This window comes from Benincasa hispida, chromosome 2 (genome assembly GCF_027475165.1).
Source record: "Benincasa hispida cultivar pf3 chromosome 2, pf3_genome.v1.1, whole genome shotgun sequence".
NCBI lineage: Eukaryota > Viridiplantae > Streptophyta > Magnoliopsida > Cucurbitales > Cucurbitaceae > Benincasa > Benincasa hispida.
The window spans coordinates 45,310,620-45,381,957 of NC_143479.1; the positions used below are offsets into that span (position 1 = coordinate 45,310,620).

A 71,338-nucleotide genomic window follows, 5' to 3' on the forward strand; every position below is an offset into this window, starting at 1 on the left:
GTGCTATTAGTTGCTACCACTGGTAGCTGCAATCAATGATACTGCTATCAATGATAACTTTCAATTTAAGAAATGTGCTATCAATTGCTATGACTAATAACTGTTATCAGTTGCTATCAGTGATGCTACTATTGGTGAATATCATTAATAGCTGCTATTAGTGATAGCAACTGATAGCTACTATCAGCAATAGCTTTCAATTCGAGAAATGCGCTATTAGTTGTTATCAGATACCTGTTATCAGTGATGTTGCTATTAGTTATAGCTTTCAATTTGAGAAATGGGTTATCAATTGTTATTACTGATATGTTTCTATCAACAATAGCCAAATAGTGGCTATTGCTTATATGTTTCTATTAATGGTAATGTTTTGATGTTTTTTGTTGTTTGAATTTATCATGTTATACTTGTTTGTAGATAATCAGGGTCTTTTGATTAATTTGTTGATACATGTAGTGTGTTTGTATGTCATTATTGATGCATATAAATATAGAGTGATATCTTTCTACGTTGATAGTCATAAAGGATAGCATTGATAGCTATTGTCAGTGATATCTTCCTATTGCTATCACTGTAAAGAATATCACTTATAGTATTTGTGTATTATGTAACAAAGTAGTATTTGAGATTATATGACTTCTCGAGATCGTTTGATTGTGCATAAAAGTTTTTCATTGATAGCATGATATCATAGTATCACTGATAACATGCTATCCATGATAACATATTATCAGTGATATTATTGATAGACTTTATACTCTTAAAGTCCTATAAAAAGAGAAAAAAACTATTGACTTGTTTGATAACGTTCTCATTTCTCATTTTTTTGAAAAATAAACTTTTATCGTTTCTTATTTCAAACTTTTAATAAATATTTCTAAAAATGGTGCAAACTTGAGGACTAAAAAAGTAGTTTCAAATCCATTTTCATTTCATGTTTCACTATAATAGTCAAAATTGATAATTGTCTTGTTGATCATAAGTCACATATGAGTTAGGCATTTTCAAGTTTTAGGTTTGAAACTCAATCTTGTATTTTTTTTTTAATGGTTCTAGTGGGAAATGGGAAGATGAGAGAGAGAAGGGAATGTTTGAGATTGGGGAGATGGAAGCAAAAACTAGAGAAGGAAAGAAAATAAAAAATATATATAAACTGGAGAAATGAACTAAAATAAAAAATAAAAACAAACTGAAAAAAGGAAAGAAAATTTTAAAAAAATAAAAGTAATGGAGTTAGCAAGCAAATAGCGGAAGAATGCAAGATCATTGAGCACTCTAACTCATCAATTTTAGCATCAAATTAAACATGTTCATATCAGAATAAGAGGGTTTCAATACAAACTCACCTTTGAAGACTTCAATCTTCAAAATCAGCTTCAATCTCCTCATCTACAAGGTATAGACCACTAAAAGATCTTCCATATTATTCTTTTTGGACCTTAAATCGAGTCGTGGGACTCAAAATGAATTGAATTTAGGGAATATTTAAGGAGATGACACTCTTTTTCAGCTAAAGTTGAAGAACCCTTCTTCAACAGAAAAATCTCAACAAAACACACTTTGCATGGCCTTCTTCTCAGCTCAATGTGAGTTTTATGTAAGAGTCTCATGCAATTAGATTGCCTCTATGATAGCTAGCTCCTACTTCAAGTATTGAGTGGGATTTGAGTGGATTTCAAGGTGTTCATGAAGTGGAAAAATCCCACTTTTAGTGGATTTTTCCAAAATCCATTTTTCTATTAATTTTGAAATTCATTTTCAAAATTAATATCAAATTTCAGTTTTTAATTCTTTAATTAAACTGAAATTTTATTAATTCTACAAAATTAATTTAATAGTTAATTTTTTAAATAAAATTAATAATTAATTAAATAATTTAATATCAAATATTAAATTAATTAAACACCAATTCCACATCCATGAATCCCTATTCATGTAATTTAATATTTAAATCAAATTTAAATATTAATCAATTCTCCAATTTCGTTTAATTCGATAATTAAACGTGTAATTATATCGCATGTAATTACTAATTCTCTTAATTTGAACTTGAACTTTTCAAATTAAACTCATCACTCTATTTTAAGGTTTATTCCGTTTGTGAGCTAGTAGGGGACCTAATTGACCTACAGATCACGGGCTCCAACGATTCGAGATTATCTGGTTAAACTCCTTAACCTAATTAACCAACATTCATTAACTACCGGGTCACTCCACTAAAACCCAGTAATTGCATTCTCCTCACTATAGATATATTTCTGTCATTTGATTTAACTGTAGTCATTAAGTCGACCCTTCACAGGTTGTTCGTAATAACGGTTGGGTCAAATATTGTTTTATCCCAGAGATTACATCATGCTTCTTAAGTTCCATTGATCTTCTAATAAACAATTGGTTTGTGATCCAATCATTAAACTGAGTCCCTATCGGGCCAACAAGAGGGTGGGGCCCTTTATTCAAGTCCTGGAATTAGTACTTAAGAGAACAATCTCTCTACTAATACTAAAAAGCAAGTAGGGGTGAATTTCATCTTGCACCCTATGTCCCTAGCTATCTACCTGGTCTTACCCTTGAAATGGGAGACTTATTGAGTTGACACTGTTGAGCCAAGCCTCATCTATGAAAATCTAAGGATAATCCAAAATAAACAAGAATTCATAGTTAGCTCAGGATTAAAGTCGAGTTACCTAGGTCATCGATTTGAAAGAGTCAGCCTTGAACAGTAAGCAACGTCATAAAGTAAGAGTGACTTATTTCTTGGTCTTGGTCTTACATAAACTCATTGCATAGGACGCCTCTACTCGCATATCTCCATATGAACGATTCAGGATCACATAGTTTGTACTAATACAAAGTGGGTTGCATCTAATAGTGTTACCGGAATAAGGTACCAAACCTTATTTGTATACTATAGACTGTTTTGGCTATTTACTCGAACTTGATCCATTCTTATGTCTCCACATAAAGTCCAAGTACTCATGTAATAGCCATTGATCTTAATTTATTGGATTTAGTCTTTACGAGTGCAATTTACATATTCAATAACAGTTTTATTGAATAAACCTCAATAATATATTTATTGTAAATAGAAAATGTTAAATATTACAAACTGCGAGTTTTAGAATATAGAACCCAACAAAAAAGATTGGAGGAAGAAAAATTTTAAAATTTTAAAAAAGTTGGAAAAAGGAAAAAAGGGAAAAAAGGAAAAAAGGAAAGAAAATAAAAAAAAAAAGGAAGAAAGAAAAGAAAAAAATGGAGAACATGAAAGAGAATAAACAATAAAAAAAAGGGGAAAAAGAAGGCATGCAATAAGACAAGGGAGGATTGGAAACAAGAAAAAAATTCAAAAATTGACTCGTCAACACTTCCATATTTGCAAATATTTTTAAAAGGTACTGTATTTTTCGATTTTTTTTTCCTTTTATTATTCTATCTATTACAAATATCCTAAAAATTAACTTTGAGAAACTAAAGTTCAGATTTATAGAAAATAGGGGGACTGAAATTGGACAATTGAAAATATACAAAGACAAAAATTGAACAAACTTCAATGTATGGGTCTTAAATGGTAGTCTGACCTAAATATATTAGATGGAAAAAAAATATCTTTTATATTTTTGGGTTTTTGGGTCTAGATTCTATTTTGTACTTAGATTTCAGTATATAACAACTTTACTCTTGAGATTTGAGTTATGTTTCAATTTGATTCATAGATTTCAATATTTATGTTTTGACCTAGTTTTTTACATATAATCACTTTTCATTTTCTTGACGGTTTTTTCATATAGTTGATGAGCAAAAAAAGGTCAAAATGTTTTTTCTTGATGGTCAAAAACATCAAGAAAGGATTCTTGGTGACCGTCAACAAAATCAATTTTCTTGATGGTCAAGCTTTCTTGATGTTATTTATTTGACATTTTTTTGCCATCGACGTAGAATTTTTTGACATTTTTTTGTCCATCATCAAAGATGAAATTCGTTGTAGTGAGACCATGTTTTGATTAGATTTGTCTTTGTTGGTCGTTGTGGGTTGCTGTACATATCTCGAGGGGATAGGTTTTGTATAGGGTATAGTGGAGTTGACTTCTATGATCTCTGTATTTCGTTTGACCTTTATCGTTAATTCGATAAGTGCGGCTATGATTTTCGTAGGTGATGTATGGATTACTATTTTTAGTTCATTAATAGGCATGGAGTCTTGGGTTATTTATAATTTAAGGATATTTTGTCCTGATTTTGGGCATAAGGAGTTCAAGAACTTTTTATTTTGTTGTAATAATTATTTTGGAGAAAGAATTTAAAGAGTGGAATTCTGTTGTGCAATGATCTAGGAAGCACAAACACGAATACGGTTACAGGATACGGATACGATTGGATATGACAATTCGTTAATTTCTAAAAAACTAAGATATAGATATGTTGAAGGATACATAATTTTTTTTATATTATTTTAATATATATTTCTAAAAAACGAGGATACTGGTACATTTTTTCTTACTAGAAAAATAGGTTGCCTAATTTTAGATTGGAAAAAAGATTAAATGGGTTGTTTGCCTTTTTTTCTTTAAAAAAAATAAGCGTAAAAATAGATACATCAAATCACTCGTTAGATACGTATCTAAAAAATATCTGGAAATATCGGTATTTGACACGTGTTTGATATAGATTATTTGTCTCACATAAAATATCTGTATTTCATAGACAATGATGCTGATCTTAAAAAGCATCTTTATGGGATTACACCTACTCTTCAGGGAGCTCTCACTTTCCCATCTGCTTGTTCCTTCGGATTGTGTATGATACCTATTTTTCTGTTGACCAAATCATAGTGTTTCTCAGTATTAAATGGTAGTTTATATAGTATATATAGGGTAAGAACCCACTTGATTTTTTAGTAAAAATTAAATTAATATTTTTAATCTATACTATATTAAAAGAGGTTATAAGAGGAGAATTTTTACTTTTCTTTTTTGCCCATAATTTTTTTTTTAAAGTTTCTATTTTGCCCTCATTCAATACTTCCTATTTTGCCACCACACTTAAATGTACAATATCACAATCTTTTGAATTCGCTTGACACATCACTTCATATAGACATAGGCCCTTTACAAAAATAATAAATACAAACTTTTCTACTTTTCTTTGTCCCGTCTCTTCATTTTTAGAATGTTATCAAAAAAAATTTAGAATTATGTTTTCTTTCTCCATTTCAAAATGATCTCGATCCTCTTTCGTATCTTTGTTATATTAGTTGTTTTTTTCAACGGGTTTCCATTGTCATCCAAAGCTCTCATAGTGAGTCTTCTCTAAATCAAGGTGATTTTTTTTTTTTTTTTTTAAGAAAGAAAACAAGGGAGGATGATTAGTGAAAAAAAAACCTGAAAATGTTATGTTGGCCAATTATTAACCACCAAAAACGAAATTGCACGAGTGGAAGTGTAGAAAAGAAGAAAAGTATTTGGTTAGGTAGTTTCTCAAGTCTTTCTTAATTTTTTTCTTATTTCTTTTCCCTAAATAATTTTTTTCTTCTCTTCGTTTTTTGGTTTAGCCGCACCAGTCAACAACACAGGTCTTCTAGCATCACCGGACCGGTATCCTCTCTCCATCGATCTAGTCCAATTGCCACAGCCATATAAAATTAATTAATTTATAACGACCCGAGTTCAGAAGGGATACATGAATGAATCGATATCACATCCGAATGAGTGGAATCCAAAGTATGATTAAGAAAGATTTAAAAGAATCGAAAGTTACTACCTAGTGTACCTCCTTTTTTGGTGGCTCACCCATAAGAGCTTCAAAGTTAATATCCTATGTTAAGTGACCTCTTGGAAATTTTCTTAGGACTCACATGAAAACTTTTTCTTTTAATTTTACATTATTTTTTAAGTGAAAACTTTTAATGATTCCTATTTTGTCCTTATATCCCTCCATTTTCAAACTTTTGGAAAAAAAACTCTCTCTTTATAAAGCACACATTTCTAACAAATTAAACATCTTTTCTTCAATCACCCATTTTTATAATTTTTTTATAGGAATTTTGATGTTTGTGGTACAACCCACGTATGTTTGTGATGGTTGCTCCTCGACTTTATAATCCCATGATGAGGTGTAAATCGAATCATAGTGAATGTATGAAAAAAAAATAGAGAAAATAAAAAAGAGAAATTTAATTTTATGTTTTATTTTTTCAAAATCTTAGTAGTGATTCAATTACTATATCCATATTCCCTTTCATTGTTCATTCTATGTTTTAAATTTTCTTCTATTTATTTCGATAGATTAAATTTATCATTATTTGGTCAACTAATAAAGGTATATTTGTGAATTCTTTTTATATTTTCTTAAATAAATGAAATAGAATATTGTTAAAATTTTATTTCCTAGTCTTGAGATCTATGATTGATATTAAAAGAATATTATTGACTTTTTAAATCAAATAGAAAGAAAAGATTTTGTGTGAGGTTTATAAAAGAAATTTTAATGTACCAAAGAAACTCATTTTTTTAAAAATAAGAATGAAACTCATTTTAATAAATAATGAAAAAAATAAAGTCATCCGGACAAAAATAAAATTAGAACTACAAGATTTTTTTAGAGTAAAAAGATTTTGTGTTTTAATTGAAAATTTTCAAATGAAGTAATTTTATCATTTTAGATATAAGATAATATCAAAACTATGATAAAAATTTTAATAATGACAAGATTTTGTTCGTTTAAAAAAATTATCACGTAAATTATGAGTTGTCTTCTTTCAAATATGAAGCGAAATGAAATTATAATAGTTGTTCCAATTGTAAACTTAGTTAGTTGTAAAAATTAAATATTAAACTTACATCATTGTAAAAGTTAAACTCTTCCTAAGATAAATTGTCAAAATAGGTTGTTTGTCAAATTTGTTAATTCATAATTGTAAAGATTAAACTCTTCTTAAAGATAAATTACTAAAATGGATTGTTTATCAAATTTTGTTAATTCAATTAGTTAGTTATTGAGTTATCTATTTATTTATTTTAGAAAAAAAGGTTTTCAACCATTTTTTTTCAAAAGTATTAAAGTATAGTTAAAACAAATTTAGTCTAGAAACTAAATTCTAAATTATTGTTTCTTGAGAAAAATTCTTTCTCATGCAATCCTAAATGATAACTGATATCGTGATATCAAATTAAAACTCATAGCATTAAACATCGCCATCATCAATTTTTACTACTCTCCTAACTACGCACGTGATAGGTGAATAGCAATTAAATGTTACAAGTCCAATTAAACATGCAACATACTGAATTGAACATTCAATCTAGCATTTATTGATAGCCAATAAATATAAATTAAAAGCAATAACATTCGCGTTATGTGATGAAGGTAGACCTTTAGAAGGCATACGATTTGGTCAACTGGGATTTTCTGTTTGGTGTGTTGCTGGCTATAGGTACACCCCTTCAGTTTGTTAGTTAGGTGAGGGCTTGTATTACGTCACCTACATTCTCTGTGATGATTAATGGTTCCTTTGAGGGATTTTTTTTTTCTGGTAGGAAAAGGTTGAGGTAGAGGGATCCGTTGTCTCTTTTTTTGTTTGTGATGGTGATGAAGGTCTTGTCCAGGTTGTTGAATAAAACTCCTGTGCGGTTTAGGTTCTATGATCAGTGTGAGCATGTCGACCTGACTCATTTGATTTTTGCAAACGATTTGATGATTTTCTGTGCCGCTGAGAGAGATTCTTTGGAGTTTGTGAGATAGGTCCTGGCGGATTTTGTAGGGTTGTCTAGGTTAGTTGCAAATGTTGGGAAGAGTTCCATGTTTGTTACGGGTGTGGAACCTGGTGAGGCGAAAGAGCTAGCTGCATTTATGGGGTTCTCTCTTGGTTCGCTGCCTGTTAGATATCTGGGGTTATCGTTATTGGCTGGTCGGTTGAGGGTTGTGGATTGTGCACCTTTAATACAGAGGATTACAACTCGTATTAGAAGTTGGGCAGTGTGGTCCCTCTCTTTTATGTTGGATCGATATGACAACCCTAGAGGGGTGAATAGGGTTTAATTAAACTTTTTTTCTAAATTAACCCAATTAAACTAATTAATACACTTTTTATAAATAATAAGAAAAAATCAATTTATGCAACAAATAAGATGACAAAAAAGTGATAATTTAATTCTATCAAATTTTAGCAAATAAATAAGAACAAACTAAAACATACAATAAATTGCTTAAATTAATTGCAAAAATAAAAAAAGGAAAGAGTTAGAGAAGAAGATATCGTAATTTTTATAGTGGTTCGGTCAAACTCGACCTACTCCACTCCCCAAGCGTCTCTTGAAAATTTGAATAAAACAACTCACACTAGAGTGGATTTACAAGTTTAAGTACTCAACAAATTTATCCTCACAATACAATAACACTCTCTCAAGAATAAGATGAAAAAAAAAATTGGGAACCAACAATGAAACTTTTGAGTTTTGGAGGATTATGAAATGTAAAATTTGGAGAGGAAGATGGTTTATATAGAGATGGAAAAATTTTTAGAAACTACAATTAATTTGGACCATTGGATTTTGGAAAAGAAAAATTAATGGTAGAGATTTTAGACTAAACTAGCCATTAGATACAAACAAAATATAATATTAAATTCTTTTTCTTTTGAAATTTCTTTTCTTTTTAAATTCATTCTTTTTAAAGTCAATTCAAAAATTAAAAAACATACCATGTATAAAAAAACTAGCCGTTAGACACAAACATAAAATAATATTAAACTTATTTTCCTTTTAATTCATTTTCTTTTTAAAGTCAATCCAAAAATAAAAAAACATACCATGTGTAAAAAACTAGCCGTTAGACACAAACATACAATAATATTAAATTTATTTTTCTTTTAAATTTCAATTTTTTTATTTATCCAAAAATCAAAAGTCCATCATATATCTCTTAATGATCCACCATTCAATCAATATGCTGCCACATGTCTACATGCAAATGATCTGGTTATGCCACGTCATCCACCACGGTATTTTCTCTATAGACTTGTTTCGGTCATATCGTCTTCGTTTTAGCTCCGATTTGAGTGATTCAAGAGGTGTTGGAATCGTTGTTTCAAGCTCTATGCTATGGACATATTAAAACACTAAGATTTTCAGTAATTAAAAATTGAGTTTGTTATCATCAAAATATTGATTAATTAATTAATTAAAATTAATTAATTTGAGATTAAGGGCCAAAAAGCAAACAATCTCCCTCTTTTTGATGATAACAAACCATTCAAGAAAAATAGCTTGAAATACATGTAAACCATATGTATCACATAATAAAATTCAACATATCACCATAAAGATCATTCTTGAAATTCACTCAAAAAAAATAAATTCTTCTCCTAATTAATACAATCAAATCATAACAAATTTATAACATATTTTTATTAAACTTCTCCCTTTGAAATCATCAAAAATAATAATTAAGAAAAATTTAAACTACATAAATGTTTCCCTTAAAAACATGAATATAAATTTAGCACAACTCCCCCTAAGAATATTAACACATGCTTTCCATATCTCCTCCTATCAAAATACCTTCTAAAAGATTTAACAAATAAAATTATAAAATCAAGAGACATCACAACGAATAATATCGAGCTCAAGCCTATTTTTACAAAAGCTTTCTTCATTCAAAGGCTTGATAAAAATATCCGCTAATTGATTATTAGAGCCTACAAATTAAAGAGTAATATTATCATTTTGCACATGCTCTCTAATAAAGTGATGCCTAATATCAATATGCTTAGTTCTAGAATGATGTATAGGATTTTTAGTCAAATTAATAGCACTAGTATTATCACAAAATATAGGCACATTATCAAACTTTAATCCAAAATCACAAAGAGTTTGTTTCATCCAAAGAATTTGAGCACAACAACTAGCAACCGAAATATATTCCGTTTCGGTAGTGGATAAGGCACCGAATTTTTCTTTTTACTAAACCAAGAAACTAAGAAACTACCAAGAAATTGACAAGTCCCACTAGTACTCTTACGGTCAAGTAAACTACCCACAAAATCCACATCGAAATATCCTACCAAATTAAATTTAATATTTCTAGGATACCATAAGCCTAAATCAATAGTACCAAGCAAATATTTAAAAATTCTTTTAACGGCATGTAAATGAGATTCCTTAGGACAAGATTGAAATTTAGCACAAAAACATACACTAAACATAATATCGGGTCTACTAGCGGTTAAATAAAGTAAAGATTCAATCATATCTCTATAAGTTTTTATATCCACACACTTACCTTTTCATCCTTGTCAAGCTTAATGGATGTGCTCATAGGAGTTTTTGCAATTTTACCTTCATTGAATTTGAACCTTTTAAGCAAATCCCTCGTGTATTTTTCTTGACTTATGAAAATACCATCCTTGAGTTGTTTGATTTGGAGTCCAAGGAAGAAGCTAAGTTCTCCTATCATACTCATCTCAAATTCACTATGCATACACTTAGAAAATTCTTCACACAAAGATGAATTAGTAGAACAAAAAATAATATCATCCACATATATTTGTACTAAAAGCATATCATTTTCTTTAATCTTAATAAAAAGAGTAGTATCAATTTTACCCATTTTAAATCCATTCTCAAGCAAGAAAGAAAACCCATTTTAAATCCATTCCTTTCAAATTGATTTAATTCTTCTTGCATAGCTAAAATCCAAAATTCATCATTTTCGGCATCTTTAAAACTTTTTGGTTCAATTTGAGAAACAAAAGCAAGATTATTAAACATATTAAGAGAGGAACGAGTTTTCACACCTTGTTCAGGATCATCAAGAATTAATTCTTTGGGATGGGAAGGAGCATACCTCCACTCTTTAGGCATGGATGAAGAACCAACTTCGTTCTTGCTTACTTGAAACAATTTCCTTGCCTTTGTCACTAACAATTAAATCTCCAAAATTTCCTTCTAAAACATCACTATAAATAGGCTCATTAGAAATAACATTGCAAGATTCATCAAATACTACATGCATGGATTCCTCAATTACTAAAGTTCTTTTATTGAAAACTCTATAAGCTTTACTAGGAGAGGAATAACCAAGGAAAATACCAACATCCGTCTTAGAATCAAATTTTCCAAGTTTTTCTTTGTTATTCAAAATAAAACATTTGCAACCAAAAACTTTGAAATACCCAATATTTGGAATTTTGTTATGCCAAAGTTCATAAGGAGTTTTATCCAAAGAAGATCTAATTAAAACTCTATTTAAAACATAACAAGCGGTGTTAATGGCTTCCACCCAAAAGTATGTAGGTAAACCATACTCATGCAACATTGATCTAGCAAATTCTTGCAAAGTACGATTTTTCCTTTCAACTACACCATTTTGTTGAGGAGTTCTTGGAGCGGAGAAATTATGAGAAAAACCATTTTCTTCATAAAAAGTTTCAAAAGCATTGCTATCAAATTCTCCTCTGTGATCACTCCTAATTTTAGAAATCAAAAAACATTTTTCATTTTGAACTCTTTTTGCAAAACTAGAAAAGCTTTTCAAAGCATCATCCTTATGTTTTCGTATTAAAACCCAAGTAAATCTTGAAAAATCATCAACTATCACAAAGGCATAATAGTTTCCTCCAAAACTAGCAATTCTAGAAGGGTCAAATAAGTCCATGTGTAATAGTTGAAGGGGTCTAGTTGTAGAGATTACATTTTTAGATTTGAAAGAGAACTTAGTTTGCTTACCCATTTGACAAGCATCACAAACTTTGTCTTTTTCAAATTTAAATTTGAGAAGACCTCTAACCAAAAAATTCTTGGAAATATTTGAAATTAAGTGCATGCTAGCATGTCCTAGTCTTCTATGCCATAATCAAGAATCATTATGCAAAGCCGATAAATATTTATCATTAATAGGACAATCATTCAAATCAATAATATAAACATTTTCATCTCTATTTCCAACAATATAACTTTTCTATCACTAGCATTTTCAATGATACAATTTTTTTTATCAAACATAACTCTAAAGCCTTTATCACATAATTGACTAATACTAAGTAAATCATGCTTCAAACCATCAACCAAAAGTACATTTTCAATTAAAATAGAAGATTCATTACCTATACTGCCTTTACCAATTATTTTACCTTTCTTATTGTCACCAAAGGTTACAAGACCTCCATCCTTTTTGGAGAGAGAGACAAACTTGGATGGGTCTCCCGTCATGTGCCTCGAGCAATCACTATCCAAGTACCACTTGTTTTTCTTAGAGGCTTTCAAACAAACCTACAAACACAAATGTTCAAGTTTGATTCTTTGGTACCCACACTTGTTTGGGTCCTAGATGGTTAGCATTGACAAACTTAGGAATCCATTTCATTTTTGCATAGACATTTAAGACATTGGATTTAGACAAGTAACAAGAATAAGTTGTATGTCCAAACTTGCCATATGAGAAACAAACAACATTATGCAAATATTTATCTCTTACAACAAATTTATGCACTCTACTTTTCTTGGAGAAATTATTCCTTGGAGCATTGTGAAACTTTGCCCTTTGAGAAAAATTTCTTCTTGGAGAAGTAGTATGAGCATATTTCAATTTAAAACACTTAGGTCTAATATGGCCTTCAACACCACAATAATGACATATAGGCACAAAGTTAGATTTAACATGCTTAGACACAACCTTAGGCATATTAAGCTTAGGCATATTATGAGATGCTTTAACAAAGATAGTTTTAGAACTTGAAGGAGTAGAACATTCATCAATATAGCCTAAACCTCTTTTATCACCAAAAGGCTTGCCTACTTCAATTATCTTGTCTAATCTTTGAGCACCTATTGTCAACTTTTTAATAGATTCTTTAGCCTTATCAAGTTCTTGCAAAGCACTAAATTCTTTTTCTTTGAGTAATTTAATCAAATTATCTTTTTCACAACTATCAAGCTCAAGAAATTTAACTTTGTCAAGCAAGGCATTTTTCTCATCACAATCAAAAGCATGCTTGTCACAAGAGATATTCATTTCATCAATATGCATAGCATCATGCTCATTCTCTTTTAAGCAAGCAATTTCTTCAAGTAAAGACTTATTTTTACTAGATAAAACATTGTATTTCTTTTTAAGCACAACATACTTAGAACTAAGTTTTTCTAAATCATTTTGCATATTTTCAAAAGCTTCGAACAATTCATTATAAGAAAGAGGTTATAAAGTTACCTCATCATTTTTTTCATCCTCTTTGTCAATGAGCCATGAAGCAAAAATTGGCCACTTCTTCATTATCACTCCCACTTTCGCTTTCATCGCTATCATCCCAAGTAGCTTTCATTGTTTTCTTCTTGGATTTCTTGGATGATTTGAGAAAAGGACAATCGGTTCTAATATGACCCGGCTTCTTGCATTCATAGCATATTACCTTATCCTTTTTGCTCTTTTCACCTTTTGACTCTTTTTGGTTGGAGAGATGCTTCTTGAATTGCTTCTTTCTCTTGATGAAGTTCTTATACTTACGTAAAAGATAGGCAACATCATCTTCATCAAGGTCATCTTCATCTTGGGAGTCAACTTCTAAAGGGATGGTCTTTAAAGCTATACTCATTTCTTTCTTTTTCTTCTCATCCTCCATGTTTTTCTTGATCTTTATCTCATGCATCAACAATGAGCCCATGAGTTCATCAATGGAGAGAGATTTGAGATCCTTTGCTTCTTGAATGGCGGTGACTTTAGGCTCCCATTGTTTAGGCAAAGACCACAATAGCTTCTTTATCTTCTCAAGATTTGAGTATTTTTTCCCAAGTCCTTCTAAAGCATTGACAATGTTAGTAAATCTAATAAACATATCGGAAATAGCTTCATTTTCATCAATTTTAAACATTTCATATTGATGAACTAACATGTCAATCTTTGTTTCTTTTACTTGACTAGTTCCTTCATAAGTAATTTCTAATTTATCCCATATCTCTTTAGCGGTTTTGCAAATAGACACTCTATTATACTCAACTTCATTCAAAGCACAAAATAAGCAATTAATAGCTTTGACATTTAAAGAACATGTTTTCTTTTCATTTATTGACCATTCTTCCTTAGGTTTTATAGTGCTAACACCATCAACATCTTTTGTTGGAATTTTAAAACCTTCCTCAACAATATCCCATAAATCATAATCAATAGAAAGCAAGAAAATTCTCATTCTATTTTTCCAATAACTATAATTAGTACCATTCAAGAAAGGAGGCTTTGTAATAGATTGACTATCGGTAAAAGGGATAAAACCTAAAGTTGCCATAGCTCAAAAACAATTAAGTTTATCAAGAAATAAATATTTCAAGAAGAGCAACCCGCTCTGATACCAATTGTTGGATTGATATGGCAACCCTAGATGGGGGTGAATAGGGTTTAATTAAACTTTTTTTCTAAATTAACCCAATAAAACGAATTAATACACTTTTTATAAATAATAAGAAAAAATCAATTTATGCAACAAATAAGATGACAAAAAAGTGATAATTTAATTCTATCAAATTTTAACAAATAAATAAGAACAAACTAAAACATACAATAAATTGCTTAAATTAATTGCAAAAATAAAAAATGAAAGAGTTAGAGAAGAAGACATGGTTCGGTCAAACTCGACCTACTCCACTCCCCAAGCGCCTCTTGGGAATTTGAATAAAATCTTTCCGACTCTTTCCATGGATGAAAGCCTAACCGTTACACCACCACTTCTTTTATGGGTTCAAGAGCAAACCTGATCCTTTCCACGGTTTAGGATCAAACCGTTACAAATGTTGGATTTTTTTAAGAACACAACACAACTCTCACTAGAGTGGATTTACAAGTTTAAGCACTCAAAGTTTATCCTCACAATACAATAACACTCTCTCAAGAATAAGATGGAAAAAAAAAGTGAACTTAAAGAGAGCAACAATGGAACTTTTGAGTTTTGGAGGATTATGAAATGTAAAATTTGTTAGTTTAAAATTTGGAGAGGAAGATGGTTTATATAGAGATGGAAAAATTTTTAGAAACCACAATTAATTTGGACCATTGGATTTTGGAAAAGAAAAATCAATGGTGGAGATTTTAAACTAAACTAGTCGTTAGATACAAACAAAATATAATATTAAATTCCTTTTCTTTTGAAATTCATTTTCTTTTTAAAATTAATCCAAAAAATAAAAAAACATACCATGTGTCAAAAACTAGCCGTTAGACACAAACATAAAATAATATTAAATTCATTTTCCTTTTAATTCATTTTCTTTTTAAATTCATTCTTTTTAAAGTCAATCCAAAAATAAAAAACATACCATGTGTAAAAAACTAGCCGTTAGACACAAACATAAAATAATATTAAATTTATTTTCCTTTTAAATTTCTTTATAATTTCAATTTTTTATTTTAAATCAATCCAAAAATAAAAAATCCATAATATGTTAATCTCTTAATGATCCATCATTCAACCAATATGCTGCCACATATCAATATGCAAATGGTCTGGTTATGCCACGTCATCCACCACGGTATTTTCTCTATAGGTTTGTTTCGGTCATATCGTCTTCGTTTTAATTCTAATTTGAGTGATTCAATAGGTGTTGGAATCGTTGTTCCGAGCTCTACGCTATGGACATATTAAAACACTATGATTTTCAGTAATTAAAAATTGAGTTTGTTATCATCAAAACATTGATTGATTAATTAATTAATTTGAGATTAAAGACCAAAAAACCAACATTTTACTGGAAGATTGCAACTTGTTAGGTATGTTTTATAGTCCTTTCAGGTGTTTTGGTGTAGCATCTTTGTGTTGACTACGTGTGCAACTCATGAGGTTGATCGTCCGTTACGTAGTTATTTATGGAAGAGAAGTGCGGTGAGTCGAGGTGGTGCACGGGTGCCGTGGGATGAGGTGTACTTGCCGTTGGGAGAGGGGGGTTTGGGTGTGAAACATGTGGCTTCATGGAATCAGGTTGCTATTATGAAGCTGCTCTAGCTTCTCTTAATTAAATCAGGTTCATTATGGGTGGCGTGGGTAAAGGCATATGTTTTGCGGGAGTGGTCTTTATGGGCTGTTCGGAGTGAGGTTGGGAGGTCTTGGTGCTTAAGGGCTATCTTGCGTTGTAGAGATAGATTCAAGCATCTGGTTCATTTGATGGTCGGTGATGGATGGTTTTGAACCCCGAATCCCAATTTCTCTACTTGAGTATGTTCCCTATTGAGATTAGTGTGATAAGTAGGTTGATGTGGAAACTAGGGCGAAATGGTAGAGAAAATAGTGGAAATTAGAAGAAAAGAGGAAATTTGGAAGGTTAACTTTTGGGGAAAATTTTGGAAATTTGGCTAAGTATAGAATTTTGTGTGTTTGAGTGGTGTTGATACGTTGGAAGAGTTGTTGGTGAAGGCATACGACTGAAGAAGGAAAAAAGAGATGATGCATTAGAAGCCACATGGGCGGGCGAGGCATGCATGGAAAGATAACCATGCATCGAGCAGCCTCGGCCAGCACCCAGGCTATGCACCGAGCAGCCCCAGTCGGACGTATGCGTCGAGTAGATATGCCCTGCGTTGAGCGCATTGCCGAGTGGCCATGTCTGTGCGTTGAGCGCACTACGGAGCGGCCACGCCCATGCAGTGAGCACCCTGCCGAGCAGCCATGCCATGAGTCGATGTGCCCTACCATGCAGCCAAGCGCGTAGCCCATGCGAGCGAGCGATGGCCAGCACACGCCGCACGCCCATGCATCGAAGCAGCACACCCATGCGCCTAAGCACCCGACCAAGCGTCAAGGCGCCGTGCGCAACCCATGTGCCCAAGCACACCCATGCGTCAAGCGGCCAGCGCGCCCATGCATCGAGTGGCTAACCTATACAGCGTGCCTATACATTGGTGGCTAACACCAAGTGCCCATGCCAAGCACGTTGTGCGAATGAGCCATGCGTCAAGAATGGACGGTCATCCTATGCGTTGGTGATGGTTAGCTCCTTGTGATGGCTAAGTTTAATTGTCATGATCGTGAATTGGCTTGCTATGCGTTGAGTAGAGGCTATGCATTGCTTATGGACTAGGCGTTGAGCAACCAAAAGTTGGACGCATACAAGGATGAAATCATCACGATAACATCATCAAAACCATGTGTCTTCTTGGGAGGAAAGCCTTAAGCCTTAAGAATTTGAGGCGGTGGCATCAGATTGGAGGCCCATGCGTTGGCAACTGGGAAGAAGACACTTAGCTTGCGATGACCACAGCATTGCATTGATGGGATGAGAAGGAGACACTTGGCCATGCAGCCAAATAGGTGGTGTCAACTCCGAAGAAGGTTTGAACGCCTATAAATAGAGCCAAGAGACTTCATATTTTTTATAACAACTCAGAAATATCGTAAAAGAGTGGGAGAGTGGAGCAAACCTTGTGTTGGAGCTAAATCCATGCGTTAGACATAGAGGATGCATTGGACAGTGAGGTCTAAGGAGGATGCATCAAATTGGGATGAGGAGTTCTCCCAATTTACTCGTGATATTGGATAGATTTTAAAGCCACCTAAAATATCTGAAAGTCTAGTTTTTAGGGTAGGGCTTTCGGAAGAAAAGCTCAAAGAAATCGGGTTGGAAACTGAGAAGAAGACAAAAGGGTTAGGCTGTCGGATCAGTCTGAGCCAGTCTTGAAGAATCTGTGATTATGACCAAACTACAATCTAAGCTCATATTTTAAGGTAAGCTTCATAAAACATTTTAGAATATGTTTGTAGAAGAAAGTATCTCAAAATAAGGTCTAGAACTATGAGTAATCTAAGCTATAAATTGAATCTGGATTCTATGGGTGAAAAAGAAGCCCGAGGTAGAAAATGGAGCTACTAGAGTGAAAAGCCCCTAAGCAATCAAGGTGACTGGCTAAAACGTTTTGACTAAAAAATTTGTTTAAATGTTTGATTACAACGTATTATAGAAAGTATGTTTTAAAGAAGAATATTCTTATGCCAACTAGTTTTACAAAGTGATTTCCAAGCAAGCTATGAATTATGTTTTAAACGCATGCATGTGTGAGAAGTTTGTTAAAAAGCTATTTATATGTGCAGCATGCTTTAGTACCTTTAAAGCCATGTTTTATATGTGTTATACTTTACATGCTTTAAAGATAAAGTCATTTATGACTAGTTTTACTTAAAGCGTGATACCGAAGGACATTTGAGAAGGTATCTATTGGTACTGAAGGACGTTTGAGAAGGTACCAAACCAACCAGATACTGAAGGACGTTTGAGAAGGTATCTGAACAGAAGTAGAACCCCAGATACTGAAGGGTAGATGTAGAACCCCAGATGGAAGATCGAGTGTTTGATAGAATCAGTCAAAGATTGGCGGCGAGTGTAGGATCAATCTAGAACGATCCAGAAAAGAAATTCGACGTCGAGAGGCTGAAAGCTTTAGAAGCCACGACGTTCGATGGAGCCACAGATCCAGTAAATGCTGAGATCTAGTTGGACTTAATTGAGAAATGTTTTAAGGTTATGAGATGCTCTGAGGACCGTAAGGTCGAGTTAGCGGCTTTTTTACTGCAGAAAGGGGCTAGGAAGTGGTGGAAAGTGATAGAGGCTAGAAAGGGTAGTTCAGAAACTATGACTTGGTATGAGTTCAGACAAGTATTTGAGGATAAATACTACCCTAGTTCTTTTAAAGAAGCGAAGAGGGAGGAATTCCTTAGGCTAACTCAGGGAATGATGACAGTTATTGAATATGAACAAAAATTTACTGAGTTATCTCAGTATGCCCTTCCGATCATCACGGAAGAAAAGGAGAGGTGTAGAAGATTTGAGAATGGCCTAAGAAGAAAGATACGTACACCTGTTACCTCTACAACCAATTGGGTGAATTTCACTTAATTAGTTGAGACCGCTATCCTAGTAGAGCAAAGTGTAGCGAGAGAAGATGTACTCCAGCCAAGTGAAGAACAGTTTAGAATGCCTAGAGAAACAAGAAGAGATTTAGACCCCCGTTCTCTGGACAGTCGGGTATAAGGGGCTTTGGAGGCATGAGCCAACAAAGTTCAAGTCGAAAGAGGTCAAGACCTGTAGCTGGACCGAGTGGTAGATCGGTATCAGGTCACGCTAGCGAGTCAGTAGCTAGTACGGGGAGGAAACCACTTTGTGTAAACTGTGGTAGGCCTCATACAGAAGTATGTTATGGTAATAGGAATGTGTGTTTCCAGTGCGGACAAGCTGGGCATTTCAGGAAAGATTGTCCTCAGCTAGGTCCGGAGCACAAAATGAGCAAAGAGGAGTTACCCAGACTGTAAACCAACCTAGAATGACTGGAACTAGAGGTGAGGGATCTGGTGTAGCTAAGGAGAAAGGGGTAGCTGGACGACCCCAACAGCAACAGCAGCAGCAGCAAGGTTCAATATATGCTATGACACACCAGGAAGTGGAAAAGGCTCCAAATGTCGTAACTGGTACGATAACTTTATGTAACCAAACCGCTTATGCATTATTTGATCCTGGTGCTACGCACTCATTCATATTTAGCATGTGTGCATTACATATAGATAAAGTGCCTGAGCGTATGAATGAGGATTTGTTTATCTCTACGCCTATAGGAGATACTCTAGTTGTACATGAGTATTACAAGAATTGTGATGTAATTCTTGGAAATCAGAGTTTATGGGTTGACTTGATTCCATTAGAATTACTAGATTTTGATGTTATCTTAGGCATGGATTTCCTAAGTAAAGACTATGCCACTATGGATTGCTTTAGAAGAGAATAGTATTTAGGAAACCAGGTGAAAAAGAGATAACCCTGGTAGGAAGTAAAAGAATACTTCCAGGAAGCTTAATATCAGCAGTAAAGGCTAGGAAATTGTTGAGAAAGGATGTAAAGCCTATTTAGCCTATGTAGCAGTTTCATAGGATAAGAAACTAAAACCTGAGGATGTACTTGTGGTACAAGAATTCTTAGATGTATTCTCCGAAGAATTACTAGGTTTACCACCTGACAGGGAAATAGAGTTTACTATTGAGTTAGTTTGGGGTACAACACCTATATCCCAGGCACCATATAGGATGGTACCAACAGAACTGAAGGAGTTAAAAGTTCAGTTACAGGAACTTGTGGATAAGGGATACATTAGACCCAGTGTGTCGCCTTGGGGAGGACCAGTCTTATTTGTTAAGAAGAAAGACGGTACTCTGAGATTATGCATAGACTATAGATAGTTGAATAAGGTGACCATTAAGAATAAGTACCCATTGCCTCGTATAGATGATTTCTTCAATCAGTTAAAGGGAGCCACGGTGTTCTCTAAGATAGATTTGAGATCAGGTTATCACCAGTTGAAGGTGAAAGACACAGATGTTCCAAAGACTGCATTCAGAACTAGGTATGGACATTTTGAGTTCCTAGTAATGTCGTTTGGATGGACAAATGCTCCTATGGTATTTATGGACTTGATGAATAGGATATTTCATTCTTATCTGGATCAGTTGTGATAGTGTTCATAGACGATATACTAGTGTATTCTAGTAGTGCAGAGAAGCACAAAGAACATCTGAGGATGGTGTTACAGATTCTAAGGGAAAAGAAGTTATATGCCAAATTTAGTAAATGCGATTTTTGGTTAAATCAAGTCGTATTCCTTGGGCATATAGTTTTAGCTGACGGAGTTAGCGTTGATTCCCAAAATATAGAAGCAATAGCTAATTGAGAACGACCCCTGAATGTAACCGAAGTACGCAGTTTTTTAGGATTAGCAGGTTATTATAGGAGATTCGTGGATATTTTTCTAAGATAGCTCTTCCATTGACAAACTTGACCAGAAAAGATGCGAAGTTTGAGTGGTCGCCAGAATGCAAGCATAGTTTTCAGGTATTGAAACAGAGGTTAGTGTCAGCACCAGTATTAACTCTACCTACACCAGGTAAAGAGTTTGAGGTCTATTGTGATGCATCTCGATAAGGGTTAGGATGTGTGCTGATGTAGTAGAGAAAGGTAGTAGCTTATGCTTCTCGACAGTTAAAGAAGCATGAATGTAACTACCTTACACATGATTTGGAGTTAGCGGCAGTTGTGTTAGCTCTAAAGTTGTGGAGACATTACTTGTTTGGTGAGTGATGTCATATATTTATGGATCATAAAAGTCTAAAGCATATCTTTGATAAGAAGGAACTGAACTTGAGACAAAGAGGGCTCGCGTGATCAAGGATTATGACTATACCATTGATTATCACCCAGGTAAAGTAAATGTGGTAGCTGATGCTCTATGTCGAAAAACTAGATCAGCTAAAGCTAATATTAATCCAGTGAAGGATACACTGATTCATGAGTTGTATAATGCTAGGGCATCATTATCAATTGGTCAAAAATGAGGGTTACTAGCTTCATTTCAAGTACGTTCTACACTCGTAGAAGGTATTCTACGTAAACAGTTAAAGGATTCCGATCTTCAGAAGTTAGCTGAAGAAGTAGATAAAGGATTGAGGACGGACTACCAATTAAGAGCTGACAAAGTGCTATTGAAAGAAGGTAGGATATGCATACTTAAGGACTTAGCACTTAAACAAGCTATTCTAGAGGAGGCACATAGTTCAGACTATGTTATGCATCCAGATAGTACGAAGATGTACAGAACATTAAAAAGATCGTACTGGTGGCCTGGTATGAAAAGAGAAATAGCGGAGTATGTTGACAAGTGCCTAATATATCAACAAGTTAAACCAGAAAGACAAAGGCCAGCAGGATTACTTAATCCACTCCCAGTACCAGAATGGAAATGGGAGCATATCACGATGGATTTTCTATTTGGATTACCTAAGACACCAGCGAGCTATAAGGGTATATGGGTAATTGTGAATAGATTGACAAAAACAGCTAGGTTTTTACCTGTTAAAGTTACTTATACCCTAGACCAATTAGCTAAGTTTTATGTTGATCGAGTTGTGAGTCAGTTTGGAGCTCCAGTTTCAAGTATATCAGATCAAGACTCCAGATTTACATCGAAGTTTTGGCCTAGTTTGAAGAAAGCTATGGGAACCAAGTTATATTTTAATACTACTTTTCATCCACAGACGGATGGTCAGTTTGAGCAGACAATTCAGACATTAGAGGACATGCTGAGAGCATGTATATTGCAATTTAAGGGCAGTTGGGATATGCATCTGTCGTTAATCGAATTTGCATATAACAATAGTTATCATTCAGTATCAAAATGGCACCGTATGAGGCCTATACGGTAAGCTATGTAGAACTCCGATATGTTGGAATGAAGTCGGTGAAAGGAAATTACTAGGCCCAGAACTTATGAAACAGACAGCAGACAGTGTTAAGATTATAAGAGATAATCTTAAGACGGCTCGAGATAGGCAGAAGAGTTACGCTGATAAGCGAAGAAGAGAATTAGAATTTGAAGTTGGTGATAAAGTATTTTTTAAGTTATCTCTGTGGAAAGGAATACTCAGGTTCGGGAGGAAAGGGAAATTAAGCCCAAGATATATAAACCCTATGAGATAATAGAAAGAGTTGGCCCAATGGCATATCGATTGGATTTACCTTCAGAGTTATCTCGTATTCATGAGTTGTTTCATGTGGCAATGCTTAGAAAGTATGTGCCAGATCCTACCCATGTGTTGCCTGAGCAACCGGTACAGTTGAAAGAGAATTTGTCTTATGAAGAGGAACTAGTAGAAATCCTTGATAGAAAGGAATAGGTCTTAAGGAATAAGACAATCCCATTGGTAAAGGTGCTATGGCAAAACCATAATATGGAAGAAGCAACGTGGGAAGCCGAAGAGCAAATCAGAAACAAGTATCTGTGGTTTTTTAATTGACGAACATGTAGTGAAATTTCGAGGACGAAAATTTTATAAGGGGGAGGTAAATGTGAACCCCAAATCCCAATTTCTCTACTTCAGTGTGTTCCCTATTGAGATTAGTGTGATGAGTAGGTTGATGTGGAAACTAGGGTGAAATGGTAGAGAAAAGAGTGGAAATTAGAAGAAAATAGGAAATTTGGAAGGTTAACTTTTGGGGAAAATTTTGGAAATTTGGCTAAGTATAGAATTTTGTGTGTTAGAGTGGTGTTGATGCGTTGGAAGAGTTGTTGGTGAAGGTATGCGGCTGAAGAAGGAAAAAGAAGATGATGCGTTGGAAGGCACATGGGTGGGCGAGGCATGCATGGAAAGACAGCCATGCGTCGAGCAGCCCTGCCATGCAGCCAAGTGCGCAGCCCATGCGAGCGAGCGAGCGATAGCCAACACACGCCGCATGCCCATGTGTCGAAGCAGCATGCCCATGCGCCTAAGCACCCGGCCAAGCGTCAAGGCGCCACGTGTAGCACATACGGCCAAGAACGCCCATGAGTCGAGCGGCCAGCACGCCCATGCGTTGAGTGGCCAACCTATACAGCGCGCCTATGCATTGGTGGCCAACACCATGCGCCCATGCCAAGCAAGCTGTGCAAGTGAGCCATGCGTCAAGAATGGACGGTCACCCTATGCATTGGTGATGGTTAGCTCCTTGGGATGGCTAAGTTGAATTGTCATGATATTGAATTGGCTTGCTATGCATTAAGTAGATGCTATGCGTTGCTTATGGACTAGGCGTTAAGCAACCAAGAGTTGGACGCATACAAGGATGAAATCATCATAATAACATCATCAAAACCATGTGCCTTCTTGGGAGGAAAGCCTTAAGCCTTAAGAATTTGAGGTGGTGGCATCAGATTAGAGGCCCATGTGTTGGCAATGTGGGAAGAAGATACTTAGCTTGCGATGACCACAATATTGCGTTGATGGGATGAGAAGGAGACACTTGGCCATGCAGCCAAGTAGGTGGTGTCAACTTCGAAGAAGGTTTGGACGCCTATAAATAGAGCCAAGAGACTTCATATTTTTTATCACAACTCAGAAATACCGTAAAAGAGTGGGAGAGTGGAGCAAACCTTGCATTGGAGCCAAATCCATGCGTTAGACATAGAGAACGCATTGGATAGTAAGGTCTGAGGAGGACGCATCAACTTGGGATGAGAAGTTCTCTCAATTTACTGGTGCGTTTGGAGTGATTCTAAAGCCACCTGAAATCTCTAAAAGTCTAGTTTTTAGGGTAGGGTTGCCGAAAGAAAAGCTCGAAGGGATCGGGCTGGAAACTGAGAAGAAATCAAAAGGGTAAGGTTGTCGGATCAGTCTGAGCCATTCTTGAAGATTCTATTAGTCCGGCCAAACCCCAAAGAGTTCTGAGCTCATATTTTAGGTTAAACTTCCTGAGACGTTTTAGAACATGTTTGTAGAAGGAAGTATCTCAAAATAAGGTTTATAACTATGAGTAATCTAAGATGTATTTTGAATCTGGATTCTATGGGTGAAAAGGGAGCCCGGGGTAGAAAAGGGAGCTACTAGAGTGAAAAGCACCTAAGCAATCAAGGTGAGTAGCTAAAACGTTTTGACTAAAACATTTGCTTAAATGTTTGATTACAACGTGTTATAGAAAGTATGTTTTAAAGAAGAATATTCTCATGCCAACTAGTTTTACAAAGTAATTTTCAAGCAAGCTATGAATTATGTTTTAAACGCATGCATGTGTGAGAAGTTTGTTAAAAAGCTATTTATATGTTTAGCATGCGTTAGTACCTAAAGCCATGTTTTATATGTGTTATACTTTACATGCTTTAAAGAGAAAGTTATTTATAACTAGTTTTAGTTAAAACATGATACTGAAGGACATTTAAGAAGGTATCCACCCAATTAGATACTGAAGGACATTTGAGATATTGGTACTGAAGGACGTTTGAGAAGGTATCTGAACAGAAGTACCTAAGGTATGACGGTACTTAGTATGGCCACGTGCACATAGGTAGTTAGAGTCAGAGATTGAGCAAAAGGGTTCTCTCTTGACTAGCAGTTGGTGTTGGGATTGTTTTATCCACAGTAAGGTTATTCTCAACTGAGAAACAGTTTTATTGTTTTATGACTAAAACAGCTTTATATGCTTTATGCTTAGAAAATGTTTACACTGCAATACAAGTATTGTAAAAGCTTATGTTTCAGTTTGAACTCTTTATTGAGATTTTGCATGAGAATCAATTATCTTTCTTAAGTCACTCACTGGGCATAAGCTCACCCCGTTTTCAAATGTTTTTCCCCCCCACAGGTAGCGGTCAAATCCTCTGAAGATAGCTCTGCATCTGCTCTGCCACTAAAGGATAAAGAGATTTGTAACCCATCTGTTTAGGTGGTTACTGTTAATATTGTACACATGTTACTGTTGATCATATAGGGACTAGGACTTTTGGGTTTGGGACTTGTAAATCTAGTGTTATAATGACTCTAAATATGTTATGTTTCTAAATTAATAAATTATGGGCCTAAAGACATTCCGCTGTATATAAATTATACCTTGGTATCAGAGTTATTCTGTAAAAGTTATTAGGCAATAAGTGTCAGCCAAATGGTTGATAACTGCTGCAGTCACACCCTTCTCTAGGCTAAGAGGGTGGTGTGGGGCGGGGTGTGACAATGGTCTTGTTTTGTTTGGTGGGATCCTTGGTTGTCGGGGGTTGCAATTTTGGATTTATATGGGTCTATGATGGTTTATGATGCAAGGAGTAGTTTGGAGGCGCGATTGTCGAAGTTCTTAGATAGTGAGGGAGGTTGGAGGTGGCCTACAGAGTCTTGGGAGTTTTTTGAGATCTGAGGTTTTATTCAGGCAGTGGGGCCTAGGGTGAAAGGGGAGGATTATTGGGTTTGGGAGTCGGATGCTAGTGGTCAGTTTTCTATTCAATAGTGCTTGGGAGAGTTTACGTCCTTGTCATCCTAGGGTGTCTTGGGCTAGTATTTTGTGGGTGGGGGGTTGTATTTCGCGCCACTTCTTCTGTGTGTGGTTAGCTGTGAGGGACAGTTTGGGTGCACGGGATTGGTTGAGGAGCTGGAGTGTGTTGTCAGATGGGGGGTGTCTTCTGTGTGTGGGAGGTATAGAGTCTCGGGATCATTTATTTTCCAAGTGTGGGTTTTGGAGAGAGGTGTGGTCTGATGTGTTACGTCAGTTGGGTTTGTCGCATTAGATGGCTGGTTGAGATGTCGAGTTGAGTTAGTTGAGCTGAGTGGGGTCGGGTAAGGGGTGCATAATAAGTTGTTCCATGTGTTCTAGTGTGCTTCCATCTACTACATCTGGCAGGAGCGTAATTGACAGTTGCATGGAGGTGAACCAAGGTTGGTGTCTGCTTTGTTTCACCTTATGGTCTCTACAGTTTATGCTCGTGCTGCTTCCTAGCAGGTTGATCTTCTCGGTCTTACCTAGCGTGTTTACGATTGCTTTTCTTCTTTTTGAACTTATTGTTGCTCTGTGTTTTGCTATTGTCCCTAGTTGTAGGGTTTTGGTCTCTCTTCTCTGGCTTTCTCCCTGGTGTTTGGGAGGTTTTTTACTTTTATGTTTGGTTATGTTCAGGTTTTATCTTGTTGGCTTTGTTTGCGTTGTGTTTCCCTGTCCGAAATGCTTCTCCTTTGGTAGAAATCGCCACTTTTCTCTCCGTTAGCACGTCAGGAAGTTGAATAGTCTCCATAATCATTCTTCAATCTCTACTCATGGGCAATAACTCTCCTTTTTTCCTCAAAATTAGGCCAGAATGTCTTCCAATTAGGTCAAAATCTTCCCTTTAGTGTTTAGAGTCATCAAAATTCATAGAGGCTCGAAAATTTGGAACCGAATCCTTGCCAAAATTATCAAAATTTTCAAATAACAAAAGCCAACATTGTGATGCCTGGACACAGCTGCAATGTTGGTCTGATCCTGTTGTAGCATTGCAACGCTCAAACACAGCATTGTAATGCTGCCTTCTCAAGTGTAGCTACTGCCTTCTGACGTTAATCAGCGTTTCACGTCGTAGTGTACCAGCGTTGCAACGTTCCCTTGCCTTTCGATTTCTTAGCATTTTCCCTATCTTTTCTTCACTCCCTTTGGTACATTGCTTGATTTTGACTCAAGCCTGATTTAGTTCTTTTTGGCTTATTTTGAGAATAATTCTCTTATTGATCATAAATCTTAGATATCACTAGCAAACACGTCAAATCTGATAAAAACACGTTAAAAACAATCTTAAATCTAAGGCATATAACACATATTTTGTGTGTGTTTCAACATGTTAATGTGCAATTGCTTCTAAGAAGTGTCGAAACTGTCGTTCATCATTTTTCTTCTTCAACTTGTGAGGAAACTGTGGTTTTCACACAATCTCTTTAACATGATGTAAAGGTTGCTTACCTTTATCCTTACCTTTCAACACCGGCTTTTCAAAAGCGGCTGTGCTTGGTGCAGGTTTTTCTTTTCTTTTTACATCAAAGGTTTTGCTTGCCCTATTATTGATGTTGTACAATTTGAATTTTAATGGTTCTTGCATTTGATTTGTTGAATTAGAGTCAAGATGGTTCTTGGGATTGCACTGAAGATGAACAGAATGTCTAGTTGGTTCCTCATACCTTGTGGAGTTGGTGGGTAGTGATTTCTCGCTTCTTAGGGTAATGGCTTGGCATTGCTCATTTCCATTAGTGCCTGTACGTTTAAGGACTTCGATATTTCTCGACAATGCCCCTTACTATCTTTGTTTTAATTCTCCAGAAATTTGGCCTACTTTAAGCTCTAGGTTTTTTATGAATTACGCTTGACTTTGGAGTAACGTGTCATTCTTTGGGATGTATTCTTTTAAAAGGGATTCAAGAGGCGTTGAGGAGCTCGATGCCTAATGCGATCAACTTTGCGTTTGTTGATTGCCTTGAGGCGCCTGACTGAAGCTTGGTGGTACCTCAATTTGCATGTTGTTGCGTCCCAACTTGATCATTCTACTAATTACCTCCCCACGTGAAATTTGGATGGTTGTGCCATCTAGGATTATAAGTATTACTATAAGGGTTGTTTCTAAGGAAGCAGACTGATTGAGGGTTCATCGGGCACATATCAAAACTATGTGGTTCACTACATCCTATGCATCCTACTACAACAACTTGATTTAGCGTATTGACCTGATTTATGTCATTTTCATTAACTTGATTCATTGTTATAGCTTTAAGCAAGTTAGTAACAACGGTCATCTGTGCTGAGAGAGTGTTGGTTGCTTTTGATTATGATGTTGAAGCTTTCCCTTCCCCAACTCTTGATTCGAAACCATCATCAACCCATTCTTCATTGTTCCAAGAAATTCTATCCAAAATTTGTTTGGCCTCTGTATAGGTTTTATCCTTCAAATCCCCTACTGCAACGGAGTCAGCTGCCGATTTTTCAATTCATCATAATATTTCCATTAGTATTCAATCGGGTAGACCATGATGCAGACAGTTTCGAATGAGTCGTTTGAACCTAGCCCATGCATCACTTAAAGTCTCTACGTCTTTTTGTTTGAAGTTTGTTATGTCCCTTCTGTGTTAAGCATTAACATTAGTTGGGAAATATTTTTGTATAAGATTTTCAACCATGCCTTCCCATGTTGAAATATCTCCTGGCTTGAGAGAATAAGCCTAATGATGTGCTTCATCCCTGAGAGTAAAAGGGAACAAAGACAATCTAATCCCTTCTACGGTAATTCTAAGAATCATGAATGTTTTAAAAATTTCCATGAAGCTCTTCAAATGTGCATGCAGGTCTTCTCTTAGAGTGCCTCCAAACTGACTAGCTGCTTGGATCATTTTCAACATGATTGACTTCACTCGAATTATGTGTCACAAAAATCTAGATGCACAATCTCGGGCTAAAAATTGTACAAATTTGGCAACACATAGTCACTGATTTTTCTGTTGCAATCATGCGCTAGAAGAATAAGGTTTGTTGTGAGTTTGCGTTATTTGCAGGATTCGGTGCGTCAGGCGGATTCTGTTGATCTCCCATATTTTTGTCACTTCCTCTTATTCCAGTTTGCATGGGCTCTCCTATGGAAAGTCTTCTTGATTTCAGGGTCAGTCACAAACTCTGGCTGAGTTCCATCACTCATATATTGTGTGCAATATTCAAGTAAATATTGCAATACTCCTTACATCGAGGATGCCTGCGATCAAAATCAAGAACCCAAAAACCAAATTAGCAAATTCTAATTTTTCAATCCTCAGCAACTACACCGAAAAGTTGTTCGTTTCTTCTCTTTATTGTGTTGTGTCTGTGTTTAATTGTTTTCCATAAAGCACAATAATAATATTCTAATAGATTGCACAAGTTTACTTCTAATAGTCTAAGTATAAACTAATCAGGAGGTAGCCTTGGTAAGGGCCAAGGTCGAACACGAGGATTGTAAATAAAATTATAACAAATTAAGTTAATGAACCTCTTCTTTTAAATGCAGAGTGTTGTGCATGTTGATAAACGGTAGTATGTTTGAGAAATGCATGAATTAAATAGAATGCAAAGAAATATGTTGAGAGAAGACATGGATGAAAATAAGTTTGTGAATGCATAGCCCAGAACAAGTAAATATGAAATTGATGAGAAAGATGAGCTGGAATAAACAATCTTCAAACCTTTTGAGCTTAATGAAGAAACTCAGGTTTATGTTTATATCCTATTGGACTCCACCTCTTGGTGAGATAGCCACATTAACCATGTACCCATGATACATCCATGGGTTACTTAGAACACAAGGAAATGTTAGCTCTAAAAATTTCACTTTCTCAGGCTAATGAAATCCACAATCACTTATTCTCTTGAGTAGTTAATTGCTATCTTACGAATCCAATGATTAAAAGGATTCATAAGTTGGCTTTGAAGCTTCATTATCCGATTGAACACTTGTTTAATCATGAAGTTCACCAGAATGAGGATTAACTCACCCCAACTCATTTGAGATTTAGCTACTTATGGTAGAGAAAATAAAAATGGAAAAAGTAGAAGATGAAGTCATGATATGATATTGAAGTATGAAATAGTTCGTTACAAGAGTGAATAGAAAAGTGCGTAGAAGAAAATGTTAAACAATAAAGACAAAGTAAACTTAGAAGGTAGGAGGTTGATGATAAGGATCTCTGGTGGCCTTCTCAAGATTCCATCAATATGAGAGGATGTCAATTCGTTCTCTGCATTTGGTGATGGAGAAGTTGCTCTCTCGAGTTCCCGTCTCTGGCGGTGTGATTGGACTGTTTCCAGGAAGATCTCCTCAAAAAATGGTGAGGAAGATTATGAGTGTCTCTCTCATTGGTTTCTTTTTCTCTGTATCTCTTCTTTCTTTCATTGGGAAAGGCATATATATAGAGTCAGTGTGGGGACCACTTCTACCATACAAGACAGTGGCAGACGGTATCAGAGAATGTGGCCACCCATTTTTATAGTTGTCGGTGGTCCTCTTTGGATGCGTTGGGCTCTTAACTTTTGTTTCTCTCCTCATTATCTCACTTGCCTTGCAATTGATCTTCTTTACTTCTATCTTTCCATCCTCCGTGGTTTCTTTCTATTACATGTGCTTTGGTCCATATGCCATTCTTTGGTTTCAGCGTATGGATCCTTTCCTTATCTGTTTGTTCGCCTCGTGATTTGTATTTAAAAGTGCTTATGAATGAAGATGAAAGATGATAACTTAGGTGAATGGTGATGACTGATGAATTGCTTCTCTATGTGAGAAGAATAGGTAATGCGTTGAGTTGGTTGTAGTTCACATATAATGTGTACAAGCTTTCCTAAATCAAACCCATGTATAAATCTAACTCAGGCTTCTTGGTATGTCCAGGGTTGAACACAGGGATTTTTTACAGTTTAACGCAGTCCTTGCATTGTTTCAATTATAGATGGCTCCCAGATTAATGAGAGTGAAGATTATTATACTAACCTCAATGCACGCATGCAAGAAAACATAGGAATTCAAGGGGGAAAAGGGAATCTATGGGTGAATGGTGCTAAGTGTTTGGGGTTATGCGTCGATTCCAAACTAGATGAACAAGTGCATGAAGGCATGAGAGTGGAATGAAGATGATATGGATTCTTGTTTACAAACCAAGTGTATGTGTATGCATTAGGTCTCTGTTCCTTAAGTTATGTTGTTCAACATTTCTCAATGTGAATATCACATGTATTCCTATCTCTAGGGTGCATGCGTGGAGACATAGAATGGTAAAGGAAATTGCAAGTATTTTTATCTCTAAACTTGCTATGTGTTCTAACTCAATGCGCTCTTTAGTTAACCTACTCTCTCGAATAGTTTAAATAAGTAGTAACTTCAATCAAGTGATCAAGATGATTAAAGCATGGAATTCAAGTATGCAATGACTCAGAAAAATGGCAGCCACACACAAATTTGAATGTAAAAAGAGGAACAAGGGTGGATTGATCAAATGTAAGATTGAATTTAAATATAGCAAATATGTTTACAATAATCTCAACGTAATTGAATGAGTTGGTAAGGGAAAGTGAGAAGTAAAAGAAGAGAAAGAAATCAAGCCACAGAGTTCAATCTCTTGTCCTCTTTGGCTTCATTTAAGTGCTTGTTGCAGCCAACTTGATGAAGAGGTGATGAAGAATTATCTCTCGAGCTTAGTATCCAACAACTCTTCTTGATCAACAATGGCAATGAACCTTTTCCTCCTATCTTCTTCTTTCAACGGTAGAGTTCCTAGCTATTTAAATTCTCTAAAGTTTCTAATGTGTCTAACTCCCTTCTCTTGGTAACAAGCTTTCCTATTTTTAGGCATTTTCTTTAGCAACTTCTGACATGACTCACATTAAATTCCATGCCTCGGTCAACTGCCTGTCATTTTAGAGCTTTTCAGAGCCGTCAGTCAGATGCCCATACCTACAAGTGGTGATTTGATAAAAAAAAGCACAAGTCAGTGTATCTCTTCCGCATCAGACATATTTCGACGCTCGCCTTCGCGTTAGCTTGGTATGCAACACTTGGTGAAGTTTCTTTAATTCTTGCAATCATATGCGTTAGTGAAATAGATCTAACAAAAATGCTACTTTTGTATGCGTTAGTGATATGTTAAGGAATTTCATGCATTTTTCCTTGAGATAAATGCATTTTTATCACTAAGAATCCTAATTGTTCCAATATTTAAGAGATAATAACTTGTATTTCTATAAGTTATCACACACTCAAATTTGAACAATGCTCGTCCTCGAGCATTCCTGAAATAATTCATTATCATACTCCCATCATCTTAACGCACTAGCTCTACCTCTCATCATGTCAACTTATAAGTGTTTTAAAATCGATTTCTGAAGAATACAGGTTTGTTCCTTCTCTTAAAGAAATATATATCTCATATCTTGTGCGACAAGCCCTTCTATCAACAACTTTTTGTTTTCTAGAACATTTTCATCTTTCAAAACTAGTACAGCCATTCTTCTCAAACTTACAACATGCAAATTGTTATTCTTTTAGGACTACCCATGCATTGATTTAGGTGACCTACCTTCATTTTGGCTTGCCTCCTTGGGTATTATGCGAGCATCTAACTACGAGCAAGTGTCTTTCATAACTAAACTCATATCTAAACATAAATGTGTTTCAGATGACCAAATTTTTCTTGGGCTTAGATAGTGGAGTCGGGATGCACTGGTCTTCGTTACTTAACTTCATTTTTGCTTTCCCCCACGGGTGTCATGCGAGCATCCAACTACGGTTAAGTGTCATTTCTAATCTTCTTTTATCAACTGGGGTTTCCCTCTTTTACGTTGACAGTGGAGTTTGCTTATTATGTCACTTTTATATATATATATATATATATATATATATATATTATATTTATTTTCTGACCTCCCCTCCCCTAAAATTTTGGAGATCAGAAAGATCCTCATGGTTGAAAGAGAATTATGAAAATATTTTAGAATTTCAAAAGGAGATTTGAGTTGAGGCTTGCACACGTTGGAAATGAAACATATGTTCTACTTCTAGAGAAATTTTGAACTTGAGATTTCTGATGCCTAACTTAAACTTGTAGGTTTTGTCATTAGTAATATCATCATCAAGAAAGGAATCCAGAAAGACAAATGCAAGGATTAAAAAATGAAATTTCATTAATGCAAGGAAGAATACGTTGAGATTCATCATTGATTAAACGCATACAAAGATTTAATCAACAAAAATTCAAGCTAACACCCCCAAAATTCTTTACGGTGCTGGTGTGTCATCCCTGCATTCAGGTGTAGGGTCTTCATCCATGAATTGTAAGGGGCTGACCAAGTGTGCCGACAAAGGGGTAATGCGAAAATTCCCATAAGGACCTGGTTGATATACTAAGTTGTGAAGTTAAACTGGTTCTGGCTTCTCTGCATCTGCTGACGCATGTAATCCCTTAATGCCACATTTTGGCATTATAGTGTTGCAAGATGAAGGTGAAGTGCCTCCATGGAGCGGTCAATGGTTTTATTTGGGCTTGGATGAATTCTTTAAGTTCATCCCTATTGGCTTGAACTCTTGGAAGGGTGGTTTGCATTGGTGGGAGTTGTTGGTTTTCTTGCCTTTCCCTAGCTGGGTCTTCTGTATGTTGGGTATTACTTGTACCCAATCCAATTGGTTCATAAACAGTGGAAGGAAGGATAAAGGAAGGTACTATTGGTGAGCTTGGAGGAGAAAAGCAAGGCTATGAGCTTCACCAACTTGATCCTTATGCGTTTCATCTTGAGGCATTGGATCAATTGGATCATCAACTGGTGAAAGCAAGGTTAAGGAAGGAAGAAGGAGGTTTAGGTCTAAGTAGGTCTCTTCATGGTCCAACACCAGCTCTACGTCTGATTCTTGCTCATTTATTGAAGCATCATTGTTGTGTCGTCATCAAACTCATCGACACGTCTCTTTTTTGTTGCGCGTTTGGAAGGTTGAGGTTTAGCCGCCTTGGTCTTGAAAGGCAAGGCAGGGCAGGTTGAGCGAGCCGTGGAGCAGATGCCTGATTGGCTTGATATCCATGAGACCTTCAACTTCTTCAAAGTCATCCCACAGAGGGATGCTTACTTGTTAACAAAGCGTGAAAATAAGCCACGAAAAGTACAGTTGGCCGTGTGGCTTCCCCTTGATAGCCTTGATTTGTTCTACTATTAATTTTCCAACATCAAGTGGGATGCACTGCATGATGTAGTAAATGGCCAAGGCATACTCCATCGATATCATTTTTTCATGCGTTGTAGGCATGATACAATTTTTTATCAGGTGCAACCAGAGGTTGCCGTCGGGGAGTAGGTTCCTGAAAGCCATCGTCATTACACCCATCCTTGAGATTTTCCATGTACTTCTAGGCTTGGCCACAGTTCGTAACGCATCCTCCAATTGATCTGGAGTTGGATTTTTGAGGATGCGATTTCCCTCTACGTCTGGATTGTTGACTGCATTGAACACTTCATTGATTATGCTGGAAAAGAAGTGCACTAAGGTGTTCTCTACCAATGCTTCATCTTTCTTTTCATCAAATTGACTTCTGCAGAAGGTAGCGAATGAGGCGAGGCCAAATCCTTGTAGGGCTTACATAGAGCTGATGCCAACCCATTGCGTTGGCTGTGTCCATGATGTACTCGGGCAATGGGCTGCGCTCTGGGAAGAACCCTTTCTCAATAAGTATATCACTGAATTGATGTTTCCTTCCTTTGACCTGTCGTGGTGACACAGCTACCACCTTCTTTCCTTTTTCTACCTTATATTTTCTCGTGTCATAGGCTAATGCCTTGGCTTCTTCCTCTAAATCTCTTTGAAGGGTCGTTTTCCTTTGCCCTTGACATGCAGGTCTATACTCTTCGAGCCTGCATTCCAACTCACTTGAGTCAGAGCTACTTGCTTGCGTTACACCCTTGGGACCGACTGCAACTTCATTTTCATTTTCTTCATCTTCCTCCATAAACAGTCTTCTTTTTCATTTTGTAATATTCTTTGATGGCCCATCATTCGCATTAATATTCTTTGATGGCCCATCATTCGCATCAACATATCGTTGATGGGATGCGTTAAGGCCGACTCCTCCTGCCCTTGTGTCCATTTCTTCTTCTTCCTGCCCTTGCGTCCATTTCTTCTTCTTCCATCTCTTCCTCTAGCATTATCACATAGCGATCTACCTCATCCATTGTTCTCTCTACTAGACTTAAGGTGTCAGTCATGCTTTTCTCTCCAACCATTTCTTCTTCGAATGCGTTAGTGTGGACTGGACACATCATCTGATCTATTTCTTCCATTTTCCTTTGGTCTAGGATGGCTAAGTTGGTCCGAAGACCTCTTGCTCATCTTTGCAAGCCAACTTTTGAGGTTTATTGAGTGTGGGGTTTGTTCCAATGTAGGACTATTAGAACTTGGTAGGTCGCTAGTAGGCGTTGGTGAGGTAAAGGGTGGGGTGGAGGTAGGTGTATGTGGCGATCCTGAAGAAACAAGAATAAACGAGGAGGACCAAATGGTTTGGATAGTTTGGGCCACGTCACTGGGGAAAATTGTGGCTAAAGGTTTGATGATAAGGGGTTCTATTAGACGCATGAAAAGCGATGGAGCTGTTTGAAGGTGCTCTAGAATTCGACCATGCATTGGGATAACGGGAGTGATGGATGGGATAGTTGGTGAAGGAGTAGGCTTTTTGTAAGGTTGTGCTACAACTGATTTTGCAGAGCCTTTAGACTCAGGCTACTGCGTTGGTTTTATTGGCATCGATGACTTGGGTTTGGTTGATGACACTGATGCTTGGGGTTTTGGTAGGGTTTTGGTAGAGATGAAGTCCTACTTGGTGGTTTTCATCGAAGTTCGTGATGTGGTGGGTTTGGGTTGGGGTGGTTTCCAAGAAGCAGAAGATGGATCGTCATGCTACTTTGCTATAATGGAAGGTCTCGAGATGGGGTAGGGGAGGATTCTGGCGATAAGGAAATGGAAAAAGAGAAAGATCTTATCGGTGAGTCTTTTTCGAAGCTCATGGATAGGTTCTGGCTATCTTAGGCGTCTAACATTGTGATTTGCACTAAAAGAGCTTAAACGGACAGCGAAGAGCTTGATCGGCTGGAAGATTAAGAGCACAGAGAGAAGAAGAGAAAAGTGGAAGAAGGGCTCAGGCGTTTTTTATAACTCAGCATAGAAGAGAGAGAGAAGAGGATAAAGCTGATAGGTGTCAGCTGAGGGCAACATTTTTTCTGTTCATTTAATGCAAATGGGAAGAGACACATCTTGGGCCACCCAAACACTTGATTGGTTCGTCTCCCCAAAGAATCTCCCTTCATTTTCCAACGCATGGGCATGTGTTCTAGTTCTAACATCACTACCCAAGCGCCATTTCCTAAATTTTGAACTTTCACAAAGTTAGTTTTCTAACAAGCATTAAAAAACATGCAGGATAAATAATCAATCGCATGAAAAAAGAAAAAAAATACAAACAAGAACCAAAGCAAAGATCAAAACAAACACATGATATAAGAAAAACAAAACAGTAAAGCAATAGAGAATAAGCGACCCTGGAACTTCAATTCGAGCCTTCGATGGCTTCGCGTAGCTCGACAGGTGATTTCTGGCATTCCAAGTTTCCTTTAAAGTAGTATCTGCTGCCCATTCACTTTGAATGCATTTGTACCATCCTCTTGCATAAGTTCCACAACTTCATGAGGAAATATTTCCTTAGTGATGAATGGTCCTGACCATCTGGATTTCAACTTTTATGGAAATAGTCGCAAACGCTAGTTAAACAGTAGAACGTTTTGACCAATAAAGAAATCTTTCTCACTAAGGCTTTGGTCATGCAACCGCTTGGTCTTCTTTTTGTAGATTTTCGCGTTCTCATTAGTGTTGAGCCGTCACTCATCAAGTTCATTGAGTTGTAGCTTACGGTTTTCTCCCGCAACTTCCAAGTTCAGGTTTAGCTTCTTTACTACCCACAACGCCTTATGCTCCAATTCCAAAGGTAAATGACAGGCTTTTCAAAATACCAAAGAGTAAAGAGACAATACCTATAGGTGTCTTGTAAGCAGTCCTATATGCCCAAAGAGATTCATCAAGCTTTTATGCCCAATCTTTCCTAGATACATTGATAACTTTTTCCATTATCGACTTGATTTCTTTGTTGGATATTTTAGCTTGCCCATTGGTTTGTGGATGGTATGCGGTAGCTATCTTGTGCCTAATGATAGCTCTAAAAAAGTGCTATTATTTCTAGCTTAATTTGGGCTCGTTGTTGAATTTTATGTGTTTATTTTCCTATTTTTAGGTTTCGAGCAATCAAGTGGTAGGACTAGTGATTTGGAGCAGATTGGGTTTAATTTGGAGCAAATTGGAGTTGATTTGAGCATCTAGATTTTAAAGGAGTCAAAAAGACCAAAATGCCTCTATTTCAACATCGCAACACTCACCTTATATGAAGCTCTGAGGCTCGCCCGATGCTAAAAGGAAGTAGCCAGATGCGCAGGGGAGCGTTGCAACGCTACTCCCAGCATTACAATGCTTCGAGTTAGCAGCAACGCCAGCGTTGCGACGTTTCCCTGAATCTAGTGGCTTTATTTACCAAGCATTGCAATGCTGTGAAGATTACTGATAAAAAAAAATTTATATATTATCTTATATCTTATATTTATCACCAAAAACTTGTAATGATTTAAAATGAATGAATGGATGGTTGATGCTCTACGCGCTCAAGTTGCTTTGCGATAATGATAATGCGATACTACGTTCTAAATGTATGCAGTGACAATGATATGCATTCGTAGTATGCGTTCGTGTAGTGTGTATCACAACTTTTCTTACGTTGGAACCAAGTATAATTCCAACGCAAGTTTCTTAGAGTGATCTGAGGTCGAATACGGGAATTGTGAGAATTAATGCGATACTATTGAGGTATATGCGACCGGTTAACACAAAGAATAATGAATTGGGTTTGCAGAAACGTAAAATGTGGTAAAGAATAAATTGCGCTAAAGAATAAAATGCGATGGTAAATAAATTGCGGTGATAAATAAATGAATAAACAAATAATATAACAGTGAGGACTGGCTATGAAGATGTGCAAAAGTGTCTGGTGAATGCGGTGGCAAGTCTTGTGAAATGAATTAGAAAGAGAATGGGTTAAGAGAAAGAACATCGTAAGTACGTCAATCTCATTGAGGACGCAACTAAGGTTCCACTTTTCGTTGGCTTACACCTTTCAGTGATCGGCCGCGTTCCCATATGTCTATGGTGAAATAGGGGTGATAAACGCAAGGTTGTTTTCATCTATGGAAATACTTCTCGCTTTAGCTAACACATTCTTCCAACCTTCTTTCGAGAGGCGGAATAACATCTTCACTTCTGCTCTCACAAGTGAAGATGCCGTCGAGCATGTTTTAGCTAAACTCAGCCGATTTCCTTAACAAGGATTAACTCACTCGCTTAATCCTCCCCCTTTACTCAGGGGATTAGTTACACATGATGAAGAAAATGGATGATGAATGTATGGAGAAGAACAAAGTGATGACAATGATTACGATATAATATTAAAATCTAAAGATAAGCGTTTGTTACAGATAATGAATGAAGGATTAAAGATTAACACAGTAGATGAATAGAAATAAGAACAAATACGAAAAGAGTATATGTCTTGACATAGATCCCGATCGGAGATGATGTACTTGGCGGCGTGTGGAAGAAATGGAGTGGAAAACTTCCCTTTCAAGCTTGATTTCCATGTAGAAATGACCTCTTTCATAGAGCTTCTTCTTCGAGAATAGAAATGATTGCTTGCTCCAAAGACTTACCTCTCGATCTTGTCTTGTCTTTTTCCTGGATTTTCTCTAAATTGTCTCTTCATACTAGCTTCCTTTCTTCGAATTCGATGAAGCTATTTATAGACCTTGGCTTCTTCTGTATTAGTGGTCCCACTCTGCGAATCTGATAATTCTTGCCATGGCATAGTGGAAATGTCCGCTCTGCTCCACGATCAATTTGTCAGAATCGTACAACAGAAAATTTGTACAATGTCAGAAATCCTTGTGAATGCATTGCTCTTCACATCTTCGATGATCGCCGCATGCGATGGAAATGCATTGATCATTTGAGTCCATGATTGATCGTCGCATGCGCTGCAATTGCGTTGTTCTTTCTTTGTTCTTGAATGATTGCCGCATGTTGTGATAATTCGTTGTTCTTTTTGTCCTTGAGCGATTGTCGCATCCAGTGACCCGTTTCCTGCAAAGTAAAGACTTGGACATTCCATTTTTACCATCGCAATGGGGTTAGCAGGTGTGCTCATGACACTTTACAATTTTCGTATTTCTAACCCAATTTCTATACTGTCGATGCAACTTTTCCTTCTTTTTGCCACATAATATAAATAAAAACGGTATAAATAACTTGTATTTCTACAAGTTATCACACCCTCAAATCTAATATATGCTTGTCCTCAAGCATATCCTCGACTAAGGCAATTCAGCTCAACTCCTATCCTAAATTTGCGTCGATCGGCTACTCCAAATGCTCCACCTCTACATAATTTCTCAACCTACAAGTTCCTTCTATCCTTTGACATTTCTTCTACATGCTCTACTTTATTCTTATCTAAGACAAACATCTGCCCAAAGTTCCTTTCTAGTTTTGAGAAGAATATTTTACCTCTTCTTGCGAACACAACGAAGTGCGTCTTTTATGCGGTGGCCTGGTTTGTGTCATCCTATAGAGAATGTTGATCATGGTTAGTGAGAACGGGCAGAAATACGTTATCATAGTGCTAAATTCTTAAACAATGTTGGATTGCGTTGATGAAATATGTTAATTTGCATCAATTAAGCATCGATTTCATAATATTGCGGTCGTATGCGTTTAACGTATTAGAATAGTTGATTTTTGTATTTTTGTGCAAAATATGTGTTAACGCAATGCAAGAATTGCGATCATAGAAAATCACTGGTCGAGCGCAAATTCACCACAAGGCTTTGCGATGATTGTGTTCGCAAACACTCGTCCGAGAAGAATCACCGCAACTTGGTCAGGGCAATATGGTAGGCGCATCTGGGTGAAGGGCTAATCAATCGCGATGGAACAGAAAGCTGATGACAGTCGAATTCGAATTAAGTTGACAGCCGATAACAGTCACAAAGTACATTCATCTTTTCGGTGACAATTATTCAGTGCATCAGTCAAGAATTAAAGCCGTCTCATCTATACAACCATGAGAGAGAAGCCGCCTTTCACCATGGATGCTCTATAAATACCAAGGACATTCTTCAGAGAAGGGGTTGACGAGTTGATCCATTCACCATTCTTTAGTTCATACATCTTTGTTCTTAGTTTTCTTTCATTTTAAGGTGGAAGCGAGGAAAGAGGTTATGCCGGCAAATCGTTTCGGTAAGCTTGGGAGAGCACCTGAAGCTTCAAGGGCAGAGAGAGGGCCGATGCCTACGGGAGCAGGAACATCTTTAGAACCGAATAAAGATTTTAGTGTAAAAGCCTCGGTCAGCAAGGAATTGCTACCAGGCTCTCTACCTTTAACTTTCATTGTCATTTTGTACTCAACTCATTTATAAAAATGGAATTTTCTTCTCTATATCTGTTCACTCTCTATTATTCACGCATCAGTAGCTAAATCAGTTGATTGGGTTGAAAAGCATTTAGCTAGCACAGCTAGGGAATCTTCATTCTTTGCGATTATCTTGTATTATGTATGCTTCATTCGTCCATTAGAGATACTCGGGAGGGTAGTCTAAGGATAGGATCTAGACTTGGGAAGGTCACGTTAGAATCTAGGCTCGGGAGAGTCAGATTAGAACACATAATACAAGAGATAGGATCTGGAATGAGCACTATTTGTTATTAACGCATCGCATGCATACTAGAGATAGGATATGATTGTATGTGGTCATCTTGCTTTCATGCATTTTGCATCATCACATAGGACAAGAGTAGAGACTTAGGAATAAGCTCTATGGACACTTTTGCATTCAACACATGCGTCCTAGACTTAGGAGCATCGCATCTACATTGGAAAATGACTTGCTATGTATGGTTGTAACATGAACGCATAGTCTAACGCATTCCCAAGTAACGCTACCTAAAGATCTTCTCAACCCGTTCACTGCATACTCATTGCATCTATCACACAACTGCCTTTTTTAAATCTGCCGCATTTGTTTATTTTCTCATTAACGCAATCAACAACAAACCAACAATTTATTTACTCGGTTATCGCAAGGTTTTCATAAAAATTACCAATGCAATCTGTTTTCACAAGTCCCTGTGTTCGACCTTGGACTTACCAGAAAACTCAGAGGAATTTATACTTGGATTCCGTAGGGGAAACTTGAGTGCATAACGCAATTTCATCAACACATATCACCCACATTTCCATTTCATAAAACATCAGTTACACCCTTCGTTTTGGCTTGCTCCCATAGGTGACATGCGAGCATCCAACTTCGGTTGTGTACCAATCTCAACTTCAACTCTTGATCCTTAGCCAATTTTTACTTTTGCTGGTCAGAGGAGTTGTCTCTTTTATCCTTATTTTCTCTTTTTTTTTTATTGCGTCGATCTTGGTAACCTACCTTCGTTTTGGCTTGCTCCCACGGGTGTCATGCGAACATCCAACTATGAGCAGGTGCCTTTCATGACTTAACTCTTATCAGGTTGGGATTTTCCCTTGCACTAACAGCGAATTTTTTTTTTTTTTTTTTGAGAAAATGATGATGAATGCATTTGCCTAATATGACCGCATCCGCTTGATCGCATCTGCTCAGACCTTCCCCACCCATGATGAAATCTGGGCCTTGTTTGTATAAAAACGGTTATCCCAAGAATAGAATTTGCTGTCATGTGCAAGCCATTTCTTTTGTTGGGCATTGAAGTCTTCAGGGAACTATTTTATGTTTAAGCAATTGATTATGTCTAGGTACCATGTTCCTTCTCCTCAAATATAAGTATGTATTTGTCAGGGAATGCACCTCGAATCTCAGCTTGTCCCAGTTGTGTCTCTTTGTTCCAATCTTGACAGGTGATTGGCCACATAGTTCTCAGTACCTTTTCTATTTTTAATTTCTACATCAAACTCTTGTAGCAACAGCACCCAACAAATCAATCTGAGCTTTGCGTCCTTCTTGCCCATCAAGAACTTAATAGCGGAGTGACCTGTGTAGATTATGATGGGAATGATTCCCTAAACTCTCGTGTCCTGTAGTATGTAAACACAGTTTTGTACGAACACTTATGATGTATAATATGTGATATTTTCTTCACTGCTTGTCTTTGAACATTGGATGTTTTATTTGCTTTATCACAAACCAATAAGCTAAAATCCCTGGTTGTCATTATGTAACTTAAGCATGTATGTGGAAACATACAAGTAGATCATGTCTTAAGTGAGAACCAAAATGGTCTATCGTATATGGATATAGGAGGGAAACCTTATCCTGGTAACCCTACAGATGTAGCTCGATTTGTAGAATAGTTACAAGTGTTGTGACTTGCTACAGATGGTCTGATCCTGATCATTCATGTGGGGACATGCGAGCGGGGGCGTCCTATACAAAGAGTTTGTATAAGACCTGACCACAAAGTATTAACATTTCGTTATATAACATCGTTCATGACAGAGACTTCATTTCACTAGGATGACCATAGGTACATGACCTCAATCCTAAGTGAGTTGGGAACTTCTGTCTTTGAGGGCGGTCCTTTGATTTGCATGGGTGCGAGTGGCCAAGTCGCCGACTCAAACCTACCACTTTGGGGATTCATTTGATTTGGGAGCTGGGAACTCAGCTACACAAGATGGAATTCACTTTTTCCCCGAAGCAGAAGTAAGTAGATAGATTTCTCCCTTAAAGAATGATTCCGGGGCTTGAACGATGTGATGCCACATACCTTTTCATGGACCAAGAGGTGTCCACACATAGTAGGACTATGTTATATTGTTCATTAGAGGGATCAGTGGTACTTAAGCAGTTAGATGTAACTACAGGAGCAAAAAAACAAATTGTCCCAGTATACTTACGAGCATCTGTGAATGGTTATCGTACTGTTGATTGGTTATATCCGATGGACACATAAATATATTTGTGGTAAGAAGAGTTCAGCTATCGTTTAGTGGAATGCCTGGCAGTTAATGGATGGCAGATCTCGTGGCTAAAGAGTTTAGTCAGCTATTTACGTATCGTTGGAGCTTTAAGCCATAAAGGTTCTCTTGGTAACTCAATGGATTCAAGTTGAGAATCAGTTTTTGGGTCAGTTTGAAATGTTCAAATTGACAAGAGGGAGTTCGATTATAAATGATATGATTGACTTTATGTACGAGGCACATTAAATGAAGGAAGATGGATATAAATATGATATATATCTAGTGGGGGAGAAAACACTATGGTTTATATGTAATATTAAACTATAGGTTAATGAATATAATATGATTATATTTATTTTTTTAAATTTGGACAATTATAGGATAATTATGCCCGGTATTTTCTCCGTAACCGTGTGTTAGTGGGAAGTTTCAACCTGTTTTCATAACTGAAGAATAAAATGAAAATCGTTTTCATTTTGCAAAAGATCACGTAATTCGCTCATGCATGGTGTATAATGCCTATCGCTAAGCTAACCGAGAGATTATACAATAGCTCGAAGTTACTACATGATTGTATACAAGTGCGCATCTTTCTAAACGATCGCCTAAGTTTTACTAAATGATCATCTAGCGTCAAGCGTTTACTAAACGATCGTCTATACGATCGCAACCTTTTTCCTACACAATCGTATACCTTCTTCTAAACGATCAAGCATTTTTTATATGATAGACTCTACCCTTCTCCCACTTGCTTGGTCGTTGTATATGATCTTTATATCCTCCTCCCCTCTACCAAATCCCAAAAGATCCCACTCTTTGCATTCTCACACCGAGACCAGGGTTCCAAGTGGTGGTGTCATCCTCATTCTTCTGTTCGTGTGGAGGCCGTTCATGAGTAGACGACCGATGGTGTTGAAGGATGATTGCTTGGACATTCCAGAAAATCTAGAGAAGTAGTCCTTGTTTAAAAGAATGAGTTTTGCTAAAGAATGAGTCTTCAACTGGTATGTATTCATTCTCTTATTGTTTATTTGGAAAAAGCATGCCAGTAATTTGTAGTATAATGCATATATGTTCTATTAGAATGTAAATGCGGTAATTCTATCATAATGTATTTGGAACGATCCGCTTCCGCTCAGAGGTACTCTTGTATAAGAGTTCCTTCAGATTGTTGATGACGCACCAACTAGATGAGCTCTGAATTTTTCAATGGAGAACACTACCGCTAACATTTCTTTTTTCGTAGTGGTGTAATGTTCATGGGACTCATTCAATGTCTTCGACGCGTAAGAAATGAGGTGTATTAAGTTTCCCTTTTTCTGACCCAACATGGCTCTAACTGCTACATCACTTGCTCACACATTAGAATGAAAAGTTGCGTCCAGTCTCGGGCTATTAATATCGAAGCAGCAGTTAACACATACCTCAAAGTCTCGAATGCGTTGGGCCAATCTTCATCAAATATGTAGGGTCTGTTTAACTCTAACAATGCGCTTAGTCATCGCGCGATTTGGGAAAATCACAAACCTTCGATAAAAGCCTGCATGTTTTAACAAACTCCTTAAAGCTTTAACATTGGCAGGCGGAGGCAGTTTGGCTATGACATTAATTTTTGCTTCGTCCACTTCCAATCCCGCTTTGGACACCTTGTGTCCTAGAACAACACCTTCAATCACAATAAAGTGTCAATTTTCCCAGTTCAGCACCAAGTTTGTTTCCTCACATCGAGCGGAGATAACCTCTAAATTGTTTAAGCAGGTTTGATAGGAGTCCCCAAAACTGAGAAGTCATCCATAAATATTTTAACAAATTGCTCAAGGAAGTTAGAGAAAATTTCCACCATGCACCTTTGAAAAGTTCCTAGTGCGTTGCATAGCCCGAAGGGCATGCGTCGGAATGCAAATGTCCCAAAGGGGCATGTGAAAGTTGTTTTATCCGAGTCTTCTGAAGCAAGAAGAATCTGGTTGTATCCTAAGTATCCATCTAGGAAACAATAAAGTTCTTTGTCAGTCAGTCGATCGAGCATTTGGTCAATAAAAGGAAGGGGAAAGTGGTCTATCTTGGTCGCTGCATTGAGTTTTCTATAGTCTATACATATGTGCCATCCTGTGACAGTTCTGGATGGAATGATTTTATTGTTGCTATTGACTATTACAGTGGTGCCTCCCTTTTTGGGGATGCATTGTATTAGGCTCACCTAGCTATGGTCAGAAATGGCGTAAATTACCCATACGTCAAGCCACTTTTTAATTTCTTTCTTTACCACTTCTTTCATAACAGGATTTAGCCTGCGTTGAGGCTCGATTGATCCGGTTTTCCCTTCTTCCAATCGAATCTTGTGCATACAATATGAAGGGTTGATTCCTCAAATGTCAGCCATTGTCCAACCAATTGCATGTGTATGCTTCTTTAATATCTGCAAAAAAGAGAGCTTGTTAGGCTGAGAAAGATTAGTTGTAATAATAACAGGCAAAGTATTATTAGGTTCAAGAAAATCGTATTTTAAATGGTTAGAGAGATTTTTTAAATCGAGCGTTGGTGGCTCATCTAGGGAAGGACGCACTGGTTTCGTCTACCGCTCATCCAGACTTAGCAGCTCAAATCTTCTTATAGTTTCACCCAACGTGTAGACCTCACAAACTTGGTCCATTTCTTCTTTAGGCAGTATAGTTGAGTCGATACGTTGACATTACTTTGCATCATCTAGGAATTTTAATGCGTTCAACACATTGAATTTAACTTCCTGATTGTCTACACACATGGTCAATTCCCCCTCGTGCAGGTCTATCAAAACTTTTTCGATAGCAAGAAATGGGTGTCCGAAGATTATTGGAACATCCTGATCAGCCTCATAGTCTAAGATGATGAAGTCCATCGAAAATATAAATTTGTCAACCTTTACCAAGACATCTTCGAAATTTCCTTCAGGGTATGTGATAGACCTGTCAGCAAGTTGAAGCATTACAAAAATAGGTTGAGCTTTACCAATTCCAAGTTTCTTGAAGATTGAGAGGGGCATTAGGTTAATACTTGCTCCAAGATCACACAACGAATTCCCTACATCTATTCTTCCAATTGAACAAGGAATGGTAAAACTGCCAGCATCCTTCTGCTTTTTAGGAATGTTGTTGTTAATCAACGCAATACACTCCTTTGTTAGTGCTACTGCTCCCAATTCACTGATTTTTCTTTTCTTCGTTAAGACATCCTTCAGGAACTTTACGTAGCTTGGCATCTGTTCTAGTACTTTTATGAGGGGAATGTTGATATGTGAAACTTGTAGAAATACAAGTTATTCTGCCTGTTTTATCTTATACAATTAGGAAAAAGCTTTGAAAATGCGACGATTTGCTAAGAAAATTCATAAAAATAATTGCAACATGTGATCGCACACTCTCAACGCCTCATTTGTCTATTTTAAAGCTAAATCATTTTGTTTAAGTGTAGAATGTCTGCTGACATAATCAAATGAGAAATCTCAACGCTTACTCATGATTGCATAACTAAACAAGTTGGTCACTCTAGTCGGTGAGACATGGCGCAACACTTGGTGGTGGAGGTCAAATCAAAGATTGAGTTGGTGGTTGATAAGAAAGCTTCGTTGTAGAGCCAATGAACTTCTGACGCGCAGCAGGTGGCGTATCAGGGTATGGAATTTAATGCACCTTATCAACACAATCATAAGCAAGAGAAGAAAAGCTATCCTCATCGTCTATAAATAGCCATGAAATCACCATGCAAAAGAGGAAAAAACTTGCTAAGAAAAGAATTAATCATACAAAATTTTTCAAATGAGCCCTTTCTCTTACATCCATTCAAAAACATTAGTGAGAGCTTCGGTTTCCTATGGGAGTAAAAGAGAAACTCCATCTTTCAATACATATAGTGAATAATTCATTGAGGAAGCCGAGAGAAACAAGAAATTTTTGGGAATGTCCTAAACTCGCAATTCATAAATATTGTTAACATATTCTATTTATCAATAAAAGTATTATTGAGTATTTTTTTTCAATAAATTGTTATTGGTATTGCATTCTATCATAAAAATCCAATAAATGAATCCACGACTATAATATGAATACTTTAACTTTATGTGGCAACATAAAAGAGGATCTAGTTTTAGTATATAGCCAAAATGGTCTATAAGTATATGGATGAGATTGGGTACCTCATCCTGGTGACACGATTGGATGTGGCCTATTTTGTACATTGATACAAATGATGTGAGTGGGGACATCTTATACAATGAGTTTGCATAAGACCGGACTTTGAAATAGTCACTTTTGTCTATAACGACCGTTTACTGTAAAAATTGACTATTTCAAATTTAAACCTTGTTAGACATGGTTCGTTTGATGATGAGTTATGCTCAGTTACCTCATTCGTTTTGGGGATATGCTATACAGAATGTCGAATATATTCTGAACATGGTTCCCACAAAAAGTGTTTTAGAAACATCGTATGAGTTATAGAGAGGATATAAAGGTAGTTTATGGCACTTCTGAATCTGGGGATGCTCGACACACGTGTTGGTGCAAAACCCTAAGAAATTGGAACAACGTTCAAAATTATGCATATTTGTACGATACACTAAAGAAACAAAAGGTGAATTGTTCTATGATCCCCAAAAAGATAAAATATTTATATCGACAAATGCTAATTCTTAGAAGATCATATTAGAAATCATCAACCTCACAATAAACTAGTATTGAATGAAATGACCAAAGATATTATAGATAAATCTACAAAAGTTGTTAATCAAGTTGGTCCATCAACAACAGTTGTTGTCCCATCACATCCTTCCCAAGAGTTAAAAATGCCTCAACGTAGTGGGAGGGTTTTTCATCAGCCTGAATGCTACATGGGTTTAACAGAAACTCAGGACATCATATCTGATGATGGCCTAGAGGATCCATTAACCTTTAAACAGGTAATGGATGATGTTGATAAGGAACAATGGATAAAAGCCATGGACATGGAAATGGAGTCAATGTACTTCAATTCTATCTGGGAATTTGTAGATAAACCACATGGGGTTAAACCTATAGATTGTAAATGATCTACAAGAGAAAGCGAGACCAAGCTGGCAAGGTGCAAACCTATAAAGCCAGACTTGTGGCAAAAGGTTTTACCCAAAGGGAGGGGGTTGACTATGAAGAAATCTTCTCTCCTTTTGCCATGATAAAATCAATTAGAATACTTTTATCCATTGCCACATATTATGACTATAAAATATGGCAAAATGGATGTCAAGACAGCTTTCTTGAACGACCATCTTGACAAAAGTATTTTCATGTCTCAACCAGAAAGGTTCATTGAACAAGGTCAAAAACAAAAGGTTTATAAGCTTAAAATATCCATTTATAGGTTAAAACAAGCTTCTAGATGCTGGAATATAAGATTTGACATTGCAATCAAGTCTTATGGCTTTGAACAGAATGTTGATGAACGTTATGTATACAAGAAAATAGTAGTCAACAAAACTGTAGCTTTTTTGGTCCTTTATGTTGATGATATCTTGCTCATTGGGAATGAGACAAGTTTCCTTGCTGACGTAAAGAGATGGTTAGCATCACAATTCCAAATGAAAGATTTGGGAAATGCTCAATATATTCTTGGGATCCAAATTTTTCGGAATTGCAAGAACAGAACCCTAGCACTATCTCAAGCATTTTATATTGACAAGATGTTATCAAGGTATAATATGAAAAATTCCAAAAAGGGGTATATTACCTTTTAAACAAGGAATTCATTTGTCAAAGGAACAGTGTCCTAAGACGCCTCAAGAAGTTGAGAAAATGAAAAGAATTTCATATGCTTCAGCAGTTGGGAGTCTGATGTACGTTATGTTGTGTACACGTCCTGGCATATGCTTTGTAGTAGGAATCATCAGCAGGTTCCAATCTAACCCTAGACACATTCATTAGACTGCTGTCAAGAACATCCTCAAGTATTTTCGGAGAACGAGGGATTATATGCTTATGTATGGGACTAAGGATTTGGTCCTTACGGGATACACTGATTCTGATTTTCAAACTGATGTAGATTCTAGGAAATTTACTTCATGATCAGTTTTCACTCTTAACAGGGGAGCTATAGTGTGGAAAAGCATCAAACAAAGTTGTATAGCTGATGGAAGCAAAATATGTAGCTATATGCGAAGCAGAATATGTAGTTGCATGTGAAGCAGTATGGCTATGCAAGTTCCTGTCAGATTTGGAAGTAGTTCCAAATATGCATATGCCCATTACCCTATATTGCGATAACAGTGGTGGAATTGCCAATTTTAAGGAACCAAGAAGTCAAAAGCGTGAAAAACATATCAAAAGAAAGTACCATCTTATTAGAGAGATAGTACGCCGACGAGACATGATAGTCACAAAGTTAGCCTCAGAAGACAACCTTGCTGATCCTTTTACGAAAGCCCTCTCGACTAAAGTATTTGAGGGCCACCTGGTCGAACTAGAACTATGGGCATCATAATCTAGGGCAAGTGGGAGAATGACAGGGTATTTTGGATGCCCTAGTTTATTGTATTTTCTCTCTATTTTTCTCAACATTGTAAACATTATATATTTGTGTATTTGTATCTCATTGGAGTATTAGTCCAAGTGGAAGATTATTGGGAATGTCATAAGGTTCCTCTACTAGCTCGTAAAATTATATCTTGGATTACTGAGTTGAGCGGATTTGAAATATTCAAATTCGAAATTAAGGTTTTGAATTTGAAGTGTTCAAATTAAATTAGGATTTTAATTAATTGTATTTGATGCAATTAAAACATTTAATTTTGTGAAAAATCAACAAAAGTGGAGAGTTTAAAAATATTTAAATGTTGAATTAAATATTAATAACATGAATAGGTTTTATGTCTAATTAGATGATTGATTAATTTAATATTTGATGATAAATTATCATTTAATTAATTAATTTAATTAGTTTAATTAATTATTTAAATAAATAAAACATTGTTTCATTTATTGAAATTCAAATTTAGATTTGAATTTACAATGTATATATATATATATATATATAATTTCACTAGAAATTAAATGGAATTTTTTAAAAAAAATTTGGAAAATTGGAGAAATGAAAATTCCACTCCAAGTTTTTCCTTCATTTGGAGTAGCTTCACCCAAATCAGCCATATTTTCCACTTGCTTAGTGCTAACTGAAGTGTCAATTAGCAACTAAGTAAGTATTTACATGAATAGAGTTGATAAATAAGTTGAACTTCAGCTCTAATTAATTCATGTTGCTGGCAAAAAGCTGAAACCCTCTTTCCATTTCTCAAACTCTCTCCAACCCTTCACATAATTGACTCCAATTCTGAGTTCCACTTCTCAAATCCAAGTTAGAGGATGTAGAGAAGCTCTTTGTGGTGGTTCACTGAAGTTTTGGATTCAAATTCACGGAAAGAAGCAAGCATCAAAGGTGATTATATTCTTAAAACCTACTTTAGCATAAAACTATTTTTTACATGCTTTTAGAACTCAAATTAAATGTAATTAGAGTGCTTTTTTATTCAAATTTCTTCTACTACATGTTAGTTTACTCTATCAGAAATTATGCACCACGACTTGACTCCCTTTCCCTATTCTCTATCTTAAGGTGTATTTGTATTGTTTAAGCATTGAAAAGACTCATTTCTTTAATATGAATACATATTCATTTCAACTCTCATTCGTACTCTCTTTATTCATTATGAGCAGCTAAATCCTTCATGGGTTGAGAAGCATCTAGTTAACATGAACTAAGTAATATTTAAATCATGCAATTTACTTGTTTTATGTATGCCAGATGAAATACTTGGATAACTCGGAAGATTACCCTATGTAGATTAAATCTCAGTTTGAGAAAATTAGAGATTTAGAACTCATAAAACAAGAAGAGAGGTTCCTTAGAAACAAGTAACATTTTTTGCATTATACACTCATTGCATGCATCCTAGAGATTGGATAATGTGGCTATGTACACTAAGAAGTGTAAGTTCTAATCATGAGTGCATCACGTGAATGCATGAATTATATATTCACTTAGGAATTGTTAGCGAATATTCTTCTCAACCCTGTTATCACATATCTACATTTCACAACCATCGCATTTATTGTTTCACTCAAAGTACCCCCTCCCCTTCTCCCCACCCCCCCCCCCCTCCTGCCATCGCATATAACTTAGTTTTAAGTAATATAAAAAATCAATCTGATTTGTAATCAATTGCATCAAGATCAAAGCTTTAGACTTTATTGCATACTTGTAAAGCAATCCCTGAGTTCAACTTTGGACTCACCAGGACTCTAGTTGAGCTTGCACTTGGGTTCAATTAGATAAAACAGTGCATTATAGCCTCATAATTATTATTCATTTCATCAAGTTTTTGGCACTGTTACCGGGGATTGCGGTAACTAAGTGTGCTAAGACTACTGTTTTTTATTTTGGTAGACCTCGATTATTGGAGTATTGCACCTTGACTGCGAGAAAGGTGCAAACGTTCTATGAGTGAAGGGACCACGCTTGAGCTTATATATGACCCATAAATTGAAAGAAATTTTCGCAGAAAGTAGAGAGAAAACCAAAGAAAATGATAGAATAGAGCTTGAAGGATGGCAGAACAGAAAAATCATCCGAAAGTGCCACGAGCAGTGATCAACAATGAAGATGATGCACTTGCCAACCCGTTTCTATTGGCAAACAATTACAATAGACCTATTAGGATTATGCATCACCTAACTTGTATTATTTCTCACCAAGAATCATGCAACTAGCCTTGAATGGGACTAGATTCGAAATGAAGGTTGTAATGCTTCAAATGATTCAAACAGCTGGTCAGTTTGGAGGAAGGCACGGAGAGGATCCCCAGGCCCATCTAAGAAGTTTTATTGAAATCTGCAACACACTTGTATTCCCTAACATCACCCTAAAGGAAGTAGAACCTCATTCTTTAGAGGTATGCCCACGCAATCCACAATCCGTCTACTTCATCAAGAATAACCCTTATTCCAACATCTACAATCTCGATTGGCGAAATCATCCTAACTTTTCATGGGGTGGTAATTAACAACAGCAAGCTAATTCGCACAACGCCCAAAGAAATGGACCGCCTGTGTTGTTACACCCCCTCCCAAGCCTACCTTTAGAACCCAAAAAGAGGCGTGAGGATAGCAGATATCACCCTTTTTGTGATACCTACTGCCCATCTGAACCTTTTTTACTCATTAACCTTTAAGCCAAGGATATAAACAACTGTTTGGCTAAACTCATTTTATCACAAATAGTATAATGCTTACATAACTCCCAGACTTAACTACAAAGTTTACAACAACAACTTAGAACCAGAAGTGTCACTGTGACATGGCATACCTTGACCTTAGTAGCACCTTAGAACTTCTCATCTTTCGCTACCTGGGAAGAAAAACATAAAAGAAAAGAATGAGCTTCAAGAAGCTCAGTGAGTGGTAACAACATAACAAGTCTCTTTCAACTTATAGCAAATAAAAACATATCACATTACAAGGTCAACATCAAAACCTTAACCTCAAATGAGTCTGTTCTCAACCCTACCTACACACACGGTAGATAGTTAAACTGATACTACTCATAAATGCATACTCTCATGTGTTCCCTATATGCACATAGATCCCCGCTTTGTTGGGTTTTATATCCTAAAACTCACAGCTTGTAAAAGATAAACATATTCTATAGTCAATAAACTTGTTATTGATTCTCTAAATTACATACGTAAAAGTTTAAATCCAATAAACTAAGATCCACGACTATTATTTGAATACTTGAACTTTATGTAGAGACATAGAGATGGATCAAGTTCGAGTAAATAGCTAAAATGATATATAGTACATGAGTAAGTTTGGGTACCTTATTCTGGTAACACTATTGGATGCGGCCTACTCTGTAGCTGTCACAAGTTGTTGTAAAAATATTACAAACGAAGTGATCCATATTCGTTCATGTATTGACATGAGGAGTGGAGGCGTCCTATGCAATGAGTTTGCATAAGATTGAACTAAGAAATAAGTCACTCTTACTTTATAACATTGTTTACTATATAAGACTGACTATTTCACTTAGATGACCTAGGTAACTCAATCTTAATCCTGAGCTAACTATGAAGTCCTGTATATTTGGAATTATCCTTAGATTTGCATAGGAGAGGGTTGGCTCAATAGCGCCAACTCAATAAGCCTCCCATTTCATGGGTAAGACTAGGTAGATAACTGGGCACATAGGGTGCAAGACGGAATTCACGTCTACCCGATTTAAGGATAGGAGAAAGGTTATTCTCTTAAGTACTAAATCTAGATATTGAACAAGGGGCCCCATCCTCTCACTAGGCTGAAAGGGATCTGGTTTAGTGACTGGATCACAAACCAATTGTTCATTAGAGGATCAGTAGGAACTTAAGGAATAAGACGTAATCTCGGGGGTAAAAATAAACACTTGATCCAGCTGTTATTACGAACAACCTATGAAGGGTAGACTTACTAATTATGGTTAAACCATGTGGACATAATATATCTACAATGACGGGAGTGCAGCTATGGGCTTTAGTAGAGTGACCCATTAGCTAATGAATGGGGATTAATAAAGTGCAAAGAGTTTAGCCAATTAATCTCGAATCGTTGGAGCCCATGATCTATAGGTCCATGAATTCCCCTTACTAACTCGTAAATGGATTAGTTTTAGAGTAACGTGATAAGTTAATTTGAAACGTTCAAATTAGAATAAACAGAATTGGAGAATTAATTAAATATTTAAATATGATTTAAATATTAAATTCATGAATAGAGATTCATGAAGGTGGAACTTGTGTAAAATTAATTTAATATTAAATTAATTATAATTAATTAAATTGTTTAATTAATTATTTAATCAATAATAATTTAATTTTTGAAATTAAGTTGATTTTGAAAATCAATAATGAAATTAGAAATTGGGGAAAACACAAACTTTGGAAATTTGGATTTCTCTACCATCATTTTAGTAGCTCACTCAAAACCCATTTAAGTTTTTGCTTCAATCTTCCAAGCATGAGATGCTCTCCATGCAGTCTTCTTCATTGCATGTTTGTTCTGTAATAAACAGAGAAGATTGAAGTGGAAATCATGCATGTAAATTGTTTGAAATTGTTGAAGTTTTGTTGAACACTTGAGAGGTTAAATAAGTGTTCTTAAAGCTTCTACAGTGAGCTTCTTCTCCAAATTCCCTTCATTCAAACTTATTTTGATTTCCAAAACTCAATCTAAAGCTCCAAGAGAATAGTAGGGTAGATCTTGAGGTGGTTCACGAGAAGAACTGGAAAAGATTTACAGTTGAATTCGAGTTTCAAGAGGTTCTACAAAGGCATGATGAGACCCTCTTATTATTGTATGAGCATGCTTTATTTACAGCTAAAATTAATGAATTAGAATGCTTATTGATCCTTGTTGCTTTCGCTGCCTGCTGATATACTCCTTCAATTGGTATCAAAGCATCATTTAAGCATTTAATTTGGTTTAATTTTGGCTTGTGGGTGTTTTTTCATGAGATATATGAAAATGGTGAACTGGTATGATTTTCTGAGTTCTGGCATTTAATTTCTCTTTGATTCCTTGATTAAATTTGTAATTGGCTCTTATTTGATGAGCTTATGTGTGTGCTCAAGAGTCTGTAATTTATTTAGAGTCATTTGAGTTGAAATTAAAATATAGTTGAAGAAACAAGTGAAGAAGGCCGAGTTGCAGTTTCACGATCGTGAGCTTCTGCCCAGGTAGCATTGCAACGCTGCTCAAACTTCAAGCGAGATTCTTGTTTTAGAACCAGCGACAACGAGATTTACAACAAGTAGCATTGCGACTTGAGTGTTGTAACGCTACTAAAAAATCCAGCGAGATTACCATTTGAAGTTCAAACGAGAGCGAGATTTCCATTCAAACGGGAGCGAGATCTTCACAATTCCAGCGAGATTTCAAGGTTCAAGCGAGATTTCATTTTGAGCGAGATTCTGATGGAATTTTTTAGCGAGATTTTGAATTAAGTTTGAGCGAGATTTCTAGTTCGATTGGGATTCTATAGAATTTCACGCGAGAGATCAAGTTCGAGCGAGATTTTGAATCAAGTTCAAGCAAGATTTTGAGCTAGGAGCGAGAGATTGAGTTTGATGAGTTTGACCAGTTGACTAAATAAGAACCATTGAGGATTGAGCAGTTTGACCGGTTTTCTTCAAACTTGACCCAGTTCACCTTCAAAAGTGTTTTGATTGGTCTGGTTTAGGTGGTTCTCATCCAGTTCAAGCTGGTTGGGTCCGGTTTGGAGCTATTTCTTGTTTTTTTTTGTATTTCTTAGCCTTTTGTTTGCTTGTTTATGCCAAAACTAAAACCATATCAGTGTGTGTTTAATTATTTATACATGTGATGTATGCTATAATTAAATAAATCTTGTATGTGCATACATTATGCCATGTAGATTTAAAATCCCACCATAGGAAGCATGTTACATGCATTATGTATATGTTATAATCTGTTATAATGTATAGAATGCATGTTTAAAGTTTCTATTATTTAATATAACTGTTATATTAAATTTAAATGCCTTTGATGTATGTGGTGGATGTAAGAGCATGTCTAATTTTTGTAAGTTGTTATAAAATTGAGTTAGACATTAAAATCCATAACGAACATAAGCTACATGCTCACGTAGGTTAAAACTTGTTTTAATAGTTGAAATAGGTTGCTATCTTATAAATCATAGTTACAAACTCAACCGATATATAATCCTAACTAAGGCTGGGGGTACTTAAGGTGACGGTTTATGGAACACCTCCTATATGGGGATAATGGCCGAATAATTGAGTGTTGTTAATCGATTTTATGAGCATACGTGAGCGGTGTGAGATAATAAAATGGTTTATCCTTTAGAAATTGTAGGTTAAAATCTAATTATAAGTGTTATACTTTGATAAACTACTTAGACTTAGGGTTGTTTTAATTAGCCGAAAATAACCTATGTATATTTTTACCCATATTAATAGAACACTTCAATAGGAGTTTATTAACTTATATATGATAAAGTTATTAGAACACTTCAATAGGAGATTAATAACATATACGATACGTTATTTTTAGCTCTCACATCCCTTAGAGTTCACAATCAAGATTTAAGTGGTACTTCGTGACGATTATACCTCGACTGCTTCATTCTAAAAGTATTTGCATAAATCTGGTTTTCGGTGAATAAGGAGAAGTCGTTCAAATAAATAATCAAGTATATGATACATTTTGATTTCAACTTTCACATCACCACAAAATTCACACCATGAGATCCATACAACGCTTCGTATCGATTATACCTCGACTGCTCCATTCGAAAAGTGTTCGTATGAGTCAATAACAAGGTGAACGGGGGAAGTAGTTCATAGTAAGTGGGTAAAGGATATGTCTCAACATATCCTACAGTCTCTTCCATTAGTTTGCACCGTGAGATTCTTATGTTGCGCCAGCTAGTTTGCTTTAGGCAGCCCTTGTTAGTCGTTTAACGACGACTATCCCCTCAGAAGGTTGGATTCGAAACAACTCAAACTCCAGAAATGGATAGGATTTCTTAGGTCCATTCCCAACTTTGACTCTCCATTTCGGTAGCATAGTTGGGGCAAACCTCTGACGTCTAAAACCGGAGGGTTACACTTACAGAATTATTAAAATGTTAGTAATTTCTGACCAAAAACAATAACTAAATAACTATAGGAATAAAAGCTATTCTAGAGATAGTGTTTGGTCAAAATTGTTTGCTTTAGTGAAGGAATATCTAACTGCCCCTCGGTAGCACGTATTCTGACTCACTATAGTATCGTTGCAAATAAATAATGGTTATGGGTACATTATTACTTGTTTTGCTAAAACTTGATTTCGAATTTAGTTGCAATTTGCTAATAAGAATTTGTTTAAAATTTTTAACATGTCGAATTCTTCTAGAATACTCACTTCTAAATTAGATAACGGTAAAATCGAATCAACAAATAAATTACTAGCAATTGAAAACACCAAAAAAGTTTTAACAGAGGATTGCCCTCTATCTCCCAACTCATCTAAAATTTCGAATAATATAGATGAGAATGCAAAATTCAAACAACAAGATTTACTTGTTATCGAAGCATGTTTAGTGGAAAACGATAAAATCTGGATAATTGATTCAGGTGTCGCTAATCATATTTGTACTTTCTTACAGGAAACAAGTTCCTGGAGACAGTTGACAAAAGGTGAAACAATCTTTAAGGTAGGGACCGGGGAGGTTGTTTTAGCTAAAGTAGTGGGAGATATGAAGTTATTTATACGAGATAAATACATTTATCTGAAAAATGTTTATTACATTCCTTCTATGAAAAGGAATCTCATATCTATCTCTTATTTGCTAGAACAAAATTATAAAGCTTCTTTCGATAGTGATGAAGTGTTCATCAATACAAGAAGTAGACAAATTTGTTCTGAAAAATTAGAAAATAACTTATATTTATTAAAACCAACTAAGGTTAAAGCCGTTTTGGACATAGAGATATTTAAAACTGCTGAGAATCATAAGAAAAGAAAAATTTCTCCAAATGCCTATCTTTGGCATTTGAGACTGAGGCACATAAATCTCAATAGGATTAAGAGATTGGTTAAGAACGGTCATCTAAATAAGTTAGAAGATAGTTAGATGACCGTTCTTACCACCTTGTGAATCCTTTCTTGAGGGTAAAATGACCAAAAGATCTTTTTCTGGAAAAGGTGTGAGAGCCAAAGAACCCTTAGAACTCGTACACTCAGACCTTTGTGGTCCTTTAAATGTTAGAGCTAGAGAAGGGTATGAATATTTCATCAGCTTCATTTATGACTATTCTAGGTATGGGCATATTTACCTAATGCACCAAAAGTCTTAAACATAAAATTTCAAAGAGTATAAGGTTGAGGATGAAAACCAATTAGGTAAAAAAAATTAAAACACTTCAATCAAATTGAGGTGGTGAGTATATGGACTTAGAATTCCAAAATTATTTTATAGAACATGAAATCCAGTCTCAACTCACAGCCTCTAGCACACCTCAGCAAAATGGTGTGGCAAAAAGGAGAAATAGAACCTTGTTGGACATGCTTCATTCCATGATGAGTTATGCCCAGTTACCAAGTTCTTTTTGGGGTTATGCAGTTCAGTCTGCAACATATATTTTGAACATGGTTCCCTCGAAAAGTATTTTTGAAACACCTTACAAGCTCTGGAGAGGACGTAAAGGAAATTTATGTCACTTCAGAATTCAAGGTTGCCCAGCACATGTGTTGATGCAAAATCCTAAAAAGTTAGAACACCGTTCAAAAGCATGTCTACTTGTAGGCTACTCAAAAGAAACAAAAGGTGGTTTCTTTTACGATCCTCGAGAAGACAAAGTATTTGTATCGAAAAATGAAACTTTCCTAGAGGAAGATCACATAAAGAATCACCAACCTCGCAGTAAGCTAGTAATAGATGAAATGTCCAGAGAATTGACAAATGCATCAACAAGAGTTGTTGATAGAGCAGGTCCATCAACAAGAGTTGTTGATGAAACTGGTACTTCACATCCTTCTCAAGAGTTGAGAATGCCTTGTCGTAGTGAGAGGATTGTGCATTAGCCTGATCGGTACATGGGTTTCACTGAAACTCAAGTCATCATACCAGATGATGGCTTAGAGGATCCATTGTCTTTTCAATAAGCAATGAATGATGTGGATAAAGACCAATGGATTAAAGCCATGGACCTTGAAATGGATTCTATATATTTAAATTCTATCTAGGACCTTGTAGATCAACCAGGGGTAAAACCCATCGGGTGCAAATGGATCTATAAGAGAAAACGAGACCAAGCTAGTAAGGTACAGTCCTATAAAGCAAGATTTGTGGCAAAAGGGTTTACCCAAAGAAAGGGGGTAGACTATGAAGAAACTTTCTCTTCGGTTGCCATGATAAAGTCAATTAGAATACCCCTATCTATAGCTACATTTTATGATTATGAAATATGGCAAATGGATGTCAAGATAGCCTTTCTGAATGGATATCTTGAAGAGAGTATCTATACGTCTCAACCAGAAGGGTTTATTGAACAGGGTCAAGAGCAAAAGATTTGCAAACCTAATCGATCCATTTATGGGTTGAAACAAGCATCTAGATCTTGGAATATGAGATTTGACACTACGATCAAATCTTATGGCAATGAACAAAACATTGACGAACCTTGTATATACAAGAAAATCGTTAACAAAACTGTCGCTTTTCTGGTGTTGTATGTTGATGATATTCTACTCATAGGAAATGAAATAGAATTTCTAGCTAACGTTAAGAGATGGCTAGCTACGCAATTCCAAATGAAAGATTTGGGAGAAGCACAATATGTTCTTGCGATCCAAATAGTTCGGAATCACAAGAACAGAACATTGGCACTGTCTCAAGCATCTTATATAGACAAGATATTGTCTAGGTATAAAATACAAAATTCCAAAAAAGGAACGTTGCCTTTCAGACATGGAATTCATCTTTCTAAGGAACAAAGTCCTAAGATACCTCAAGAGGTTGAGGATATGAAACAAATTCCATATGCATAAGCAGTAGGGAGTTTAATGTATGCAATGTTGTGTACTCGCCTCGATGTATGCTATGCCATTGTAATAGTCAACAAATTTCAGTCCAATCGTGGATATGATCATTGGACTGCCGTTAAGAACATTCTCAAGTATCTTCGAAGAACGAGAGATTATATGCTCGTGTGTAGTGTTGAGGATCTGATCCTTACTTGTTACACTGATTCTGACTTCCAAATCGATATTGATTCTAGGAAATCAACTCCGGGGTCAGTATTCACTCTGAACGGAGGAGCTGTTGTATGGAGAAGTATCAAGCAAAGTTGTATTGCTGACTCCATGATGGAAGTTGAGTATGTAGCTGCAAGTGAAGCAGCAAAAGAAGCAATATGGCTCAGAAAGTTCCTGACTGACCTAGAAGTAGTTCCAAATATGCACTTGCCTACCACCCTCTATTGTGACAATAATGAAGCAGTTGCAAATTCAAAGGAATCTCGAAGCCATAAAAGAGAAAAGCATATCGAGCAGAAGTACCATCTCATCAGGGAGATCGTACACAGAGAAGACGTGATTGTCACGCAGATAGCCTCACAAGACAACTTAGCTGATCCATTTACAAAGACCCTCTCGGCTAAAGTGTTCAAGTGTCACCTAGTAGGACTAGGTCTATGAGATTTTCATTACTAGGGCAAGTGGGAGAATTTATGGGTATTTAATGCCCTAGTTTATTGTATTTATACTTTTTGTTCTCTTAGTGTAACTCAACATTGTATATATTTATATATATTGATCTACTGGAGTTTTAGTCCAAGTGGGAGTAATGTTGGGTTTTATGTCCTAAAACTCGTAGTTTGTAAAATATAAACATATTCTATAGTCAATAAACTTATTATTGATTCTATAAATTGCTTACGTAAAAGTCTAAATCCAATAAACTCAAATCCACGACTATTATATGAATACTTGAACTTTATGTAAAAACATAGAGATGGCTCAAGTTCGAGTAAATAGCTAAAATGATTTATAGTACATGATCAAGGCTCATCTGCCCTCTGACCATCTCATACGAGGTTCCTCTCATAGGCTCAAGAACCAGGCCTCATGGCCCTAACCATCCTGTGAGATTCTGCTCCGGGCCAGGAACTAGGTCTGCTGACCCCCTGACCATCCCGGCCACATATTCTCATTCTTGTTCTGGCTACTCATTCACAACATAAACATAAACATGAAAGATATTCTTAAGACCTTAAAGGAAATACCACTCACCTTGATTAGTAGGAACCATTCTCTGTTACCAAGTTCCTTGGTTTCCTCTGGCTTCCTTTTGAACCCTAAATTCCAGATTCATTTCGAAGCTCGGATTACTCATCATTCTAGACCTTATTTTGAGACACTTCCTTCTAAAAATAGGTTTAGAAATTTCTTAACTTACTTACCTTAAAATATCAGCTTAGAAATCTACGTGATTTAGCTGAAATCTTCAAATCATCAAGACTGGCCCAAGCTTACCTGAGAGCTCGACCCTTCTGTCTTTCCTTTAGTCTCCAGCCCGATTCCTTTGTGCTTATTCTTTGGCAGCCCTGCCTTGAAAGCTAGACACTTAGAGCTTTCGCATGGCTTTGACATCACCCAAAATGATGACGGGAAATTAGATGTCAAATTACTCAACAACTAAAATCCCTTAGACGCAATATGTGATGCATGTTCTTAGGATATGCGTTGATTGTCATGCGTTGGAATAAATATGCATTAATAAATGTATGCAATGACCATGCGTCCTGTCACAAGTTTTCTTACGCTCACTCCAAGTATAACGCGAACGCAAGTTTCTCGGGTGATTCGAGGTCGAACTCAGGGACTTGTAACAAAATGAATTTGGTAATGTGCATGCGGCGGTTTGAATAAAAGAATGATGGAGGGGTTTTTACACTAACACTACTCCTACTCCTAGCTAACAGACAATGCAATGAGAATGTGCATGAGAGGTAGAGACATGACAACTCTTGACATAAAACAAATGAATGGGAAAATAGATAAAATGCATAGATGTTTTCATTGCAACCTTTAAGAGTGACCACAAGGGAAACCTTAGTCAATGCAAGCCATGCAATCATGCTACACACACTTGGGCCTAACTCTAGGACATATGCGATATATCTGCAATATTGTCCGAAAGCCTATACCTTCCTAAACCTCCATAACCCATTCACGAGCTCTCGTCACATGAGCGTGCTAGCTGCATACCACCGTATCCTACTTCCTGGACGCATGCAATATCCTATCTATAGGGCGTATACGCTGTGTGATAACAAACGAAGCTTATCCCTAAATTCCCCATTCTTGCCTATGCGTTCCAATCCGCTCTCGAGAGTCTTAGATTTGGTTTTTAGACTACTCTCTCAAGTATGCCTAAATGATGAATGATGCACTCGTAGGGCAAGGTAACCGCATGAACTTTGCTGACATAAGATTATTCCTATCTCTAGTGAACAATGCATACATTGCTTAATGCGACCAACCACTTACCCTCCCAGGTAGTTGGTTGTTGTTGATTTTACTCATAGATAAGCATTGTGTTGGCCTATAGACAGGCGTTGATACAGCTTCACACTAAGCAATTAAGGTTTTCTCACATACTCATATAACGCACACCTCTCGGTGGTTTGCTACATGCTTCATATCCCTAATCCACATAACTAAGTATGCGATACTCTTGCAATCTCACTAAGTGATGCAATGAAAATTAAATATGCTAAGTAAAGAAGATGGAAATGGAATCGAAGGAAATATAGAAATGCATTGAAAACAAATTGTATTAATTCCTTAATCACAAAATGTCATACAATACAATATAAGAAAAGAAAGGAAAATGAAATGACCGGCTGGAAGTAAGGACTTGTTTCCAGCGGATGTGTGTCAAGGCTGCCGGTGGTGCCATGGATGGGCGGTGAAGCTGACTCTCTCGAGATTTAGCTCCGGTCATCACTTGGAATGGATGAAGAAGGTGAAGAACTCTCAAGCTTCCTCTCACGCATTTATCTAGATCACAGGGAAAACCTTGGGTTGTAGGGGTAATCCCCAGACAAGTTGAATTTCTGCTTATCGGCTTCTTTATATAGAGCTTGGATCTCCGACAGCATTAATGGACTGCTTTGATCTGACATTCACAGCGTGTTTAGTCATTTCTGAATCTCTACTGCTAACGGCGTGGTAGGTGAAATGTCGACATCATCTTTTGCTTTTCCCAAGGTAGATGCATTGATGCGTGCATTCCACCAACCTTGTGTTAATCTCATGAGCGTTTTCGTGTAGCTGCAATCATTTAGTGACCACACTCGCTTAATATCGCAACTCTACACGATGACCGCAATCTCTTTAATGAGCGCAACTCCCATGAGATGGACGCATACGGCTGATTACCGCAACATCCATGCATTGATTGACGCGTTCATCTTTGCGATGGAGAGTTTCTCTGCATGCGGTCATCTATGCGGTAGTCTAAATTCCGTGTTTGCGTCCACTTCCTGCATTAGCTACAAATATAGAACATTGAACGCATAATAACACATAATAACGGGTTAGCCGAGATTCATCATGCTGAACGATGTAAGCTCAATTTCTTATGAATTCCGAGCATAATTGCCGCATATTCTGCTTAACAGTTCTTATAATTCTAAGTAAAAGGCCTAAGATGACATGCATTTCTACCTGTCATCACAAAACACATAAGTAATTTGGGAGCACTCCTCGTTCCAAGTTGATGCTACTTTATTACCTTACTATCCGATAGCATCTCCACCTCTTGGAACCATTTGATCAACGCGTGGTTGTGCTACCAATGCATGCTCTTCTTGATCAACACAAAGCTTCTTTCGAATTTGTCTTCAAACATTCTTCCTAATGTCCTTTGAAGAGAATTTGTGTTATAATCCAAAGTGAAGCCTTGAGGTGGTATTTATAGGCCTTTAGCAACCGATCTTCATCATCTCTTAAGGCTCTAACGCATGACACCTCCTACTTAGGAACTTTTGGAGTGTCTTCACCTTGTTTTGCCACCACCTACTTCCATGCCACTTCCTACTTGCATGAAGTTGCGTTGTCCTCCCCATGCTCAAGTCCTCTTTGCATGCCTTAATATTCATCCACCTCTTTCTAGCTTAAGCTCAAACTCCTCACGGTTTAGCCACTAGTCCGGATGAATTGCTAACTCTGTCTTGCTCTCCAAGTTCCACTTGTCATCGCATTCTTCCAATTACATGGCCGCATGCTTACTTGATTGCATGACTTGATCATCGCATCACCCTCCTTTATGCCACACTAACCTCAAATGCCCTAACCATCACATGGTACTAACCTAGTCCCATCGCATGGTTGCAAGCTTTCCAACGCCTATCCCTTTGTTGGTCGCATCCATGGTCAACATTCAACCATCGCTTGGCCTATTTGTTCACGCATGACACCATCGCATGCCAAACCTTGGGTCAAGCTAGGTGTCAAGCCAACGCCTCATTGTTTGTCTTAGCGCATGCCCTCACCGCGTGCCTACTACCAATGTGCCCTTGCATCAATGCCCAAGGTTTGCCTTCCCATCGCCTAGCCTCTTGCTAACGCATACCCTCATGATCAAAGCAAGCATGCCCTTGTTTCTTGCCAATGGCCATAACCACGTGCACAAGACCAACGCACTCATCACCTAACCTTACAAGCCTTGTGTGCTGTAAGCCCCATCAAGGCATAAACACTACACTATGCGCTCATCATGGCTTGGCCCATCGCGTAGTTTCATCGTGTAGCTTTTGCGCGTACCGCATGCCCATCATGGCTTGGCCCATTGCATAGCTCTAGCGCGCATCGAGTAGCCAGCATCTTGTGCTCATTGCCACACATTGGATAACATGTGCACCCAGTTTCATCGCTTAGCTTTGTGTTCATCGTCTAGCACCTATATTGATCAAGGCTATCATATGACGCTATCGTGTAGCCTCACAAGCAGCTATGCAATCGCCCTCACACATGCTTCAATGCCCACGCTTTGCGTGCAACTGAAGGCATCTTTGCTCGCGTCTGGCCCATCCTCGTTACTCGATGGCCCTTCCTTGTTGCTTGCTCACGCAGCCTCTTGTCATCCCAACACATGAGTAGCCCTTGTCACGTCAATTCTTGGGCAGCGCCTCATGGCAATGCTGGGCCAACATGCGACCATCATAGTTTGACCCATCGCTTAGTGTCTTGGCCGCACACCCTATATCAACGCATGGTGCCCTCATGCGTCTACCACTTTAGCCCACATGACACCCTCCAATGTCAAGACCAACACACAGCCAACTTGCACCATGTGCTCATGCCTCACAAGCCTCAACGCATGGTTGTTCTAGGCTTCAACATTTAGCCAAATTTCCACCTGTTAAGTTCCAACTCAAAGCTATCCAAACGTTTACTCCAATATTTAGAATTTTTCTTCCCTTCAACGTAAGATGTAATACTTGGTTTATTTCCGTAATTACTTTCTTAAGTAGGGAAATTGGGATCCAGTTTCACATGAGTTCCATCAAACACAAAGTGGGCACCAACAAGCAGCTAGCATGTCTCAAGCATCAACCTCCTCTTCTTTAGAAAATTTATTGAAAGAATACATCCAAAAGAATGAAACAGTTCTCCAAAATCAAGCGATGTCAATTCGCAATCTTGAGGTTCAAATGGGTTAAATTGTGAGAGAATTGAAAAATAGGTTGTAAGGCTCACTCCCAAATACCACTGAAATTCCCCGCAATGTGGGAAATTCAGGTAAAGAACAATCCCAAATGGTGACATTAAGGAGTGGACGTGTCACAACAGAGACTGTGAAAGGAAAAACAAGCAAAGCTATTGAAACTCAAGAAGAATTGCAAAAACATGTGTCTAGTTAAAGTACTTATATGGAGCATACAAGAGAAGCTCAAGAAGAACCAAAAGACACATCTTCCGCGGCTTCTATGTCAAAAGCATCATATGAGGTACAGTTACCTCCATTCCCATGGAGACTGAGAAAAAATAATGATGAAGGTCAGTTTCAACGCTTTCTTGGAATACTGAAACAGTTGTGCATTAATGTTCCTTTCATTGAGGCGATAGAACAAATGCCAGCGTATGCCAAGTTCTTGAAAGAAATTATATCTAAAAAGTGGAAATTAGGCAATTATGAAACAGTAGCTCTGACGCAAAATTGCAACACTATTGTTCCTTCATGCAAGACCTAGGGAGTTTCACAATCCCTTGCTCAATTGGTGGAATCTACATTGGACACGCGTTATGCGATCTAGGAGCCAGCATAAATCTCATGCCACTATCCATTTTTAAAAAAGATGAAAATCGAAGAATTTACAACCACTACAGTCACCCTTCAATTAGCATATCGATCTCTAATACACCTGGAAGGCAAGCTCGAGGACATGCTTGTCAAGATGGATAGGTTCATTCTTTTGTAGATTTCATTATATTAGATTATGAAGTAGATAAAGATGTCCCCATCATTTTGGGACAACCATTCCTATCTATAGAAAGAAGTCAGATTGATGTGCATAAGGGGGAAATTACGATACACATCAATGGCCAACAATTGAAATTCAATATCTTGAAGGCGGTGAACTATCTTGAGGAGATTTATACGTCGAGGCAGTTGCATTGGAGAATGAATGGCCCTGTAAGCTTAAGTTTGAATTTGATGAAGATATGGAATTGGAAGATGAAACCACCACATCACCTAAATCATGTTATGCAGTGAGAGAAATATGATAACTGGCAGAAATGTCAGTTATTATAAGCCTTTTATTTAGAATTATGAGTGCTAACAAGTAGAAAATGCGGTGATAATAATTATAATTTGTGAAAAATTGAGTTTTGTGTCGATTAGCACCTAAATCCTCACTAACCCAATATTATACGTTACTCCGTGCCAAAGTGTCTATTTTTGTAGCTATCGCAGGAATCAAACGCATGCGTTGGAAATAAGCACTCACAATCAAATGCATGCGCTGAAGCCAGGCGAACGCAAAGACAACGCATGCGCTGAAAACCGAGCTATTGCATAGACGAATGCATGCGGTGATCGCATGCGTCCATCGCATGGAAGTTGCGGTGATCAAATGCATCCATCGAATGGAAGTTGTGGTGATCAAGGGAATGCAGTAATCACTTGGAGATTGTGGCCACTGAGTGATAGCCATAATAGAAGATCGCAATATGGGTAGAACGCATTGATACTTCAGCTGAATCAAGCTCGGACGATGTGACAATGTCCATACTGCGACAAAGGCAGCAGTGAGACATAACGTAATCATAATAATTGTCGGCGTTTAAACTCTATAAATAGCTTCTTGGACCTTCATTTCAAGACATCCGAACTTCTGCCTCAAGGCAAAGGTTTGTGATCACAGATGAGAGCTTGAGCAAGATTTTCAATGAGAATTCTTCACCTCTACAAACCAGACCGAGTGACGACCAGAGCTTTCACCGAAGATAGAGTTCGAGAGAGATATCTCCACCATTCATCCATGGCACCACCGGCAGCCTTGATGCAGAGTCCTTCATTTCTCCTCTAACCTCTATATTGTATTACATTTTAGCTTAAGATATTAAGACATTTTATAATCAATGCATATCTTGATTTCTTCAATGTCATCTTCTTTATCATCTTTATCTTTATCATCGTTTACCTTCATCGTTTATTTATCAAAAGCGATCGCATACTTAATCGTGTAGCCTAGAGATAGGACGCATGTAGCAACCCACCAAGAGGTGTGCGTTGTGCGAGTATAGTGAGTTAATCATCTTTGCTTGGTGAAAGGCTGTAGCAACACTTGTCTATAGGTTGTTATAATGCTTGTCTATAAGTTAAATAGCCGTGTCTAACTTCCTGAGAAGATAAAAGATGGAATGCACTAAATCAAAGTATGCATTGTTCCTAGAGATAGGCACAATTGTATGCTCAACACAACCCTGCATTATAGAGATATAGTCATGCAGCTGACCATCGAGAGGTGTGCAATGCGTTAGTGTGACGAGCTGGGATTACTCAAGCGATTTAAGATAATAAACATTACTATTGTTGTGTATCTACCTATTCTCATCGCAAGTCTTCTATTGCTCAATCTGTTTAGTTAGGAGTAGGAGTAGTGTGTAAATCCATTAAACTTCTTCTTTTTATTCTTATTTATCGCCTCAAACTTATTGCTTCACAAGCATTATTGAGTGACAAGTCCCTGTGTTCAACCTCGGATTACCCGAGGAACTTGCGTTTTCGTTATACTTAGCGCGAGCGTAAGAAAATTTGTGATAGGAATGTTGGTCATTGCATACTAAATTAACGCATTTTCATTCTGATGCATGACCTCTGACGCATGGGCGTAAACGCATAGCTTAAGCCATGTCTAACGCATGATTGAGTGCACAACCCCATCCTAATTTTCCTCCAACAAAATACGAAGAAATTTTGAGCCATTGAGTATGGAAGAAAGGGAAGGCAAGATAGAGCCTTCACTTGAACAAATTCCCTATACTTATTTCTCGATTTGGTTCAAGTGAAGGCTCTATCTTGCCTTCCCTTTCTTCCATACTTAATGGCTCAAAATTTCTTCGTATTTTGTTGGAGGAAAATTAGGATGGGGTTGTGCACGCAATCATGCGTTAGACATGGCTTAAACTATGCGTTTACGCCCATGCGTCAGAGACCATGCATCAGAATGAAAATGCGTTAATTTAGTATGCAATGACCAGCGTTCCTATCACAAGTTTTCTTACGCTCGCGCTAAGTATAACGAAAACGCAAGTTCCTCGGGTAATCCGAGGTTGAACACAGGGACTTGTCACTCAATAATGCTTGTGAAGCAATAAGTTTGAGGCGATAAATAAGAATAAAAAGAAGAAGTTTAATGGATTTACACACTACTCCTACTTCTAACTAAACAGATTGAGCAATAGAAGACTTGCGATGAGAATAGGTAGATACACAACAATAGTAATATTTATTATCTTAAATCGCTTGAGTAATCCCAGCTCGTCACACTAACGCATCGCACACCTCTCGGTGGTCAGCTGCATGACTATATCTCTATAGTGCATGGTTGCTTTGAGCATACGATTGTGCCTATCTCTAGGAACAATGCATACTTTGATTTAGTGCATTCCATCTTTTATCTTCTTAGGAAGTTAGACACGGCTATTTAACTTATAGACAAGCATTACAACAACCTATAGACAAGTGTTGCTACAGCCTTTCACCAAGCAAAGATGATTAACTCACTATACTCGCACAACGCACACCTCTTGGTGGGTTTTCTACTGCGTCCTTCTCTATGCTACACGATTAAGTATGCGATCGCCTTTTGATAAATAAACGATGAAGGTGAATCGATGATTAAAGATAAAGAATGATAAAGAAATGGCAATTGAAGGAATCAAGATATGCCTTGATTATGAAAGATGTCTTAATTTCTTTAATTCTAAATTGTAAAACAATATAAGAGGTTTAGAGGAGAAATGAAGGACTCTGCATTCAAGGCTTCCGGTGGTGCCATGGATTGAATGTGGAGATACTCTCTCAACCTCTTATCTCCGATGAAAGCTCTGGTCGTCATCGTCTGGTTTGTAAAGGGGAAAAATTCTCACTGAAAATCTTGCTCAAGCTCTCATCAGTGATCACAAGCCTTGCCTTGAGGCAAAGTTCAAAACTTTCTATTACAAATCCCAAAGAGGCTATTTATAGAGTTTATAACGCCGAAACAGCTATCATGATTACGTTATGTCTCACTGCTGCCTTTGTCGCAGTATGGACATTGTCACATCGTCCGAGCTTGATTCAGCTGAAGTATCAATGCGTTCTACCCATATTGCGATCTTCTATTATGGCTATCACTCAGTGGCCGCAATCTCCAAGTGATTACTGCATTCCGTTGATCACCACAACTTCCATTTGATGGACGCATTTGATCACCGCATGCATTCGTCTATGCAATAGCTCGGTTTTCAGCGCATGCGTTGTCTTTGCGTTCGCCTGGCTTCAGCGCATGCATTTGATTGTGAGTGCTTATTTCCAATGCATGCGTTTGATTCCTGCGATAGCTACAAAAATAGACACTTTGGCACGGAGTAACGTATAATATTGGGTTAGTGAGGATTTAGGTGCTAATCGACGCAAAACTCAATTTTTCACAAATTCTAATTATTATCACCGCATTTTCTACTTGTTAGCACTCATAATTCTAAATAAAAGGCTTATAATAACTGACATTTCTGCCAGTTATCATATTTCTCTCACTGCATAACATGATTTAGGTGATTTGGTGGTTTCATCTTCCAATTCCATATCTTCATCAAATTCAAACTTAAGCTTGCAGGGCCATTCATCCTCCAATGCAACTGCCTCGCACGTATAAATCTCCTCAAGATAGTTCACCGCCTTCAAGATATTGAATTTCAATTGTTGGCCATTAATGTGTATCGTAATTTCCCCCTTATGCACATCAATCTGACTTCTTTCTATAGATAGGAATGGTTGTCCCAAAATGATGGGGACATCTTTATCTACTTCATAATATAATATAATGAAATCTACAAAAAGAATGAACCTATCCATCTTGACAAGCATGTCCTCGAACTTACCTTCCAGGTGTATTAGAGATCGATATGCTAATTGAAGGGTGACTGTAGTGGTCGTAAGTTCTTCGATTTTCATCTTTTTTAAAAATGGATAGTGGCATGAGATTTATGCTGGCTCCTAGATCGCATAACGAGATTCCACCAATTGAGCAAGGGATTGTGAAACTCCCTAGGTTCTGCATCTTTGAAGGAACAATAGTGTTGCAATTTTGCGTCAGAGCTACTGTTTCATAATTGCCTAATTTCCACTTTTTAGATATAATTTCTTTCAAGAACTTGGCATACGCTGGCATTTGTTCTATCGCCTCAATGAAAGGAACATTAATGCACAACTGTTTCAGTATTCCAAGAAAGCGTTGAAACTGAACTTCATCATTCTTTTTTCTCAGTCTCCATGGGAATGGAGGTAACTGTACCTCATATGATGCTTTTGACATAGAAGCCGCGGAAGATGTGTCTTTTGGTTCTTCTTGAGCTTCTCTTGTATGCTCCATATAAGTACTTTAACTAGACACATGTTTTAGCAATTCTTCTTGAGTTTCAATTGCTTTGCTTGTTTTTCCTTTCACAGTCTCTGTTGTGACGCGTCCACTCCTTAATGTCACTGTTTGGGATTGTTCTTTACCTGAATTTCCCACATTGCGGGGAATTTCAGTGGTATTTGGGAGTGAGCCTTACAACCTATTTTTCAATTCTCCCACAATTTGACCCATTTGAACCTCAAGATTGCGGATTGACATCGCTTGATTTTGGAGAACTGTTTCATTCTTTTGGATGTATTCTTTCAATAAATTTTCTAAAGAAGAGGAGGTTGATGCTTGAGACGTGCTAGCTGCTTGTTGGTGCCCACTTTGTGTTTGATGGAACTCATGTGAAACCTGGATCCCAATTTCCCTACTTAAGAAAGTAATTACGGAAATAAACCAAGTATTACATCTTACATTGAAGGGAAGAAAAATTCTAAATATTGGAGTAAACGTTTGGATAGCTTTGAGTTGGAACTTAACAGGTAGAAATTTGGCTAAATGTTGAAGCCTAGAACAACCATGCGTTGAGGCTTGTGAGGCATGAGCACATGGTGCAAGTTGGCTGTGTGTTGGTCTTGACATTGGAGGGTGTCATGTTGGCTAAAGTGGTAGACGCATGAGGGCACCATGCGTTGATATAGGGTGTGTGGCCAAAACACTAAACGATGGGTCAAACCATGATGGTCGCATGTTGGCCCAGCATTGCCATGAGGCGC

The 71,338-nt window shown here is 36.9% G+C and overlaps 1 protein-coding gene and 1 non-coding gene across 2 annotated transcripts; one reads left to right on the plus strand and one right to left on the minus strand.

Annotated features, from left to right (window-relative positions):
• Positions 1-28,271: 28,271 nt before the first annotated feature.
• On the plus strand, positions 28,272-28,378 carry LOC120072367 (small nucleolar RNA R71). The gene has a single exon (XR_005480431.2). It is a non-coding gene; the product is annotated as a small nucleolar RNA R71 (small nucleolar RNA).
• Positions 28,379-45,575: 17,197 nt separating this feature from the next.
• On the minus strand, positions 45,576-46,121 carry LOC120072082 (uncharacterized). The gene has a single exon (XM_039024500.2). It carries the CDS (start codon positions 46,119-46,121, stop codon positions 45,576-45,578), a length of 546 nt encoding a protein of 181 aa, XP_038880428.2.
• Positions 46,122-71,338: the final 25,217 nt, after the last annotated feature.

What these genes read in the sequence shown, in the direction of transcription:
- LOC120072082 (XM_039024500.2), bottom strand. Translation starts at nt 46,121, where the DNA reads ATGCCAAGCTACGTAAAGTTCCTGAAGGATGTCTTAACGAAGAAAAGA.